The sequence below is a fragment of the Mesoplodon densirostris genome, chromosome X (assembly GCF_025265405.1).
Source record: "Mesoplodon densirostris isolate mMesDen1 chromosome X, mMesDen1 primary haplotype, whole genome shotgun sequence".
NCBI lineage: Eukaryota > Metazoa > Chordata > Mammalia > Artiodactyla > Ziphiidae > Mesoplodon > Mesoplodon densirostris.
Genome location: NC_082681.1, coordinates 19,236,376 through 19,307,659, shown reverse-complemented (window position 1 = coordinate 19,307,659; position 71,284 = coordinate 19,236,376). Strand labels below are relative to the sequence as shown.

General features: G+C 44.8%; 3 protein-coding genes across 8 annotated transcripts in view; all 3 read left to right on the top strand.

Moving 5' to 3' along the window:
• ZNF75D (zinc finger protein 75D) overlaps nucleotides 1-2,063 on the top strand; it is an 11,568-nt gene extending 9,505 nt beyond the window's left edge. For both annotated transcript variants that reach the window (XM_060087119.1, XM_060087118.1), the window contains one exon: nucleotides 1,125-2,063. In XM_060087119.1, coding sequence (XP_059943102.1) covers nucleotides 1,125-1,813 — 689 coding nt within the window. In that variant the 3' untranslated portion in view covers nucleotides 1,814-2,063. The remainder of the gene's footprint in view (nucleotides 1-1,124) is intronic.
• Nucleotides 2,064-28,648: 26,585 nt separating this feature from the next.
• ZNF449 (zinc finger protein 449) lies at nucleotides 28,649-49,893 on the top strand. 5 transcript variants are annotated; one of them, XM_060087969.1, is made up of 5 exons: nucleotides 28,649-28,710; nucleotides 31,767-32,216; nucleotides 33,913-34,117; nucleotides 46,390-46,503; nucleotides 46,698-49,893. In XM_060087969.1, the coding sequence occupies exons 2-5, from the start codon at nucleotides 31,863-31,865 to the stop codon at nucleotides 47,582-47,584; spliced, it is 1,560 nt and encodes a 519-aa protein (XP_059943952.1). In that variant the 5' UTR covers nucleotides 28,649-28,710; nucleotides 31,767-31,862; the 3' UTR covers nucleotides 47,585-49,893. The 5 variants fall into 5 exon arrangements, with proteins under 5 accessions (XP_059943952.1, XP_059943954.1, XP_059943953.1 ...); XM_060087971.1 differs by lacking the exon at nucleotides 28,649-28,710 and adding an exon at nucleotides 29,293-29,309; XM_060087970.1 differs by lacking the exon at nucleotides 28,649-28,710 and adding an exon at nucleotides 29,350-29,564.
• An 11,879-nt stretch (nucleotides 49,894-61,772) lies between these two features.
• LOC132482344 (small integral membrane protein 10-like protein 2A) lies at nucleotides 61,773-64,914 on the top strand. Its single transcript, XM_060087607.1, has 2 exons — nucleotides 61,773-62,353; nucleotides 63,937-64,914. The coding sequence occupies exon 1, from the start codon at nucleotides 61,773-61,775 to the stop codon at nucleotides 62,007-62,009; it is 237 nt and encodes a 78-aa protein (XP_059943590.1). The 3' UTR covers nucleotides 62,010-62,353; nucleotides 63,937-64,914.
• The last annotated feature ends 6,370 nt before the right edge of the window (nucleotides 64,915-71,284 follow it).

The following is a 71,284-nucleotide window of genomic DNA, read 5'->3' as shown; positions in this document are numbered from 1 at the left end:
TTGAGGACTTTCCTCTTTTTTATTGTAAGCATTTAGGGCTATACATTTTCCTCTGAGCATTCCCTTAGCTCCATTCCACATATTTAGATATATTTATTTTCATTTTCATTTAACTGTGCATTTTTAAATTACCCTTGAGACTTTCTCTTTGAATCATGGATTATTTAGAAGTATACTGTTTCATTTCCATATATTTTTAGATTTTTCTGTTTTCCTTCTGGTTTTGATTTCTAGTCTGATTCCATTTTTGTCAGATTGCCTTTTCTCACTCGAGCTGTGGGGTTTTGTTTTGGTTCTAGGTGTGATGTGTTACTTTCTTTATTGCAACCTGATCATTTTGTCTATTATGTTAGGAGAGCCTGGGTCCTATTTAAATATTTTATTTTAATGGGCAGTCACTCTGTTTTAATTTAGCACATAGGTTCTTTCCTACTTTTGTGGAGTATGTGTCTAGTGACAGTTTAATTTTCAGAGCCTTTATAGTGTTATTTTGGACTCCTTGGTTTATATGGTACTGCTAGGGTTCCCTTGCGTCCCTGCTGGTGCTGCCTGATTGTGAGGAAGATATTTACCTAGGCCAGAGTGTCTCTCAGTGGGAATCTCTGACCTGTAGGGATGAAGAGGCTTCCTGGGCCCGGCCACTTGTGGCTAGGTCCCTCTCGCTAGTTCTGCATGCCTAATTTGGTGTCTCCTCACTGGGGTTCTAGTGTTGTCAGAAGGTTTCCCATTCAGATTTGGGAAGGAATAAGCCTATCCAGGTAGCCTTCTGTTGCTAGGTTGAGGTTTGGAAAACACTAGATCTGGTTTGCCTTCTTTTTTGGGTGTGGGGATGTAAGACACCTGCTGTGTTACTCTTGTAGTTCTGGGGTCCCAAACCATTTTGCCTTCTTTTTGCCACTTTTTAGAATTCTCTGTTCATTGTGTCTTGCATTCTTGAATGGGTTTGTTGTTGTGCCTAGCAAGGAGGATCAGGGAGAAATGGGTCTATGCCATTTTGTCCAGATTGGACCAGAAATCACTTGTTCTTGTATTTTTTAAAAGCTATCATCATTGATTTTTCTTTTCATTCCTATAGTTTTCTTGTTCTAGGATCAGATGTCTGATTCTTCTGTTTATTCCAACAGGGTTAAAGCTCAAAAATGACACTGGAAATGGCCAACCTATATCTCTTTCTACATTAGAAATACAAGCATCAGGATGCAAAGTATTAAGAAAGGCCAGAATGAAAGTTGCCCAGAAAACAACGGGCAAAGAAAATCATGGTGGTACACACAGGGTACGGAAACGGCATCGAGCTTTTCCAGGGAAGAAAAGAAAGAAACTTACAACTTGCACACAAGAGCTTCCAAAACGTATGGATCTTCATGGGAAAGGCCATGCAGGAGAGAAACCTTTTAAATGTCAGGAATGTGGGAAAAGCTTCAGGGTTAGCTCTGACCTAATTAAGCACCAGAGAATTCACACTGAAGAGAAACCCTATAAATGTCAACAATGTGATAAGAGGTTTAGGTGGAGTTCAGATCTTAATAAGCACTTACTGGCACACCAAGGAATAAAACCATATAGATGCTCATGGTGTGGGAAAAGCTTCAGTCATAACACAAATCTACACACCCACCTAAGAATTCACACAGGAGAAAAACCCTTTAAATGTTATGAATGTGGAAAAAGATTCATTCAGAACTCCCACCTTATTAAACACCAGAGAACCCACACAGGTGAGCAGCCTTATACTTGTAGCATATGCAGGAGAAATTTTAGCAGGCGGTCAAGCCTTCTTAGACACCAGAAACTCCACAGGAGAAGGGAATAATGTCCATTGTCTCCAGTCTGAAGAAAGTCAGCAGCTAGAGCTTGACCCTAGAGGTGATAAAAGAATACAAAATGATGAGGCACCCAGTGATAGGAACCTATCATCAACAAAATTTGGGAGGGGCACATGTTATGTTTCACAAAAAGGAATCTAAACTCTCTTTTATTCAGCATTGTATCCTCAGTGCCTAACACAAGACTGATCCATAATGCGTTCTTTATAAATAAAAGAGTGAAATAGTTCTCATATATCTAAAGTTACCCATCTATTTCTAACTATCTGTACCTGTCTGGTTACTCAGCTTCCCCACCCTCCGTGATCTAAATTCTTCAGGTATCAGGTGCTCAGCAAATATGTGATGGCCATGAGTCCTACTCCCATTCTTTCTCAGGAGAGACAGAAAATAAGAGTATTCAGGTCCTCTGAAGGGAGCTCAGAGAGAATTACTAAGTTTGAGGCAGTTTCTGTGGCTACTATTCTGTCTACATGAACAACCAAGCCAGGGTTCAGGGAACTTCATTCTGGAATAGGAAGAGAGGGTTCAGTGTTTGCCCTGGGAGAAGTACCCCCATTCTAGTTGCCTCTCTCCTGAGCACCCACTACTGCTGCAGTGTTTTCTGTCAAGGAATTCCAAGCAGTAAGCAGAGGCCTGAATGCCAACACAGACCTAGGGACCCTGGAAGCACTTGATATCTTTCTTCCTGCTGATCCTCTCAACACTGATGTATTTAGAATGAAATGATGAAGGAGGTAATCGGGACCCTCATCCAGGTATCTGTAGAAGGCAGAGGGCAGTGTTGAATGGCCTTTTTTTGACTCACTGTGTGGACTGGAAGGCTTTCAAGTTGATGCTACCCTGCTCCAGGACCTAACAGGAGGCCCATTTTTATGGCTGTTCAGCTACAGCCGCATACACATGGATGCTTTGCAGGAAGGTCTGGAGATTTTGCAAACTGATTTACTAGAGTGGTAAGGAGAACCACGTGGCCTCATGGCCTCGTAGCCTCGGTGAACATTGGATGTGAGGAGGGAGTGTCCAGTCAGAGCAGGGTGAGGCCTGTGACTTAGAGTGATGGCTCAGTGAGAGCCGGGTCAGACAGAAACTGGTTTGTTCATGTTGGTGGTTCTTCTTCCTTCCCCATTGGCCTCAGGATGCGCAGTTGGCCCTCTATATCCACAGGTTCCACGTGCACAGATTCAACCAACCACGGATCAAAAAAATTCCAGAAACTTAGGAAAGGTAAAACATGAATTCGCTGCATGCTGGCAACTATGTACATAGCATTTACATGTACTAGGTATTGTAAGTAATCTAAAGGTGATTTAAAGTATATGGGAAGATGTGTGTAGGTTATATGTAAATACTGTGCCATTTTACATAAGGGACTTAAGCATCCTCAGATTTTGGTAGCTGCAGGGGGTCCTAGAACCAATCCCCTGTGGGAGAGACAACTGTATCTCTTGAGAAGACAATGTGATGTCAAGGGTTTTGTGGTACGCGGGCCTCTCACTGTTGTGGCCTCTCCCTTTGCGGAGCACAGGCTCCGGATGTGTAGGCCCAGCGGCCATGGCTCACGGGCCAAGCCACTCCACAGCATGTGGGATCTTCCTGGACCGGGGCACGAACCCGTGTCCCCTCCACCGGCAGGTGCACTCTCAACCACTGTGCCACCAGGGAAGCCCAAGATTTAAACATCAGACAAAATTCCATTGTTTCCATATTACCCAGAGATGACCAACGTTCACTTTTTTAGAATAGGTGTCTTCAGATAATTTTTCTTTTTTTTCTGTTTTTTTTTTTTTTTTTGGCCATACTGCACGGCGTGCGGGGTCTTAGTTCCCCAACCAGGGGTGGAACCTGGGCCCCAACAGTGAGAGCACAGAGTCTTAAACACTGGACCACCAGGGAATTCCCCAGATAATTTTTCCATGAAGAGTCCTTTCTAAGCTTGCTTACATGTTTATAAAATGGAGATAGTGATTCCTTCCTATCAGGGCTGCTGTGAGAATTAAAAGAGACTGGTGAGCATGCCTAACACTGACTGGTTACAGAAGATGGTTCATAAACATTTGGAATATTCTATGTTCATGGTCCATAAACATTTGGAACATCTTTCATCTAGTTGTTTTAAAAAATCGACTCTGTCTACTTATTCAGCTTTTAAGCATCCTTACTGAGTTTTCCATCATTTCCAGCTGTTTTTTTTTATAAATTTATTTATTTATTTTTGGCTGTGTTGGATCGTTTCTGTACGAGGGCTTTCTCCAGTTGAGGTGAGTGGGGGCCACTCTTCATTGCGGTACGCGGGCCTCTCACTGCTGCGGCCTCTCCCATTGCAGAGCACAGGCTCCAGACGTGCAGCCTCAGTAGTTGTGGTGCACGGGCCTAGCCGCTCCGAGGCATGTGGGATCTCCCCGGATCGGGGCTCGAACCCGTGTCCCCTACATTGGCAGGCAGATTCTTAACCAATGCACCACCAGGGAAGCCCCTCCAGCTGTTTTTAAAGCTGGCTCATGATGGTCAGAAGGGTAGCCTGGTGTGACATTCCTTTCTAGAGATGCTCCTCTCTAGTCAGTGGTAAACAATAAGCTAATGTCCCCATTCAGCTAGATACACTGCTAATGTGTAACAACCACAATATATTAGATTCTTTCAACTTGAGATGCTTGAAAAAGGAGGGCAAGTGATGGCTAGGGGTGGAATTTTTGTGGACAGTATTTACACTATTAGGTGTATCCTCAAACTGTGAGAGGTGACTGTAGAACGGCCACTAAAAAAATGAAAGAGTTAATCTCACAGGAGGAAGTGACCTGGAAGGAAAGGAGCCCATTATACTGCAAAAGGCTTGGAGAAGGACTTCCCCACCATCCCTTCCAGATCTCTCTGGGATTGTGCCCTTGGAACTAAGGGGAAGTTCAGCTTCCTGCAGAGGGCGCACTCTGTGTGAATCCATGTTTGGTAGCACCCTAGATAGCTGGCATCATGCTGCCACACAAAGGACATTTATTTGTGTAGCTTTTTTTTTTTTTTTTTAGCCGCGACACGTGGCTTGCAGGATCTTAATTCCCTGACCAGGGATCGAACCTGCACCCCCCTGCAGTGGGAGCACGGAGTCCTAACAACTGGACCGCCAGGGAATTCCCTGTTTAGCATTTAGAAAGAAGAGTTGGACTCAAAAGTTGAAGGAAGTACCGCGTGGATGGAGCCCGCAGTTACTGCCCCTTCATGAGATTCAGCAAAGCTCCTGAAAACGGGTCAGCAAAAGGGCACTCTGTTTTCCCAACGCTGCCATCCCCAGTTACAACGCCTTTTAGCTTCAGAGCTCATCTTCCAGGTCCTCGTCTATGCTGACCTTCCCAGGAGAAGTCAGAAGCAGGGAACATGGGTCCTATTTTAGAGAGAAATTTTTTTTAAGGCAACTGGCAGGAAAACCTTTAGATGGGAATGGGCAGAAACAGGAAAAGAATTGAGGATTCCTGGTTCCAAGTTCAGATACTCCACCACCCTTTGAACACAGGGGCTCCAGGAAAAATGGACATTTTTGTCCCAGCTGTTGTGGCACAGGATGTAGAAGTTGGGGCTCCTAGCTGACTCATTAGTACCTCTTCTTCCCTTTCAACCCTCTGCCACAGCCTTGCAGGGGCTCCTTGCTCATGCATCCTGACCAGTCACATCAGCCCTCATCATCTCAGACAAAGGAGAGACGTGGGCACTAAGGAAAGAAATGGCAGGAGGGAATGGAGGGGAGATGTCATTCTGCTTCATACTCACCTGCCACGTCCCCAGCGTGTGGCTGAAAGACGAGAACTCTGATGCTCTTCTGAGGACGCAACAGGAAGACATCACACAAAAGCCCCGGGGGCTGGAGGCTCAGGGCGGATATTCACTCGGGACAGAACGGAGAGGCAGAACACTCCAACTTCAGATCCCACAGGCGGAGACGGCACTGAGGAGACGAAAGCTGACCTGAGCCAGGTGTGAGGGGTGTGGGCTCCTATCCCCACCCCTGTGCTCCGGCCCTCAGCAAGTGAGGGACATCAGGGAAAAGATGGGCTGAGCAAAGAGGATGAGAAAGGAGCTGGGAGAGCAGAGGCCAGTGGTCCTCTTGTGCTCTGATCGGTCTGCATTTGTGATGCCTGAGGTTGGGAGGCAAGGGGTCGGGGAGCAGGTGGCCCCTGCCCACTGTGGCCAAGACGCCAGGGTGTGTCTGCGTGTCCAGGCCAGATCGGTCCAGCCGCGTGCAGGGCCTGGCTCTTCAGCTTCTCCCTCCCAGAAAACAGTGAGGTGACTGCTACTCAAGAGCCTGTGTGTGGGGGGGTCCCTTCCAGCCCTTCCCCCACCCCAGCGGCCTCTTTCTCCTTCACTGTCTGGCTCCCTCGGCCATGGCCACTGCCAATATTGAGTGTAAACTGTCCCACTGTTCCCAGAGGAACGGCCACGGTGACTGAGAACGGGCAGGCAGGGCGGGGGAGAGAAGAAGAAAAAAGGAATCATGGTCTCATCTTTGTCAGGAGATTTAAATGCTCTCCTTGCTACCTTCTCTCTGTGTTCTTTGAAAGTCATTAAATGTTAGGTTGTCGGTCACGTAAAGGAGGGGACTCCCTGCCAAAGTCTATCCCAGGCTCGGCAGCCAGACACAGTCGCTTCTAAGCCCTTCCATTCCCGTGGCCGTCTTCGCCTCTCTTCCCTCCCTCTGTGCCCCCTGCTTCTTGCTACCATCGTGGTGCCAGGCAAGGGACGCAGCTGTGGACAAAGTGACAGGGAGTCAGGGAAGCCCTCCCGAGGGTCAACAATCATGAGCGTATGAGGGGGAAAGGGTGGGAGGCGAGGTGAGAGGAGTGGTGGTGAGCACCCTTAACCCTCAGATCTGGACAACCCGGGGGAAGGAAGGAGGGAGGTGGCCAGGCCAGCTTCCGGAGGGAGCTCTGCTCCAGGCTTGGGATTTAGGGGGGAAGTGGAGAGGAAGAGCCAGGAAACACCAAGAAACATTTCCCTCGTCCCTCCTTAGGCTCTGGTATGGCCGTGTGCGACTTGGGGTGACAAGAAGGAACTGACTCCGACCCAAGGGCTGCAGACACCTCGGAGGAACTCGAGTTCGGTAGCAGATCTCATGGCTGAGAACATTCTCTCTTCAGGTAGTACCCATATATCTGCCATCCCCAGGCGTCCCTTGGGGAGGCTCTCAGCTTCCCTAAAGGGTGTTATTCTTCTTCACCTAGTGCCCCATTCACTGGAGTGTCAGTGCCTTATTTTTGGGGCATTCCCCCTGTTGGAGCTGGTGCAGGATCTCACATAGAATAGAGGTAGTATGGGCGTAAGCTGTCTGCAGATTTTTGTGTGTGAGAGAAATAAACCTAAAGGGATAAATGTAACCCCCTGCCAAGACTGAAAAATAATCATCTCAACTCTGTACATTGTTTGCTTTTAAAATCCTTGCTACAACAGGTAAGCGGGAATGTGAGCTGAGAAAAATACAGCAGCATAGGACAGTCTATATGGATTATACTCTGCTTTGTCCAGTCCCCACTCCCACAGATCCTGACACAGTGGGTGAAACCTTCCTGAAAATTCTCAAGAATGGAGAAAATTCTCAAGTCTTTAGGCTCAGTGGACATAGGCCTACCCAGGACCAGGCTGCTAATGGTCCTTGTGCAAAGACTCTCCTCCTCCCCTGTCAAAGGGATCCAAAGCCTTTCCACCCATTTTGCTGGCAAGGGCCCCTCTGGGAGCTGGGCATACCCACGGGATAGATCAGCACACAAAAAACATTGGGGTGGCCAAAAAGTTCGTTCGGATTTTTCGTAGCATCTTATGGAAAACCCGAACGAACTTTTGGGCCAACCCAATATATCAATATCTTTCCTTCAGTGGTCTTTGGCCAACCTAGGAAGCAAGGCTTCCTCATCTGGGGGTCCATGGATGACTTCAAAGGGCCTTCAAAGTTTTGAGTATGTGGGCAATTGTCCAAGAAGCTAGCCCGTACCTTTTTGGGGTTATCAAAAGTCTTCGTGACCCCCAAGCATTTAGGTACAATTACAGCTGCAGTTACTTAAAGCTGTATCCCCGACTCCCTCAAGTCTTGTAGTGCATTAGGGCTGAAAGAGCCCTTGGAGAAGCTGTGGAGACCATGCCCCTGGTTTTACAGAAGAGGCAACTGGAGCTTAGGGGGTTTCCTTTCCAGGACCTTGAGGCAGAGAGGGGATTGGAATAGAGTCTCCCAAGCCCCAGGCCTGGAGACTAAGGTCCCTCTTTCTACACATCACAGTACCTTCACCTCCTGGCAGTGGCATCTCAGGAAATGTTATCACTCTCAAATTGTGATCTCTCAGCTGTCTCCCAGGGGCTAAGAATTCCTTTTTAGCGATGGTCTGTTCTGTTCTAGGAGGGCTCCAAACTCTATTCTTCTTTCAGGATAACCACTCAGGCAGGGATTCCACTCCTGAGCTCGTTAAGAAAGGGCTTCCCTGTTAACAGGATACTGTGTCCTTCAAAAGTACTTCTTGTCCCTGTACACAGACTATGACCAGATAATCATCCCCAATCTTACGCCCGAAGGGGTCTGGGACTTGGGGGAGAGTCACAGGAAAAGCTGGACAAGAGAGGCATGTTCCTGGAGAGGCAGACTCTCCTCCAAATACCCCCTACTCATTTCTTGTTTTTTTTTTTTTTTTTGGCTGTGCCACGCAGCATGTGGGACCTTAGCTCCCCGACCAGGGATCGAACCCGTGCCCCCTGCAATGGAAGTGTGGAGTGTTAACCACTGGACTGCCAGGGAAGTCCCCCACTTCCTCGTTTCTGTACTACATATTCATTAATTGTCCTCCAGCACCATGGTCACCAAGTCACTCTTCCACTCAATTTTCAACAGTTCCCATATCGTTTAAGTCCTACTCCCTGCTTTGGCTCAGTAGATCACATGGCTTCACATGATCGCCAACCCTCTCTCCTCTCTCCCAGCTCACATATTGTTGCTGCTGAACCAGGCTGTTAGTCTGTCTTCAATTATTCTTTGCGTTTAGCCCCCAGTGTTGCCTCCTGGCCTGTCCAAATCCTTCTTTCAACATCGCATCCCCCCTTCCTCCTTCTACCTCCGCCCCAAACTCACTCCATACTGACTGTCCTTTCCACTAGAATAGTATTTAGAACCCAGATTTTGCTAAAACACTGATTGCTGGGCCTCACCCCCAGAGTTTATACTCCAGTTAGCTGGGGGTAGGGCCAGAAAACTGGCATTTCCAGCAAGTTCCCCCGTAATGCTGATGTGCCAGCAACCCCACTTTGAGAACCTCTGCCTTAGAACCTGTCTCATGTACTTTCTCCTGAGGGCAGAGGTTGTCTTAGAAGCTTAGTAACTCTATCAGAGGCTGGCCCAGGGCTGCATAGCAATCGAAACTCCCTGAACATATGGGTCTGACCACTTTAGGGTTAAATGTGATCTTAATCTGCACTTTATTTTTTTAATAAATTTATTTATTTTTATTTATTTATTTTTGGCTGTGTTGGGTCTTCGTTGCTGTGCATGGGCTTTCTCTAGTTGCAGCGAGCGAGGGCTACTCTTCGTTGTGGTGTGCGGGCTTCTCACTGCGGTGGCTTCTGTTGTTGTGGAGCACAGGCTCTAGGCGCGCGGCCTTCAGTAGTTGTCATGCGTGGGCCCAGTAGTTGTTATGCACGGGCTTAGTTGCTCTGTGGCATGTGGGATCTTCCTGGACCAGGGCTCAAACCTGTGTCCCCTGCATTGGCAGGCGGATTCTTAACCACTGAGCCACCAGGGAAGCCCTGTATTTTTTAAAGTTATTTTCTAAGTGTTTACCCTGGGGACTACACTTGACATATTAAACTTTTAACAATCTAGTTTGAATTAATAACAACCTAGTCTCAATAGTATACAAAAGCTTTGCTCCTATACAGCTCAGTCCCCACTCTTGTAGTTATTATTACAAGTTAAATTTCTATTTATTGTTTTCATTAACATAGATTTGTAAGTATTGTTTTATGTGTTTGCATCTTAAATAATGTAGGAGAAACAGAGGTATTACAAACCATAAATATGATAAAAGTGGATTTTATATTTACCTGTATTGTTATCTTTACCACTGTTCTTTATTTCTTCATATGACTTACATTTACTGCCTAGTATCCTTTCATTTCAGCTGGAAGAATTAACTTTAGCATTTCTTCTAGGGCAGGTCTACTAGCGATGACTTTTCTCAGCTTTTTTTAAAATATGGGGATGCCTTAATTTCTCTTTCCATTTTGAAGCACAGTTTTGCCAGATATAGAATTCTTGGTTGAGAGATTGACAGATTTTTTTTTTCTGTCAGCACTTTAAATATGTTATCCCATTACCTACTGGTCTCCATGGTTTCTTCTGAGAAATTGACTGCTAATCTTATTGAAGGTTCCTTTTACTTGATGAGTCACTTCTTTCTTGCTGCTTTCAAGATTCTCTCTTTATCTTTGTCTTTTTACAGCCACTGTGTCACCATGAGAGAGTTCTGAGTTGGGTGAAAAAAAGCTTGCACCTTGTATCTGTCCTCAGGGAAACCCTAGACAGGTCAAAATAGACAAATACAATTCCTTGTGAACAAGGTCTACTCTGTTCCTCCAGAACAAGATACCTACATCAGGAATGAGGGCTACTGTCTTCAAGACTATCACCATGGAGGGGGGGGGAAGGGGGCAAGGCTCAGTTAAAACACCACAAAGCCCTCCTGTTGAAGGCTTCTTTTTGTTGATTCAGCATTCATTTGGTTGCTTCAAACCTTTATCTCCTAGAGTCTGACCAAGTTAGTTCTGACAGTGTTTGCTCATTTTGGTGTTTCTGTGGAAGGACAGGCCCTTCAAATTCCCTACTCTACTACTTTTGTTGATGTCACTTCTCTGTATTCTACCTATCTATTCTTGCCTGTTTATTTTTTTCCATTATAGCCCTTAACATATTAATCATAGCCATTTTTAATTCCCTGTTTGACCATTCTAAACTCTGTGCCATATCTGAATGTTGTTCTGATGTTTGCTTTGTCTCTTCAGACTCTGAATATTATTTCCTTCTAAGATGGATTGTAATTCTTTGTTGAAAGCTGTAATGATATATTAGATAACAGGAACTAAGGTAAATAGGCCTTTAGAGTGAGGTTTTATGTTAATCTGCCTAGGAGTTGGGCTTTGTTTAGTGCTTCTCTAGCTGTAAGTGTCAGACGCATCAATTTCCTCTAGCATCCTTATTTTTATCTCCCTTGTTGGCTTGGTTGTCCCTAAAAACTCCTTCTTAGAGTCTGGACCTTCCAGACTTTTCCACTGCAGTGTAAGAGTATAATAATCCCCTGTTATTATACTAGAGCCTGTTGCTGTGGTGTCATTATGTGGGGGGAAGCGAAGTATTATGTTATCAATCACCAGATCCTATGGATTCTGCTTCCTTATTTTTTCATTATCTCTTTTCCCTCTTCATCTGCTGTAGCACTATTTTAATTCAGGCTTTCACTCTATTTTCTGTCTAGATTAATGTAGTGGACCTTATCTTAATCAGAACTCCGTGCTTTCAGTCTAAGAAATCAGACTGTGCATATTAGTGCACAGAAATCAACCACCTTGTTTTCAATGGCTGCAGTGTAGTCCATGGAATGAACTCACCGTGACTCATTCAGACAGGCCCCTATCGAGAGACATTGTATTAATCCCAATTTATAACTCGCTGGCAAGAGGGACAGGCAGGTTCCAGGAGGAGGGCAGGAATGAAAAAAGAGAAAGTGAACACCGTCTAGTTTTTTTCATTGAAGAAAGTAAACAAGGAAAAAGTGTCTCGAAGGGTAGAATTCTTACTAATGTTTTGTTGAAAGAGATAACACAGAGAGATCCTCTAACTTGGTGTTTCTAAACTATTTTCTGGGAGAGTGGGGCCCACAACACACTTGGATCAAATAAAATCTTTCTTGAAGGTCCAATATGCAAAAATAGTGGACCATAGGAGCTGCTCTGGCAGAAGGACGGACTAAGCTTAGAGCCACCCCTACCAGCTTCCTGCAGATAGACTTCAGGTAATCTATGAAACCTAAGAGAGAGATAGGAAGTTATTGGTGCATGTGCTTTTTCACTAAGGAAATCCATAATCCCCATGGCCCATAATTTTCATTTGATTTTAACAAGGAACACTGATATGCTAAAGTTTAAGGATCTGTTCTCTAGGAGTTCAAGGGGCATATTTTGAAAACCAATACTCTAGTCCAAATTTCTACCCATTTATAAATTAGAAGGCTAATAATGCTTGCATTTGGGTTGAATGGCTTATTTCGTTCATAGCTCTTGCTGTAATTGGAAATTACTGTTTCTTTATGTATGGTGTGTGACCCCCCCCCCCCCGCCCCTAGCCTGTGTGTTAAGCTCACTGGAGCAGGGATCTTGTCTATCATGTTCACTGTTAAACTCATGGAACGTACAACTGGCAGTGTGAGGGGTACATAGGAGACTTTCAATAAATATTTGAGGTAAATGTGAATGAATAAAGGGCATTATCAAGAAAGTGAAAGAGCAACCCACAGAATGAGAGAATATATTTGCAAATCATATATCTTTTAATAGAAGCAAGGGTCTAGTATTCATAGCATTATTATTTGACGAGACTGGGATGTTCCCTGGAAGGTTCCATTTGCAAACCTGATTTTATTTGTCCTGACTTGGAGTTAACCCAGGGTGAAAAGCCTTTCCTGAGGCCATTTGTCAAAAAGAAAGTTACTGGCAATTGGCTAATTTTATGGCTGCCTGAGGCTATGGTACACTTGAGAAGGCTGATGCTTTTGCTCTGCCTGATCCTGAGTTTCTGTGTAAGCAAGAATTGAGACTAAAGTAGACTTGTAAACTGTCTACATGTGCATTGAAGGTATGACCTAACATGAACACAAAACCCCTTAACAAAAGTTGGGAGACTTACTGATTCAAGATATTTAATAAAATCTATTTCCAGTTGTTGGTTCACCACAAAGGTAACTGAGTAGAAACTTCAGTGACCGCAAGTGACAAAGAATACAAACAGTAAAAATTCATTCAGGAAAGTCACTAAACAAACAGCAACAACAAAAACTAAAAAACAAACAAACTCCCAACAACAGCAAACCTGGAAGAAGGGGAAAATGTGACTTCCAGAGTTGGCACATTATAGTATTTGAAATGTATAATTTAAACAAAATGATTGAGGCATGCAAAGAAGCAGAAATGTATAACCAATACAGAGGAGAGCAAAGCAGTTCGTGGGAACTGTCCCAGACAAGGCCCAGATGTTGCCTTACTAGATAAAGCCTTTCAAGAGCTGTATTGAATGTGTCCAAAGGTATAAAGGAAAACATGCTTAAAAATGAAAGGAAAGTAGGGGAACAATGTCTCACCAAACAGAGAATGTTAATGAAGACGGGGAAATTATAAAAAAAAAGTACCGAGTGAAAATTCTGAAGTTAAACAATACAGTATTGGAAATGAAAAGTCCCTAGAGAATCTCAAAAGCAGATTTTTGCAGGCTGAAGAGAGAATCAGCAAGTGTGAAGACAACCGAATGGAGGCTATCCGGTTTGAGGATTGGAAAGAAGAAAGGATGAAGAAAAATGAATAGACCCTCAGAGCACAGCAGAAGTGATGCTTTATGAATTCCAAGGTGAGGTCATGTAAGACCATGGAGTGTCCATTTTATTTTTCACTAGGTATACAGTGGAGAGATTTTGTGCCTCAATTAAAGAGTCTGTGGCTACATTAACTTAATGCCTGTTCTTAATCTGTGTTTATATTTACTTTGGAGGTAGAACCACACTGTTTTGATTACTGTAGCTTCGTAGTAAGTTCTGAAATCAGAGAGTGTGAGCCCTCCAACTTTTCTTCTTTTCAAGATTGTTTTGGCTATTCAGGGTCCCTTGAGATTCTATAGGAATCTTAGGATGACTTTTTCTATTTCTGCCAAAAAAAAAATGTATTTAGGGTTTTGATAGGGAGCGCCTTGAACGTGTAGATCACTTTGGGTAGTATTGACATCTGAACGATATTAAGTCATCCAGCCCATTTACATGGAATATCTTTCTATTTATTTCTTTAATTTCAGCAATGTTTTATAGCTTTCTGTGTACAAGTCTTTTGCCTTCTTGGTTCAGTTTATTCCTAAGTATTTTATTCTTTCTGATGATGTTGTAAATGGAATTGTTTTCCTGATTTCCTTTCTGGACTGTACATTGTTAATGTATGGAAACACAATAGACTTTTGTGCTTTGGTTTTGTATCCCACAACTTGGTGAACTCAGTTATTTGTTATAACTGTTTTGTGGGGGAATCGTTAGGGGCCTCTGCTTTTATTATTATTATTAATTTATTTATTTATTTATTTATTTATTTATTTATTTATGGCTGTGTTAGGTCTTCATTTCTGTGCGAGGGCTTTCTCCAGTTGTGGCAAGCGGGGACCACTCTTCATCACGGTGCGCGGGCCTCTCACTATTGCAGCCTCTCTTGTTGCGGAGCATAGGCTCCAGAAGCGCAGGCTCAGTAGTTGTGGCTCACAGGCCTAGTTGCTCCGTGGCATGTGGGATCCTCCCAGACCAGGGCTCGAACATGTGTCCCCTGCATTGGCAGGCAGATTCTCAAACACTGCACCACCAGGGACGCCCGGGGCCTCTGCTTTTTAACTGTCTTCATATACTATACCTTCAGGAGAGATTTCTTTGACCCAAGTGATCTGCAGCATTTACCCATCCAAAAAGTAGCTTAGAAATACCCACCTAGATATATACCCACCTATCCGTCTCTACTTATAGTTCCAACATTCCATTTGTGAAACTCCTACGCAACAAGATATTTTCTCTATTTACTTTCTTCTGTTAAAAAAAAAGATTGTGTTCACCTGCACTTTTTCAGTGGCCTAATGGCAGTCTCACTGGCACTATTTCTTTCAGATCACTCATCCTGCTAGAACATGCAGCTGCCCACCACACTGGCCAATGTGTTACAAATCGGAAACACTTAAATGAATATCAACAGAGGCCTGCCTGAATAAACTATAGTGAATCCATTCCACAGACTACACCGAAGACACTGCAAACAATGTAATGGATTTCTGTGCATTAATGTGCAAAGATGACCATATATATTAATGAATGAGAAAGCAAGTTTGGAAGACAATGTACATAAAATAATACCATTTTTGTTATACTGGAAAAATATTTTTATGTTGAAATATCTGGATAGATACCAAGATATAAAAAGGGCCCCTCTAGAGAGTAGAATTGGAGGGGGTGGGGTTCAGCTTGTACTTTTCACTCTGTGTTCACTACACGTTTGATATTTTTCAGAGCTACTAAAAGTTTTATGTCATGCTAAACATAGCCCATGAATATACATATATTCAGTGTAAACCAAAAAATATAGCCAGCTAAATGTCAGAGGGGACCTTTGATGTTTTTCTCTGTAGCTCATATAGCCTTAACTTGTTAAAAATCTCATTAACTGAGAGATTTGTTGCACTGGGATGGAGAGGATTCAGAAAGCGATTGTGAAAAGCACACAGTGCCCACTGAGAAACAAATTTATGAAGTTTTCAAACTAGGATGCAACTGCGACTCAAAGTCAAATACGTGACTTTGAGCCATATGGAAGTAAACAGAGCACAGACCTACCTCCAAATTGTCAAAGCCTCTCCCGTGTCGTTCCGTTGGTAAAAGGAAGGGTGGCAATTCGTGGACGCTCCAGTGAGAGATGTCAGCTAACAGCTCCGCAGCAGCCTCGCGTCGCAAACTTCACTAAGACTCAGCCACCTCTGCGGGGCTCCAACTCCTCGAGCTCTGCTGGTGGAAGCGGCCGTGGGGCTTCGGGGCCGCGTGAGACTGGCCTGTGCCTGCCCTTCCCTGCCTGCGTCTCCCCGACTCCGCCGTCAAATGGACTCGGAAACACTGCGACTTGTCTCCAGGAGTTGCTTGAGGGTTAAAGGACGTGGATGCCTCTCAGGCCCTGAACCCAGTGGTTGGCACAGAGGAGCGCTCAGCACCCACGGAATCAATGCAACCAGAGCACGGACGCCACCCTCCCCAGCAAACTTCAATTTAACAGATGCCCACCAAGAAAATGACGTCTTCTCAGTGTCCCCCGAGTCATCCCCTCGGTGCCAGACTCGGGGGCAGGTTTCTAGGACACAAAGTTGAGCAAGTTAAACACTGTGCCTGCCCTCCGATGGGGACAGATATATGATTCCTCCACTTGGCTTCAAATACGCACGCGTTTGTGAAGTAAAATCAGGGTCACCCTCAGATAGGGCCGATGCACCGTAGGGGAAATCTGGAAAGGCATCTGCTGGAGGAGCAGCTGGGGAAATGCAGGGCCGGGAAGCGCCCCCATGGGCCTTCTCTGCGAGGGTGCTGTGGGGGGACAAGGGGACTGAGAGGTACCTGGTGGGATCCCTGGCTGCCTGGGGCACTCCCCCTCCGCGGGGTCCCCCTCCTCCGGAAGATGGGCACTGCCCTGGTCAGAGGTCTGAGCGTGGTCACCGCAGCCTGGGCACACGCCACACGAGATGATGCATGAGGCTGACGCCGCTGCCTCACGGATGCCCTCTGGTCACAGTGACCTCTCAGGGCCTGAGCCTCCTGCTGTCTGTCCTCAGCCTCGTTGCCCCCAAGGGACCCTGCTGCCACCCTAGGAGGTGACACGGGCCCCATGCTCCAGTCTGTGGGTTCATCACATGCAAGGCCCACCCCTGTGGCCGTCCAGCCAATGAGGGTGCAGCTGGTGGGCTCCTGTGGCTGCTCTCTGGAGCTATCCAGATGCGGGAGCAGCCTGTGCAAAGCTTCTGAGGCCAGAGTGTGCCTGATGTGTTCAAGGAAAAGCCAAGTGCTTGGAGCAGAGTAAGTGAGAGAGAGAATAGTAGGAAATGTGATCAGAAAGAGAATAAGCATGCAGGCTTCTACTGTACATGAGATCTGAAGTCCCTGGAGGGTTTGGATCCTTAGAGAGGATTCTGTCTTCTGTTTTGGAAAGATGCCTGTGGCTGCTTGACTGTGAACAGGTTATAATGGGCTGAAGAGTGAAGCCGGAAGGCCAATTAGAAAGGTACTGCTTCATGCCTGGGCACTGTGGCGGAAACTGTGTGCCCTTCAGGCCCTGCAGAGGGAAATGGCAGAAGAGCTTCAAAGAGGATCATCTGATGGAGGAGATGGAGAACCAGGTGAGAGCAGTGTTCGGACAACAAGGGGAGGTCTATAAGGAGTGGGTGACATGGGTGTGGAGTGCAGGGGGCTAGAAATGTCTGCTGGGCTTAGGTGATCACCAGTGGCTGTGGGATGGATTTGGGCAGCAACAAGTCACAAGGGGAGAATAGAGAGTGTGGTCTGTCCTTTCAGCAAGTGTCAGCATGAAAAAAGAGAGAGATGGGGAAGAATGAAGGCAAGGTTTTTCCTTAACGTACTAGTCATGGTTGAGCCTTTAGAGTGTGTGCTCTGTGCTGGTACTGTGCTGAGCACTTGATGTGCAGCAACTGATTTCATCCGCAAAGTTTTTCATGGTAGGTGTTATTATTATTATCCCCACTTTATAGATGAGGGTCCCGAGGCTAAAGGAAGTGGAACAACTTGCCTGAGGGTGCCAGCCAGGGGGAAATGGGATGTGGGCCTGAGCAGTCTGGCTCCATCATTGGTGCCCATGAGCACAGGGTCACACTCAGCAGCCAGAGCCTGGAGACATCCATCCTTCTACTCCTTCCCCCTTCATTCCAGAAACACTCCCCAAGAGAGTGGTAAAGACCCCGGGGAGAGGGGTTGGTTGACAGATCAGGAGGAAGTCTGGGGTGTGTGCTAGCATCTTTCCCTGGCTTTCTGATCCTTGTAAGCTGTGAGCCGGTGTATTTGCTTCTTGCTCCAACTTTAGGGGCAGTGGTTTTCCTTTAACATCTGATGTATCTGAAAAGAGTTGTTGATTTTCAATTCATCTTTTTTCTTGTTATGAGGATGAGAGTCATGACTTCCAAGCTCCTTACTTGCTGGGGAGGAAACCTGGTTTTATTTTTATGTCGGAGAATGCTCTAGTTTTTAGGAGATATATGCTAAAAAAATTTAGGAATGAGGTGTCATGAGGTTAGAAAATGTCTTTGAAAAGGTTCAGCATTTTGGGGAGGAAGAGATTTTCCTCTACCCTTCTAGCTTTTTCTGGCTGGTCTAAGAATTAAACTTTTTAAAATTTTAATTTTATTGGAATATAGTTGACTTACAATGTTGTGTTAGTTTCAGAAGTAATAAGACAAATTGACATGAGACTGATTAACAGGAGAAAATCACACAAAAGTTTAATAATGTGTATACATGGGAGAGACCCCAGGAGAACTGAGTAACTCCCCCAAATGGACAAAACCTTCATCTTAAATACCAACTTCAGCTAAAGATAGAAAAGGATGTTGGGGGTAGGGGTTTGGAACGTAAAAGGGGAGGAAGGCATTTCACATGAAGATGGAAAAGCAAGTGTTTTGTAAACAAATGTTTGCTGGGCCCTGCAGAGACAATGGGACACGGGGTGGACTGTGATCTCTAAGAGTTGCCCCCCCCAGACCCAGCCCATATTCTTACAGATGTCTCTGGTGATAGTTCTATTCTGAGAACAAGCCCTGTATCTAAATTCTTTAGGTGGTTAGGGGGAAAGTCAGAGTTTTTTCTTGAGTCTTTTGGGTGTAAGAGACGTTTTGGAGTGGCAAATTTTGCTCTCCTATGTGCACGGTGTTCATGGCAAGAATGTTAATGATAGTTGAGTTTAGATGGTGAATATTTGGGTGTTCATGGTGCTATTCTTTCAATTTCTCTGTATATTTAAAATTTTACATATCATTTTGAATTTAAAAATCAAAAGGAAAATAGGAATCTAATCATGTGAAGGAGCATGGAAGTGACTATTTCCCTAAGGGAAATTGTCAGCCTGGTGAGGTTTGACATCCTTAACTGACAAGGTGAAAGAAACCAGAGGCACACAACATGGGGATTCTAACTCTGCCAGAAATGATCTGGGCCCCCAAGTTGTTATGATCTAAGGCTGGGAGGAACAGGAAGTGGACTTAATATTGGGTGGAATTATAGATTAGTTTCAAATACCCTGGTTTGTGTAGGGACCTTAAGTTTTGCACTTGGTTTTCTTGGACCCTATCTAGAATGACCCCAGGCATCTGGCAGAAGCAAATGAAAATCCTCTGTGGAGTAAGCTGCTAGCATTCTAGGTCTCAAATTATTCTTACAAATATATTTTAAACACAGTGGACAGCAGGAGTGCAAAAACACGTAGGCACAGATAGAAACAAGTCTCTGTGAATGCAAACCAGCAGAAACGGAGTCACTTTGCCCAGTTTTACAGGCACTTGCCAATAGGTTTTGTTTTAGTCTGTTCAGGCTGCTCTAACAGAATATCATAAACTGGGTCTTATAAACAACAGAAATTTATTTTTCATAGTTCTGGAGGTTGGGAAGCCCAAGATCAAGATGCTGACAGATTCGGTGTCTGGTGAATGCTCACTTCCTGATTCTTACACAGAGGTCTTCTTGCAGTGTCCTCACCTGGCAGAAAAGAACTCTGGTCTCTTCAGCTCCTTATATGGGCACTAATCCCATTCATGAGGGCTCTACCCTCATGACCCAATCGCATCCCAAAGGCCTCACCTCTAAATACCATCACACTGGGGGTTAGGATTTCAACATCTGAATTGGGAAGAGGGGGAACACAAACATTCAGTCCATAAGTTTGTTTTGTTTACTCTGTGAAGGTCTTTTTGCCACTAATATTTTATTTTCTCATTATCATATTCTGCTTCACAGCAAATAGTTTGCATAGTCAAAGAAGGAATTACTTTGATGATTAAAGACTGTTTAAAAATGCAGATTTTAAGTAGGTAAACATCAGGTAGATCTGGGTGGGCCATATTCCAAGTCTGGCAAAATTAGACAAATTGTAAAAAAGGCAGAGAAGAAAAGGACATTAGGTAATAAACTTCTAATTGCATATTAATTACATGTTGATCATATGTAATATTTACTATGCCTGGAAAGCATCTCCAAACGATTTATTCTGTAATGACTGAATAATAGTGATTTGGTTAGTGCTTTCATTTGCAACAGCATATCTCCAATACTAAATAAGATAAGCCTGTTCTAAAATTTTAAGGTATAAGTAATATTTTTAAAATATTATACTTGATTATACTTACCAAAGGAACATTATTTTTTTATAATTCTTTTTTGAATTTTAGAATTTTATTTTTTTATATAGCAGGTTCTCATTAGTCATCCATTTTATACGTATTAGCGTGTACATGTCAATCCCAATCTCCCAATTCATCCCACCACCACCCCACCCCACCGCCCCTTTCCCCCCTCGGTGTCCATACGTTTGAGGAACGTTAATTTTTTCCCTTTGTGTTAAATATGGGTTTAGTCTTTTACCTAAAAAGGAATTAATGTGATCAAAATTATTAACTCCCGGGACTTCCCTGGAGGTCCAGTGGTTAAGACTCCGCACTTCCACTGCAGGGGGCGTGGGTTCTATCCGCGGTCAGGGAACTACGATCCCTCATGCCACGCTGCAGAACAAAAAAAAAAAAAGATTAATTCCAGCCATCACTGTTGATTCATACCTAGTATCCAATCAGTCTCTGAAACTTTTGCTCCTGTCCTCCTTCTCATTGCACGGTTGCTGGAGTCAATGCGTTCAGGTGAATTTGGGGGAAGACCAGTAGGAGGCTTCACAAGAGCTACAGGAGGTCCTTTCTTCAGGCTGCCCTGAGTTCCAGAACCTCTGGGTCTGCATAATGGCTCATGGCTGGTAATTGTGTGTGAGGATGATTCCAGGGCAAGGTACTTACGTCCTTGTACAGTTGACTTATAATTTGCACCTGACTATACTCAACTGGCAGAAAAACATGGACACAGGGGTTAATACTTCCACATATTTGGGGGGGAATTCAACCCATAGCACCCTGTTTTAATTTATATTGGGCTGTATTAACTATTTTATGTGAGATTGAAGGTCCAAGGGCTTCCATTTTGTAAAACCAATTGTGCCAAAGACTTTATCTTTCATTGAATCAGAGCATACTTTTGGGTAATGGGTATTTGACTATGGGGGAATTTATGCAAGGCAACCGTTCTGATGGTTAGGGTGAGGCATATTTCTGTCCTTCATTTTGTGTTTGATAACTCTCTCCTAAAAGTATAATTGGTACCTTTTTAAGATTTAGTGAAGATCTCCAGGTATAACTGTATTCGTTTCCTAAGTCTGATGCTGATTAAGGCTATGAAGCTTTGCCAATTGGTGCATATCAACAGATGCTAAAGTTAATTCAGAACCTCTCTTGTAGAAGTACAAAAGCCAGTTAGCATAATTTAATCTTTTGTTGCATAAATTCTTTTAGTAAATTTTGGATTTCCAATTGGGTAAAACTATGAACCTCTATTTTAGTTTTTTGTCCCCATCACCAGCCAGTGTTTTGCTTTTTGAGTAGTTACTGGATACTTCCAGGGTCCTCTCTGTTCTGCTTAACCCCAAATTTGGTTTAGATGTCAAGACAGGTTACGCCTTACATGCATTAAAGCACTAGTAACAAGATTACTACTCACATATTGAGGCTTTCTTGGGAGACCAGGGCAGCCTCCCAAGTAGGTCTGAAAATGGCTTGAGTGAACAGGGAAAGGAAATTGACTTTGGGGCTTTATTGCGCTTAAGAGATGGAGCTGGGGTGAGGGATTTTGCTTCCACTGGGTGGGACTGGCATGGTTTGAACTTCTGGCTTCCATCAAAGGAGGGAATATATGTACCACATCTCCTTTAAAATGATGTGGTCCACATATACAATGGAATATTATTCAGCCATTAAAAAGAATGAAATAATGCCATCTGCAGCAATATGGATGGACCTAGAGATTGTCACACTGAGTGAAGTAAGTCAGACAGAGAAAGACAAATATCCTATGATATCACTTATATGTGGAATCTAAAAAAAATGGTACAAATGAACTTACTTACAAAACAGAAACAGACTCATAGACTTAGAGAACTGAACTTATGGTTACCAGGGGGAAAGGGTGGGGGGAGGGATAGGCTGGGAGTTTGGGATGTACACACTGCTATATTTAAAATAGATAACCAACAAGGACCTGCTGTATAGCACAGGAAACTCTGCTCAACATAATGTTTCTAAGTGGGAAAAGAATTTGAAAAAGAATAGATACATGTAAAGAAAAAGTTGTAATAAGAGGAAGAAATTGGCAAATGTATTCCACAATGAATGCATAATCCATGTATACAAAATGCTAAATAAAAACTAAGAAAAAACAGAGACATATAAACAAAGGAGGGAGTGCTCAGGCTCTCTTATCAGCTTGCCCACATGTAGGGGAGAAGGGGAAGGGGTAGTAGTAGGGCTTAAAATCTCTCAGCAAACATTAAAACCGAAGTAAAACACGTTACTACAGATGTTTCCTTGACAAACTCTGGGGTAGGAGCAATTATGACCTTCACTTTACAGATGAAGAAATGTGGCTTAGATAAATCATATTCTCACAGTGATGGGATTTGAACACACATTTATTTTATGTCAGTCAGTGCTTGTGTCTTTAACTGATTTAAGGTAAAGTGGGGAACATTTGCACTAACAACAAGTTGATTTCCAAAGCAAGTGAGCAGAGTGTTCTTATTATGTCTGGATTCCTGTAAATTAATGAAAAATGTTGCACCAGTTATGTGCAGTATACAATTACCCTTTAAATTTCAGGATGTTACTGCTGGTATATGAATCCTTATTCCAGTTGACATGAAGTTCACCTTTACATCAGTGCCTCGTACTGCATTAATGAAAATGTTCTGGCCTGAGGACACACATGTCCCTCTCTGCCACCAGCAATGCTGTAGACAGAGGCTGTAGGTTGGTGTGTCTGTAGGCTATGGAACTTCACAGTCCTGTGCCTGACTTGGGGCAATGACTCCCTGAGCACCATTAGTATCACCAGCAGCAGTGCTTCCAGCCTAGATGCCCAGACTGGCACCCATCTGGGTCACAGGCAGACCTCGGGATCCCCAGCCCCAGGGAGAACTGGAATTGAGCTCATGCATGGCTGCAAGAGTAGTTGTCCTAGCTCTCTGGGAATATGGCACATGCCGAGTTATTCCAGCAATGCTTCTCAACAGCAGATGCTAGCAGAACTTTCAGGGATACAAATGGAATGTTCTCTCCTGAGAGAATACAAGTGATTGCATAGCCAAGGACCTGACCATCAGCGTGATGTGGAGACCAGCTCAAGACTCGGGAGCCCCAGCCCTTCTGATACTGCGAGGAGCATGAGCTTTGCCTCACTCCAAGACCTCTTCTTTGGAAATGGGCTGGAGAGGAGGGGAACAGTGTCACTGGGGAGGTGAACTTTGAAGGGATTGAACATACAGTAGATCCAACCAAGACTGAGCCAAATCAAAGAGATTGGCTGAGATGACCACAGTGATGAATGCTAAGGTCATCTGAGCACTCCCTGCATGCTAGACACTGTTCTGAGCACTTTAGTAGTATCATCTCATTCAATCCTCACAAACTCTTAAGGAAGGAAGTGTTGTTGTCCTCTCCCTTTTACAGAGGGGGAACTTGTGGATCAGAGAGTTTAAGGGACTTGCCCGAGATCCCACAGAACCGGAATTGGAAATTAAACAGCCTGTCTCCTGAGCTTGTACTCCTAACACTTCTGTGTGCAGCATCATTTTCCTAATGTGGACAAATGGTAGTCACATAACTATGACCCAGCAGGGCTGGAGTTTATCAAGTCAGTTCATTTTGTGATGGCAGATAAACATGCTACGTGAGCTAGGTGTGTCTGAGTGTTCTATCCCAGGAGTTGTTCTGATAAGCCACATTTCTCACAGCAGTAACAATTGGTCTGGAAGAGAGAGCAAAAAAGGGGAGAAAAATTCTTTTGCCCCTTCTCCCACTACCTTTCTCTAAGTCCCAGGACCTGATTCATGAGGCACCAAGAGAAGTCATGGTGACGCACAATGGCTCTGAACACTGTGGCCACGTGCAATGGCAAGATCTGACAGTGGCTGCCTCCACCTGAGTTACTCCATGTTCAGGGATGAATACACTGAATTACAGGTGCTGGAAGGCAGGGCAGACATTACCTATGTTTGGGTACCACCTATGTATCTGTTGCCTGGACACTCAGCTCTCTTCTCTTAGGCTTTTCCTTGACTTGAGCAAAATCTCTCCATTAAAACTTCTCCCATGGGAGGAATTACAAAAAGTGTCCTAACAGTGTTCATTGCATTTCAACAGGTCCACTGGGTAATGTCAGTGATTGTGGCCTCAAGATCCCAGTGATTACCCAGTGAAAGCTGCAAGGCAATTCAGTCCCAGGTAGGATTCTCTACACTTCCTTGATCTCTGGATCCAGCTTTGGCAATGACTCTCAAATTACTGCTTTTTGTTAAATACCAATTCACATAAATGGGATGTTTAATTGTAGAAAATATGGTTGTGAGTGGTCAGACTTCTCAGGCCATATTACCTTGTGAGTGTCTGATACAGAACAAGTATATAGTTAACATTAAAGTGCGTGACCCATGTGGATATTGTCTAGAAGTAGGACATGGATTTTTACAGGATGTTTTTACTAACAGTAAGGACAGGGCTTTGTGTTTCTTACAGTGCTGCTGTTTAAGGAACTAAAATGACTGTTATGATGAAATGTGCCTTGTCCCCATATTGGCTGTCCTACTCAGTCTCACATAACAACTGAGGAAATTGAGACACATCTGTGGAAGAGCAATCCAGGTCACACACACCCTTCCTAGAGTGCAGGGAAGGCTCAGTCATCCACGTTTCTTCTCACCCATGTAGAACCATGTAAAGGCACTAAGATACTGTTTTCAGTGTTCAAAACAAATAGAAGGATGGGAATTGTTTCCTTGTCTTCCACAAGGATCAAGAGGAGGCAAACTGAAGGGGTGGAAGGCGGGGACTCTGAAGCCAAACAAATTGGGTTTACACCCTGGTTCTGCCACGCACTAGCTATATGACCTTGGGCCAATTACATGCCTTTCCCGTACCCCAATGCCCTGCTCTGGGTAAATGGGCATGATAGTGGTACTCACCAAACCTGTTAAGACATGAAATGAGCCGGCTGAAGAGACTCAATGTGGAAACAGCCATGATAGTGACCTGTTTCAAGATATGAAAATCTACATTATAGATTTAGCAATTAAAACAGGAATAAAAATTTGTCCATGGAACAGAACAGAGATTCTCGACATAGACTCATGTATATGACAGAATGAAGGAAATGATAAGGTTGACATTTCAAATCAGACCATACCCCAAAGCAAGGTCTTATGACCACTGCTGGAAACAAGTGTGTGTGGTGGGGAGGTGGCCGGGGGCGGGGCAGGAGGCCCCAGGGTCCACTGGATTAAGTGGGTTTCATCATCTCTTTCAGGCCACCTTGGTCATGCTCTCTTCCTGAAGCTGCCTATGGCGTCAGCCAGTCATGGATAAAGGAGCCTCTGAAGTCAGTCCCAGGATCCCCCACCCATCGTCAGAAGGATGGCAGATGAATACCTAAAACCCTCCCTGGCCTCCAAAAACATAATGAGTTTTTTATTCGGTAGGCAACTGGGGAGGCACAGAAATGATGTGGATTTGTCCAAATGGCTATGGATGCTGACACGATCTGTACCAGGATGGAGTTGGCCATTGCCAAAAAGTCGTATAACCTACCTGCTTATGCCTATCTGTAATTTTGGAAAATGAAAAAAAAATGTAGAAGACTTCCCTGGTGGCACAGTGGTTGAGAATCCGCCTGCCAATGCAAGGGACACGGGTTCGAGCCCTGGTCCAGGAAGATACCACATACTGCGGAGCAGCTAAGCCCGTGCACCACAACTACTGAGCCTGAGCTCTAGAGCCCACAAAGCACAACTACTGAGCCCGCGTGCCACAACTACTGAAGCCCGTGCACCTAGAGCCCATGCTCAACAATAAGAGAAGCCACCGCAATGAGAAGCCCACGCACCGCAACGAAGAGTAGCCCCCGCTCGCTGCAACTAGAGAAAGCCCACGTGGAGCAACGAAGATCCAACACAGCCATAAATAAATAAATAATTGTAGAATAACAAACTCCTCCCTTGTTTCACCTGTTAAAATAAAAGGTGCCTGTCACTCCTTTTCATTTGATATGTTGTTATGTCGATACAGTTTTCCTGGGTTACACTGGAGAGGGGATTCTATTCATCCTAACAGCCTATGCCGGGGCTCTCAGACACAGCAGAGATGGTGAGATCACACTGCATGTCAGATTTCTTCCATCTTTAATCTGAAAAAAAATGGAATAGTTATGTAGTTCTAGGTCACTCAAGGAAGACATCCACTGTGAAGCAAGCACACTGCTTCTCTGCTGGCCCTGAAACTGCCCTCTCCGCCCCCAAGAGACACTCTACTGCTGGGAGGCACTGGCCACAAAGAGGCCAGGCCCAGGAAACTTTCCCCACTGCCCACTGGCAGGGGCTCCTGCCTCCAGAAGCTCCCCACACAGCAAGCATCCCTTTCTCAGAGGCAGCAGGTGGAATCCCTTCCCCCACCTAGAATGCCAAGGTGGCCCGGCCTTGGGAAGCTCCTTCCATTTCCCCAGGCAGCATCTCCAGAAGCCTGCAAGCAAACCAAAACAGCACTGCAGAGGCTTGGAAATTCATGCTGTCCTCCCAAGCACAGCCCACAGCAGGAGGCCAGGGCCTGCTCGCCAAACCTCAACAGGGGGACTGCAAGCTAGAGCAGCGGTCCCCAACCTTCTTGGCACCAGGTTTCCATGGAAGACAATTTTCCCACGGACGGGGGAGCGGGGGTGGTCCAGGCGGTAATGGGAGCGACGGGGAGCCGCAGACAAAGCTTGTCTTGCTCACCTGCCCCTCACCTCCTGCTGTGCGGCCAGGTTCCTAACAGGCCTCCGACTAGGATCGGTCCTCAGCCCGGGGTTTGGGGACACCTGTGCTACAGTACCCAGCTGCAACAGAACCCAGTGTCTCCTGACACGACACCAAAATGTCCAGGACACAATGGAAGGTCATCCTTCATACAAAGAACCAGGAAAAGAACCAGGCGCAAAGAGGAAAGTAGCTTGTCCCAAGCTACGGAGGCAGTGGGCAGAGGGCAGAGCCAAGATTCGAACCCCTTTTATCCAAGCTGACACTGGCTATTGCAGCAGTGACCTGCCTCCCTGTGGAAACAGGCCCTCTTCACTGTTCCCTCTGTGCGCTTGGGGGGAAATCTGGAGGATGGAAGTTCCAGACTAAACTACAAAGTCACTTGCCCGTGTAGGTCTACTCAGGGCAATCAAGAGACTCCGGGTGGGGAAGTACGACACCGTGATGTCCCAGTCGCGGCCGCCAAACCGCACATAAAACATCTCTGTCTCACTGACTCACCTATTCCCTCCGTCTCCAAACCTCTGTCTGAATGTATTTTAAAAGACTCACAGCTTCTTGGCAAGCTGTGCAGGTGCAGCTTCTGCACGCTGTTGTGGATCTCCTGGGACAGGATGGTTGGCAGCTGCTCCAACACCAGCAGCGCCAGGACCTGCTCCATGGTGCGCATCTCAAGCCAAAGCCACCCAGCCGTGGCAAAGCTCCAGAAGCCACCTGAGGGTTTCTGGGGGACCAGCGGCAGAACACATAGAAGCGCAGATGACATGCTTTCAAGCTGGGCCTCCCATGGCTCCAGGCGCAGAAACTACTCTGCTATCACAAGGAGGACTCCTTTTTGCTCCTGGGAGTTGGGGTCAAACACAGACCACCTTGGCCTGGAAACCAGCTGCGACAGCTGGCGAAGGCGCCTGGCTCCTCATCCAACAATACACAGAATCTGCAGGAGTTGGCGTACCCCTGGGGCCACTCAGTCCATGAGCCCAACTCCAACCCAGGCGGAGCAGATTCATGTGCCTTGGCCTCTGTAGGCTCGCGACAGTGGGGCGCCTGCCCCAGGTCTCACTTCCACCAGAGCCTCTGGGAGGCACAATCCCAGGCAGCTCTTTCTTCTCTGTCTTGGACCAACACTAAACTTTGGCGTCCAAAGACACACACACTCACAAACTAGCTCAGGACGAATGTGAGGACTACATCTCCAGAATGACATCATCGCCTCTGGCCTGGCCACAACTCACAGCTGACCACCCAGAAGGGAAAATTCAACTCCGGGGGCGGGACCTGCGGACGACCAATTGGAAGACAAGAGGAGGGGCCATTTGGGCTAACTTAAAGACCCAAGAGCCCTCTGGTGGCGGCCGAAAGCAGAGAGGAATGCACGGGGTAGTTTCGTCGAAACTCGGTTCTTTAGGAGAAGAAAATACAAAGGTAGCTAGGCCACTGTGACCTGGGAGCGGACGATCAGAGTCATTATCCCCAGAAAAGTTTATTGAAATGCAAATTCTCGAGTTCATGCGAGATCCAATGAGTACGGGTGTCAGGGTAGAGCGCAGAAATCTGAATTTTTAAGATTCTCGCAAAAAAAATTCTTCCTAAAAAGAGAGGTTTGAGAATCACTGATACAGTCATAACAGATTTAAGGATGTCCCCAGTCGCTCCGGTTACTCTAGGGCTGACGGGAGAGAAGCCCTCACTAGGATCTAGAACTGGAGCACGCCCCACCCAGTCCCCGGGAATCTAGAGTCGCTTAAGACCGGAAATGGGATCGCTTCCAAAAGCGGCCTCAGGCCGAGGGGAGACCAAGGAAACTCCCAGCCTCTCCCGCGTCAGCATCCTTAGGGGCCGAGATCTTTAGGCGAGTGGCGTGTAGCCTGCCGGGGGTTGTAGTCCGCAGCGCGGCCGCGCGCCTGCGCCCTGGGCAGCTGCCCCCGGTGAGCCTGGGAGAGCCGTGGGCGCTGAGGCGGTGAGTCCCGGAGCGGTCAGAGGGCGTGGCCGTCCCTGGGGCGCGGGCGCGGGGAGCGGGGCTCCCTTCCCGCTCGGGCTGCGCTAACCGGCCGCTTCCAGCCCGGGTCCGGGTGCGGGCACGGGAAGGAGCGACGGGCGGCGGGCCCCTGTCCGGCCCGGGTCCCCGCCGCCGCTCCCTGCGACCCGGCCGGGCCTTCCCGGGCTTCTCCGGGGCGGGGAGCGCCCCTCTGGGCGGCGGGACATCCTCCCCGGGGAGCACGCTCGGGCCGCGCCGCGGCCCCCCGATTTTAAGCCGCCTTTTAGGCTTGTCCCCCTATCCTTTCCCCGAGTGCCCTCTCTTTACACCCTTCTTCATCCACGGGCCCTGTGGGCTGGCTTCATTCAGGAGGCTTTGAGGAGAAGCCATCAGCCCCGGGGTGGAGTGAAGTTTTCATCCGGAAAGTCCAACGGGGAGAAAGCCGGAGGGTCAAGTCCCTGGTCGGCGTGGTGGAAGGTTGGGGACCGTCCGAGGAGGGTTGCCCAGCTGTGAGGCTGGAGCACATTCAAGGCGGGTCCATAGCCCAGACCAGCACGGTCCCTGGATGCCCTCCAGCGACGGTTAGGTGCCTTGGCGGGGTGGGGTGGGAGGAAATAGAAGCTTCCTAGGAAATGAGCTTTCCTGAGCGCTTCCTCTGTGCCAGGCACACTGCTGTTCCTTTCACTGCGCTGGGATCCGCCTCAGGAACTTCTGTGAAAGAGATGCCGTGATTATGTCGTGTTAGCGACAGAAGCCCTGGGCGTCGGGGTCTCCGAGCTAGCATGTTATCACGAGATGGGTCTGCCGCTGAAGCCCAGGCTGCCATCAAGATAACGGTGCTATGGGGGCAGTGTCCATCTGGGCTGACTGGGGGGGATCACGAGCATAGATTTCCTTGTCCCACCACTCCAAGGAGGAGGACAGGTACATGAGGCGTCCTGGCAAATGCAGACAGAGTGCAGCCACAGCACACGGGGCGGTGGGGGGAGTGGGCACCGGTGCTGAGACCTGTGGGGACATGTACGCGACGGCCTCCGTGACCTCAGAGGCTGCACTCAGAGAACATGTGGATGTTTGGGACGCGAGCAGTGCAGGAGTCTGTAGATTCCAACCTCCTCCCCACTTCCCTGTGGCGTTTACTGTGTGACTTGGGACAAAGTTATTCCGTCCTCCTCAGCCTCACCTCAGTCCCCTCATCTGTATTCAGGGCACAGTACCAGAGCCCACCTTCTAACGTTGGGTGAGCGCTGAATGAACCAATGCGTGTGGGAGGCTTAGAACAGTAGCTGGCACAAGGCGTGATGAATGTGACAGATGTTCTTGGTTATTAATGTAGACCCGATTCTTGCTGGCCTGCCCTGTTGCCATGTGTTTTGCTCATGAGAAAGTCATTTAGAAGGCTGTTTCAGGATGAGGGTCACGGTGATGTTTCCTGAGCTATGCATAACCTCCAGTGGAGAGGAATGAGGGACTGATTGGTGGTTTGCTGTCTTTGCAAGGCATGGCCCTAGCCAAGATGCTCATGGTTGAAGGTGACTAAGGGTTACTTAAAGGTAGATGGACTTTCATGGTTCTTCACCATTGTACGTATTGCTCCTCCATTTCTTCTGTGGCGTAGCTATGTTCAGAAATACAAGATATTTGAAATTAGTCTGGGAGTGCGTTTAAAGGCCACTAAATCTGTAGGGGTTCACTGGGTCCATGGAATTCTAGAGCAGAGGTGTCCAATAGAACTTTCTTCAAAGATGTCTCTTTTTAAAGATTTTTATTGGGGTATAGTCAATTAACCATGTTGTGTTAGTTTCATGTGTACAGCAAAGTGAATCTGTTATACATATATCCACTCTTTCTTTAGATCCTTTTCCCATATAGACCATTACAGAGTACTGAATAGAGTTCTCTGTGCTATACAGTAGGTCCTTATTAGTTATCTATTTTATATATAGTAGTGTGTATGTGTAAATCCCAGTCTTCCAGTTTATCCCTCCCCCACCCCTTACCCCCCCGGTAACCGTAAGTTTATTTTCTACATCTGTAACTGTATTTCTGTTTTGTCCATAAGTTCATTTGTAGCCTTTTTTTAGATTCCACATATAAGCGATATCATATATTTGTCTTTGTCTGACTTACTTCACTAAGTATGACAACCTCTAGGTCCATCAATGTTGCTGCAGATGGCATTATTTCATCCTTTTTTATAGTTGAGTAATTTTCCATTGTGTGTATGTACCACACAAAGATATCTCTTGAGCACTTGAAATGTGGCTAGTATGAATGAGAAATTGAATTTTTAGTTTTAATTAATTTAAACTTCCAAATGGGACTATTTTATTTTTACTGAGGTGTAGTTAATTTACAATGTTGTATTAGTTTCAAATATACAGCCAAGTGGTTCAGATATATATGTATTGGGTCGGCCAAAAAGTTTGTTCGGTTTTAAGTGACAATAAAAGACACATTTTTCATTTTCACGAGAAACCTTATGGAACAACGTCTTCACTAACCAAACGAACTTTTTGGCCAACCCAATATGTACATAAATGTGTGTGTGTGTGTATATATATATATATACACACACACACACATATATGTATATATATATAAATGTTCTTTTTCAGATTCTTTTTCCATTATAGGTTATTATAAGATATTGAGTATAGTTCCCTGTGCTGTACAGTAGGTCCTTGTTGTTTACTTATTTTATATATAGTAGTGTGTATCTGTTGATCCCAAACTCCTAATTTATCTCTCCCCCGACCCACATGGGACTATCGAATGCCATATTGGATAGCACAGTTCTAGAGAATCCATGGATGGTCTTGAAGATTTTGTAAACTTTTTGAAATTGAATGCAGAATTTGCTGTGACATGTATCTTTCTAGAAATTGTCCATGACTTTCATCAGATTCTCAAAACCCCCCAAAAGATTATGATCTGCTTCTTTAGGGCTTTGGAGAAAAGTAAGCAAGTTAAGGGAGGTAAGTCTGCCCTCTGGTAACCACTGCTGTTTCTCCTTTCTCACTTTGTTCCATCCTCAGCTTGTAGGTGGCTCTGCCCGGAGGATAACACAGAGAAAGAAATTGGAATCTGCTGCTTCGGGACCCAGATAAATTGTACAGTGCTGGAAGGTGGCGATGGCTGTGGCCCTGGGTTGTGCAATCCAGGCCTCCTTGAATCAGGGCTCGGTGTTTCAAGAGTATGATACCGACTGTGAGGTCTTCCGCCAGCGCTTCCGGCAGTTCCAGTACAAAGAAGCATCTGGGCCTCATGAAGCTTTCAACAAACTCTGGGAGCTCTGCTGTCAATGGCTGAAGCCAAAGATGCGTTCTAAGGAGCAAATCTTGGAGCTGCTGGTGTTGGAGCAATTCCTAACGATTCTGCCCACAGAGATAGAGACCTGGGTGAGGGAACATTGCCCAGAGAACAGAGAAAGAGTTGTGTCACTGATAGAAGACTTACAGAGAGAACTTGAGATACCAGAGCAGCAGGTGAGAAAAGATGTTGGGATCTTGGGAATTAGACCAAAAGAAGTAGCAGAGGCAGCTGGGACCGGATCAGACATTCTGTCTGGTGCCTCAGGATTTCCCTGCAGGACTTTCCATTTTTTCCTTCTGCTGGAATTGGCATATGTTTCAGTGATTCTCAACTATTAAACCCAACTCCACTTCTATAACAGATATTTAGTAATGTCCCCTTTACTGTGCTAAAATGAAATTTATAGATAATATAACCTCCTTACATACACCGAATTAGAAAAAATCAATATAATAAGTGCTCTATGGGCCAAATATTGGACAAAGCCTGTTTTTATACAACCCATGAGCTAGTAATGGTTACTATCTTTTTGAAGAGTGGTTTAAAAAAAAAAGAAGAGACAACAGACCAATACTACCCACAAAGCCTAGAATATTTACTGTCTGTCTCTTTACGAGAAAATTTTGCCAACCCTGAGTCAAGTAGACTCTAGAAGGAATATAAAGGAAAAGGAATGTGATTTCTTATGAATTAATAAGCATGTGAGCATGCACATATTTGGGCTTGACTGCACCAAAACTTCAGGAGGTTGTCATTTGCTTGAATCTATGCACAGATACATTGGGAAGGCGACAGGCAGAACTTCTGACTGATGTGATACAGCTCAAACACTGTGAGTGGTGTTGCTGTTAGTCATATGATTTCTCAAAGTGGCAAACAACTCTTGGTCAGTCCAAACAATAAGTAGTATAGTCTTCATTTGATTTCCAAAGTAATGCTTTCCTAGAGCATTCACGTCATGCTAAAATATGCAAAAATATTTTGTGTTTATATGACCAACAGGGCGAGGTCCTTGACAGGTTCTTTTTACCTACATGAATGTTTGAGGGAACATTCCTTAATTGTTTGGGAGGTGGAACAATTCTGCCCTGTGAATTATTGGGTTGGCCAAAAAATTCGTTCTGGTTTTTCCATAAGATGTTACAGCAAAACCCGAACGAACATTTTGGCCAGCCAAATATATAGACTCCCACCTCTGGCTCATTACATTCTGATAGCCACCACCTGCCATCATAGGCAAAATGCCCCATGGGGACGGTGGCGCTGGCCTCTGTTCAGAACCATCCAGTGAAAGCCATAGCTGAGGACGGGCAGAATCTTTGGGAGAAGAAAGTGTTTGTTGGTGGGCATTAGGGGCACTTCTGCCTGGTGTGTTGATGGGGTCAACTCTCCTTGGAGTCATCCAAGGTTCCCTGTCCCCCTAGGATAGAATGAATTTATGGTTTCCCTTCCTTTCTCCATCTTCTTGGCTTAGCTTACCATATAGATTTTATCTTTGTATGGTCTAGTCTTGCACCCCCCAGAACAGTAGCCACTAGCCAGGTGTGGCTCTGGAGCACTTGCAATGTGGCTAGTCCAAATCGAGATGTGCTGTAAGTATAACATGCACAGCACATTCCAAAAACTTAGTATGAAACAAAAGTCGGTGTAATATCTCGTAACAATTGTTTATATTGATTACATTCTGAAATTATGATATTTTAGATATATTGGGTTAAATACTGTGTGTTATTAAGATCAACTTTACCTATTTCATTTTTTGTTTCATATGGCTGCTGGTACATTTAAAAGGACATGGGTGGCTTGCATTATATTGCTACTGGGCAGGGCTGGTCTGGACTTCAGTGACGGTTCTGGCATTTCCCCCAGCTCGATAGGCAGGAAATGCTCTTGGAAGAACTGGCACCAGTGGGAATGGCACACATACCGCCAAACATCCACCTGGAGTCACCCCCACTCCAAGTAATGGGACCTGCCCCGGAGGTCCCAGTGGCAGAGGCGTGGATCCCACAGGCAGGTCCGCAGGAGCTGAGCTTCGGTGCTGCTGGGGAAGGCCAGCCCTTTCTGGACCCTGGTAAGGCAAGGGTTTTGTTTCCTTTCTTTGGTTTCCATTTTGAGAGCTCAAGAGCTCTCCAGGGTTGAGGTTGCTTAGAATACCGATTACCTGATGGAAACAGGCCACTCTGATCAAGAGTAGAAGGAGGAGGGACCTCCCTGGCGGTCCAGTGGTTAAGACTTTGCCTTCCAAATGCAGGGAGTGTGGGTTTGATCCCTGGTCAGGGAGCTAAGATCCAAATGCAGGGAGTGTGGGTTCGATCCCTGGTCAGGGAGCTAAGACCCCACCGGCTCTGTGGACAAAAAAAAACAAAACATAAAACAGAAGCAACATTGTAACAAATTCAGTAAAGACTTTAAAAATGGTCCACATCAAAAAAATCAAAAAATAAAAAAAGAGTAGAAGGACGAAATATCTCTCTGGGAATAGCTGGGCACAAAGCACCTTCGATCGAATGGGATTGAAAACCCCTTAAGCTAATGACCCTGCTCAGGAAGTCTATTTTTCTCTTTTCAATTTTTTTTTTTTTTTTTTTTTTGCGGTATGTGGGCCTCTCACTGCTGTGGCCTCTCCCGTTGCGGAGCACAGGCTCCGGATGCACAGGCTCAGTGGCCATGGCTCACGGGCCCAGCCACTCCGCGGCATGTGGGATCCTCCCAGACTGGGGCACGAACCCGTATCCCCTGCATCGGCAGGCGGACTCTCAACCACTGCGCCACCAGGGAAGCCCTCAATTTTTTTTTATTGTGGTAAAATACCCACGACCTAGGATTTGCCACCTTAACCATTTTTATGTGTACAGTTCAGTGGTATTGAATACATTTATAATTTTGTGGAGCCATTACCAATATCCATCTCCATAACTACTTTCATCTTGTAAAACTGAAACTCTAGACCCATTTAAACAATAACTCCCCATTTTTACATTCCACCACTGCCCCCCGCCCCTGGCAACCACCATTCACCTTTCTGGTTCAATGAATTTGACTACTCTGTGTACCTCATATAAATGAAATCATACAGTATTTATCGTTTTGTGACTGGCTTATTTCACTTAGCATAATGTCCTCAGGGTTCAGAATTTCCATCCTTTTAATGGCTGAATAATAATCCTTTGTATGTATGTATCACATTTAGCTTATCCATTTTCCATAAATATATACTTGGTTTGCTTCTACATCTTAGCTTTTGTGAATAATGCTTCTGTGAACATGGGTGTAAAAATATCTGTTTGAGACCCTGCTTTTACTTCTTTTGGGTATATAACCAGAAGTGAAATTGCTGGATCATACGGCATCTCTAGTTTTAATTTTTTGAGGCACTTCCATTCTGTTTTCCACAGAGACTGTACCGTTTTATGTTCCCACTAACTGTGCACAAGGTTTCCAATTTCTCCACATCTTCACCAACACCTGTTATTTTTTTTTTTGATAGTAGCATTCCTAATGGGTTTGAGGTGATATCTCATTGTAGTTTTGATTTGCATTTCCCAAATGATTAGTGATGTTGAGCATCTTTTCATGTGCTTATTGACCATTTGTAAATCTTCCTTGGAGAATGTCTAATCAGGTCCTTTGCACATTTTTTATTTTTTTTGGAGTTGTTGTTGAATTTTAGAGTTCTCTATATATGCTGGATTTCCATCCTTTATCAGGTATATGATTTGCAAATATTTTTCCCATTCAGTGGGTTGCCGCCCTGGGGTCTCTAGTACACAAGACAGATAATCAGTCCCAGGCACCTTGGAGCTTCAGCTCCTATGGATGATTCAGATATGAAAATATGACTGTAAAATGATGTATTGGAGGGAGTAGGATGCTATGGGAGCTCATAGGATTGCCACCTAACCAGCTTTTGGCAGAGAGGGAAGGCATCCCTGAGGAAGGGGGATCCGGGTAGACACCTACAAGATGAATTGCAGTAAGCCTGCTGAGTGGTGGAAGTGAGGAGGGGAGAGGGCTTTGGACAGAATGGGCAGCCTATGCAAAGGCTCAGAGGGGTAGAGAGCATGGCATATTTGAAGACTTCCTGCTGCAGTGTGAGGGCGCAGAGGAGAAGCAGAGGAGCCAGGGTTGCACTGAAGAGGCTGGAGAGAGAAGCAGGGTCCTGGATCTTGAAGAACTTTGTCAGCCTTGTTGAGAAGATATGCTTTATTACCAAGACAGTGGGGAACCACTGGATGTTCTTAAGTAAGGCAGGGATATACACAGATTTGCATTTAGAAGGTTACTCTGGCTACAATAAGAGAGGGGAGACTGGAAACAGCTATCCTGCAATCATCCACCTTAGAGAGGATGATTTTCTGGACTAAGATTGTGTCGGTGGTGGTAGAGAGAAAAAGACCAATTTGAAAGATAGGTAAGAAATAGAAATTATGGGACTTGGTGATTGACTGGGTGTTGGATGAGGAAGAAAAAGAGGTTAAGGATGGTATCCAGGATTCTGGCCAGTGAACTAGGAAGACTGATAATATTATTCACTGACACAGAGAACAGAAGAAGAGGATCAGATTTGGTGGGTCAATGTGAGTTTAGATTGGACCATGTTGACCATGTGGAGTTTGAGGTGTTTGTCGGTCTCTAGATATTTTAAAATAAAGGTGACAAAGAAGAAAAACCGACAACTACATATGTATGTATATTATGGTCAAAGCAGAACTATATAATATTGTCACTTACATTCCAATCTTTACATTGCCTATAGTTTATAGTCTGTCTAAAAGTTCTAAAAAATCTGTAATTTTATACGTATGCCAGCAACACATAGTAAAACTTAGCTAGAAATATTTAATGATAAATGTTTTTGCACATGCACTCTCATTCCCTATGTTAATTTGCTCTTCTTAGCAACAGTCCCAGGTACAAAGCTCACAGACGATGCCCAACAGCAATGTTGCCCTTGATTGTAATACTTTACTCTTTAAAGCACGGGAATGTCCAGTGTGTTCAACAAGGAAGAGATAGAATGAATTAAACAAGTAAAATATACCAATTTGGAGGAGAGGAAACTACCCCTTTTTCATCACTGTTAAAGTGATATATTATGCTTTGCAAAATGATGCAAGACTTACTGTTCCATAATTTAAAGATTGCTTATACTTTTACTGTTTTTTTTTAAATGAAAACATCTTTGGTATATTACATGAAGCACATCATATTGTAGGCTGAGTGAAAAGCACAGGATGCTGGCAGAATAGAAGAAATTTCAAAGTAATGGAAGAGGTCAGTTTATTTTATATTAAAGTTTGGAATGTGTGCCCTGTTAGCAAAACATTAAGTTGTTGGGTATATATAAAATGGAAAAGAATATATGTATACACACACATATATTCACCTAATGATATTCATTTAATGTGAATACAGAGGGGGGTGGGAAGAGAGAATAAGAGAGAAAGAGGGAAAAGAACTTAAGTAGAAAATATAAAGAGGTCTAAGAAATACATAAGCTTTAAAAAATCCCTTATTTGAATTTAAGCCAGACTTGCCAGATGTTAGAGATAGGCAAAAATATTAGAATGTCTGCAATAAGAAAGAAAAGATGTGCTGGTCCTAAAAATATAAAGTATACCATGCTTATCTGTGAAAGTCTGGAGTTCAAAATTAGTACACCAAATTTAGAACAATTTTCATTTGCCAAAGCCTCAGGTTTTTAAAATTTAACTACATGAGCTTACACTAGGAAATTGTATGCAAAATGTCAAAGGTCTCATCTTTTTGGTGATGCAGGATATGAGAGATGAAAATTTAAAGTAAAATGTAGGGCAAAAAATGCTGTCCGCAAAGCAACAAAAGAGTCTTGTAACTTAAATTTCTTCAGATTATTCTATTATATTAAATGATGTATCATTAGCTAATATCCAGCCCTAACAATAGTAATGATATTTCTTGGTACAGTGGAGACTTTATGACACAATGTTTGAAAATGGGGCTTAATGAAGTCATTCCCTGAGCCTGGGATGGGGGGAACATTCATCAATCAAGCACCTTCTTTGTTAACCTCAAGTTGCCTTTTCCCTCTTTGTATTAGATAGCTTTTGCTGAATAACAAGTTACCCCCCAAAATTTAGTAACTTAAAAGAAAAAGCACTTATCACTTCACAGTTTCTGAGAGTCAGGAATTTGGGAGTGGTTGACAGGGTGTTTCTGGCTCAGAGCTGCTCATGTAGTTGCTGTCAAGATGTCAGCAGGGGCTGGCAGGAGACCTCAGTTCCCTGCTAAGCAATCTTCTCCATAGGCTGCCTGAGTGTCCTCACAACACGGCAGAATATTTCCCCCAGAGCAAACGAATCAAGAGAAAGCAAGGAGGATGCCACAATGTTTTTGATGAACTAGTCACAAACCGTCACTTCTACCATATTCTATTCATTAGAAGAGAGTCACTAACTCCAACCCACACTTAAGGGGAAGAAAATTAAACTCCACCACTTGAAGGGAAAAATATCAAAGAATTTGGAGCTATATTTTAAAACAACTATGCACCTATGCTTCCCTGTCCCTACTAGCCTTTTACTTTATACTTCAGTTTTTTAGGTCAGAAAGTAGTTTTTAAATTGAAGTGTAGTTGATTTACAATACTGTATTAGTTTCAGGTGTACAACATAGTGATTCAGTATTTTTATAGACTATACTCCATTTAAAGTTATACAATATTGGCTATATTCCCTGTGCTGTACATTATATCCTTGTATCTTTTTTTTTCTTTTTCTGCAGTCAGTTTTTCTTGAGTAAATTTCTTCAGTTAATTAGGTCAAATAAAATATACCCATGATGAGTCTCTTGGCTATAACCATGAGGTGAGTTTAACATCCTGGACAACACATTATCATCACTTGGAAACTAAGGTTCTAGACTATAGTCTAAAAGCCGGAAGCAATGGTTGAATTTAAGGTAATAGGCTTTGGTTTCTATTTGTAGGACCCTCTTATTTTATACCAACTTACTAGCAATTGATGTTTCTTCTATTGCTGTAAAACCACTCATGCAATGGTAATAGTAGCTACACAGACTAGTCTGCATTGAGGGTGAAGAGAAGAGCCCCCTGACAGAAGTAGAAATTAGAGCCTGCTTTCTGACTGCCATTCAACATTGATTCAAAGCCCTGGAGCCAAGCTATAAAATATACAGTGAGCATCCATGTGTATATGCAGGTGTCAATAGGCTAAATTTCTAGAAGTGGGGTTGATTGGTTAATGGGTATTTAAAACTTTAATAGATATTGTCAAATTGTCCTCCAAAATTCTACCAATTTATTCTCCCACCACAGCATATGAGAGTGCCAAATTCTCCTTGCCTTCACTTATTCTGTATCATCAAAGTGTTTGATCTTTGCTGTATAAAAGTCATAACTGTTATCACCATGTTAGCAGATAGAAGGAGGGCTGATATCTATGAAAACCTTTTCAATAAGTGTCCAATTCATTCAGCATCTGTGATGGTATTCTATGGAGTGTATAAGAGTAGAGGATAGGAACTAACGTCAGAAGGGTGGAAGATGGGTCAAGGAATGGTCAGTGGCCTCCGCTGACATGGGTCATGAGCATAGGTTGGGAAATGCAAACTGGTTATAGTGTCAGGAGCAGGGCTCTGAGAGTCCAGGAAGTGGAGGCTGAGTGCACCAGAGGCACAAGGATCTGCATGTTACATAGGATGTGGGACGACAAGGTGAGTGGGGGGCGAGGTTGGTAGATAATTAAGAAGTTCATCCAAGAAGCTCAAGTATGAGCACATGTTCTCTGTATCCAGAGGTGGTGTAAGGTGCAAAGTTAGGTTATTGAGATTTTTCTTCCTTTCTAATATAGGCATTCATAGCTATAAATTTCCCTCTAAGCACTGGTTTTACAGTCCTAAGTTTTCATTTTCATTTCATTTCCATTTACCTCAAAATACTTCTAATTTCCCTTTTAATTTCTTCTTTGACTGATTGGTTACTTAGGAGTATGTTGTTCAATTTTGAAACATTTGTGAAGTTCCCAGTTTTCTTTCTGTTATTTATTTATAATTTCATTCCATTTTGGTGGGAGAATATACTTTATAATTGTGATCCTTTGACATTTTTTATAAATTTTTATTCATTTATTTATTTTTATTTTGGGGCTGCATTGGGTCTTCTTTGCTGCGCACGGGCTTCCTCTAGTTGTGGCGAGTGGGGGCAACTCTTCATTGTGGTGTGCGGACTTATTGCGGTGGTTTCTCTTGTTGTGGAGCACGGGCTCTAGGTGCATGGACTTCAGTAGTTGTGGCACATGGGCTTCAGTAGTTGTGGCACGCAGGCTGTAGAGCGCAGGCTCAGTAGTTGTGGCGCACGGGCTTAGTAGCTCCACAGCATGTGCGTACTTCCCGAACCAGGGCTTGAACCCGTGTCCCCTGCATTGGCAGGCGGATTCTTAACCACTGCACCACCAAAGAAGTCCCCTTTAACATTTTTGAACACTTTTTTTTATGGTATAGTATCTCAACTGTCCTGTAGAATTTTCTCTGTGCACTTGAGAAGCATGTATGTTCTGCTGTTGTTGGTTGAAGTGTTCTATAAATGTCTGTGATGTTTAGTTGGTTTATGGTAATTTTTAAGTCTTCTGTTGTTGATCATCTGCCTAAATTTCCTATCCAATAGTGCAAGGAGATATTGACGTCTCCAACTATTACTATTCAATTGCCTATTTCTTTTACTATTTCTGTCCATTTTTTCTTCATGTATTTTGGTATTCTGTTATTAAGTGCATGTGTGGTTATAATTGTTACATCTTCCTGATGGATTGATTCTTTTATCATTATAAAATGATTCTCTTTATCTCTAATAACATTTTTGTTTTAATGTCTATTTTGTCTGATATTAATATAGTCATTCTAGCTGTCTTGTGGTTACCACTTGCATGATATATATTTTTCCATTCTTTTACATTCAATCAATTTGTATCTTTGAATCTGAAGTGTGTCTCCTTAGACAGCATATAGTTGGATTTTTTAAAATCCAGTCTGAAAATCTCTGCCTTTTGATCGAGTTGTTTAATTCATACCATTTAATCTTATTTTTGATATGGTTAGATTTATATCTGCTATTTTACTTTTTGGTTTTGTATGTGTCTCATATCTTTTTTGCTCCTCTATCCCTCACTTACTGCTTTCTTTGACACTAAGTAAGTATTTTGAATGTAACATTTATGTACTTTAATGAATTTTCACTATTTTTAAAGTTATTTCCTTAGTGGTTACTCTAGGATTTATTATGTGTATCTTAACTTATCATAATCGGCTTTGGATTTATACTAACAATGTCAGTGAGCTATAGAAATATTTCTCCTATGTAACTCTATTCCCTGTTTCCCCTTTTGGGGTGTTACTATCATACATATTATTTCAAAAATGTTACAAACTCAACAATATCTTGTTATAGTTATTACTTTATATAATTTTAAGACTTTTAAAGGAGCTGGGAGAAGAAAGGAAAACAAGTATATGTTATAGCTTCTGTTATATTAACATTATTTATCATTTCTGATTTTCTTCATTTTTCCTGTGGATTCAAGTTACTAAATGGAGTCATTTCTTTAGCCCAGTACAGCGTTCTCCTACCCACTCCATTTGTGCTGTTATTGGCAAATATAACACATTTCTATATGTTATTTGCCCAACAATATACTACATACATACTGTTTTATATAATTGCTTTTAAAATCTTTTAAGACAAGAAACAGAAATTTGTATTTGTGCTATCTTTTATAATTAAATAATTACCCTTACTTGTGCCCTTTGTTTTTCCATGTGGATTCAGGTACTGTTTGGGATCACTTGCTTTCAGACTAAGGAACTTCCTTTAGTGTTTCATGTTAGGCAAGTGTTCTACCAATGAATTCTCATCAGTTTTTGTTTATCAGAAATGTTATTTCATATTCATTTTCAAAAGATGGCATTTCTGGATATAAGATTCTTGGTTGACAGTTTTTATTTTTCTTTGAACACTTTGAATATATTATCCCACTGTCTTCTGGCCTCTTGTTGTTTCTGATGAGAACTCAGCTTTTAATCTTGCTAGGGTTCCCTTGTAAGTGGCAAGTCATTTTTCATTTGCTGTCTTTCAAGGTTTTTTCCTCTTTTTGGCTTTTAGGATTTTTACTCTGATATGTCTGTAGATCTCTTTGTAGTTATTGTACATGGAATTTATTGAGCTTCCTAGGTGTGTATATTGATATTTTTAAATACATTTGGGGAGTTTGGGGCCATTATTTCTTTGAATATTTTTTCGGCTCCTTTCTCTCACTCTTCTCCTTCTGGTTCTCTCATTATATATCGGTTGGTGCACTTAATGGTGCCCCACTTTTCTCTGAGACTCCATTCATGTTTCTTCATTCTTTTCTGCCTCTGTTCTTTTCATAGCATAACCTCTATTGATCTGTCTTCGAGTTCAGCAATTCTTCTGACAGTTCAGATGTACTCTTGAGCCACTGTAGTGAATTTTTCATTTCAGTCATTGTACTTTTCAACTCCATAACTTGATTCTGTTGTCAAACCCAAGTTTTTGTGCCTGGCACACAGTGAGGCCAAACAAACAGAAATGTCGGAGTTTGGAGCAAAGAAAGGTTTATTGCAGGGCCAAGCAGGGAGAACAGGTGGCTCATACCTAAAAGACCTGAACTCCCTGATGGGTTTCAGGGAAGAGTTTTTAAAGGCAGCATTTGGAGTGAGGGCTGCAGGGTGCATGACTTTCTTCTGATTGGTTGGTAGTGAGGTAGCAGAGTGATGTTTCAGGAATCTCAGTCATCAACTTTCTGACCAGTCTGGGGTCTCAGAAGGTAGTTACCATCCTCCACCTGGGTGGGGAACCTTAGCTCCTGCAGAACAACTCAAAGATATGTATCAGATTATTTTATACACACACACACACACACACACACACACATATGTATATCTCCCTTGAGGAGGAACTAGGACTCTGTTTACTGAACTATTGTTTCTTGACTGCTTTTCTTTTGTTTCTGCATTCCCTCACTTCCCTAATTAGTAACTGCTTGAATTTGCTCTTTGGAAGTCAGGGAAGGCCTAGGAGACTAAAGCCTTTTTCTACAAACAAGAAATGGAGGACACAGAGAGTTCTGCTTGGTTTCAGTCCCCCCTTTGCATTGATACTCCTCAATCCTGAAGGGAACAGGTGCCAGACAAGAAAGGGAATAAAATTTTGGATAGAGAGGTTAATCATAAATTCAGCAGAGGAACTCAGTTTTAGGGGGACCTTGTTTCAATTATTTTTTAATAATTTCTATCTATTTATCAATATTTTTTAAATTTAATTATTTATTTATTTTGGGGCTGCGTTGGGTCTTCATTGCTGTGCATGGGCTTTCTCTAGTTGTAGCGAGCAGGGCCTACTCTTTGTTGCGTTGTGTGGGCTTCTCATTGTGTTGGCTTCTCTTGTTGCGGAGCACGGGCTCTAGGCCCACAGGCTTCAGTAGTTGTGGCTCACGGGCTCTAGAGTGCGGGCTCAGTAGTTGTGGCGCACGGGCTTAGTTGCTCCACAGCATGTGGGATCTTCCTGGACCAGGGCTTGAACCCGTGTCCCCTGCATTGGCAGGCAGATTCTTATCTACTGCGCCACCAGGGAAGTCCCTATTTATCAATATTCTCTATTTGATTTGATGTAATGTCATCATAATTTACTGTACTTCTTTAATCATGGTTTCCTTTAGTCCTTGAAACATATTCATAATGGCTACTTTGAAGTCTGTTAAATTAGATATCTAGTCACTTTCATAGGCAGATTCTGTTGCCTGCTTTTTTTTTTTCCAGTGTAGGGGTCATACTTTCCTGTCCACATACATGTCTTGTTTTTTGTTGGAAACTGGACATTTTAGATTACATACTGTAGCAACTGTGTGTCCTTCTTCCCACTCTCCAGAGTTTATTTATTTGGTGAGTGGCTGGATTATTTTAGTGAACTCTAGTTCACCCTGCAATATTAAGCATTTGATATTGCCCTCATGGAGCACTTGGGTGTGCACATAGTCACCCTGGAATGACAGTAGTTTTTGCAGGGCTGTCTTTGGCTGTCTCTTGCCCTGACAAGCCCCAGCTATTAATTGCCAGCTAATTGCTCTATTGCATTCAACAATGACCTGGAGCATAAATTGCTCTGTAGACTAATTCAATCAAATTCAGATACCTTAGATGGGCTAGTTCCTGAGGTCAGTTTTTGAGATTTGTTCTGATCCCAGGAGGGCTCCTCCCAGCTGTCTCTTTCCCCAGTTCTCTTCTGAAAACTAGTCAGCCTACAGTTTAGTGAGTATATACAATAAATCTATCACTCTTTCCAATTGCCTTTCATTACAGCCTCCACTCTTTTTGAGAGTATCCTTAGGCTTGAACGTCTCCTCTCTCTTGGAAATGAAGTCAGTTTCTTTGAGAAGACTTTAGGAGCTACCTCTTTTAAGGCCTGCTTGTCCTCCCAGGCCAAATCTCTGATGTATTGCCCTGGAGCTGGAGGTGGGGACAATAATGTGCTTATCTCCGAGTCACATTGCCACTTTAGGAGCTGAGCACTAAGGTCTTCTTGACTTGCCTCTCCAGGCAAGAAACCACTACCTTACAATCACAGTTGCCTTACAAAACCACAACTGCCTTGCAAGGGCAATCAGGGCCCTAGTATTCTCAGCAATACTACACCCAAGGTAGATAGATCCTCTATCCCACCAGTGGAGACTGGGTAGATGAAAGGAGCCCTCACCTCTCAGCCACAGTGGCCTGGAATTTAGACTCAACAGTAGATGGCTAAGGGTAGGGTGACAAATGCTGGGGTCCTGCCCCTCCCAGGAAGATATCCCTCTGAATGGGAGCTGGGGGAAAGAGTGCCCCAGGCTCTTGGCTATGCCAGTCTGTAGTGGAGCTGGGAGAGGGACTAAAGAGAACAGTTTTGGTTTAAATACGTAAGACTCTTGCTGTTCTCTGTAAATTTTAGCAGATTTTTCAAAATATTGGGCTGGCCAAGAAGTTTGTTCAGGTTCTTCTGTAACATCTTATGGAAAAACCCGAATGAACTTTTTGGCCAAGCCAATAGATGTTTTCTAATTTTCTAGACTTTGAACGTTTCTTTGTTATTTTTAGTAATTTTCACCAGTTTCACCAGGAAATAGGTCTGCAAAGCTCCTCATGGTATCGTGTTGGAAGTCTGTCTCCCTCCCTGCATTTAGATTATAAATTAGTGTTTCACACCTAGGCCTTTGCTACTCTCTCTGCTTATTTCAAGTTTCAGTTTGCTCCTACTTTTATGTAATTGCAGCTTTCCTTTGATCTATGACCTCCATTTTTATTTGACCTCGGTCTCATTACCCTCTCATCCTATTCTTAGATTTGAAACCCAAATAAAAACAATATAGTGAATTTAAACAATTTTATTTGTAATGCATTTTTGTTTCTTAATCTTAAAAGGTCCTTTTTTCCATGAAAATATAAAATAAGGTATTTTAGTCCACTTCCTATGTTTTGATATGTTTTAAATTTTAAAGTTTCATCAAATTAACTTGCTGATATTATTTTAATGATGCTAATATTTAAACATCATGCTGCATTTTGATCTCAGATGAGCCACTTCCAACCCAAACTTGATGGCAGACTAGTTAACTTGGCCAGAGCAGAGGAAGGCGAGGAAGGGGCGTGGAGAGAGGATGGGAGTCAGAGTGGCTCTCCTCAGTGAGGAGAGGGTGGTAGGGCACAGCAGAGCACTAAGTGTAGAAACTTCTCTGGTTGTCCTTAGCTTGACAGTGAGAAACACCCTTTGATGGTTACTTGGGTTAATTTCAAGAGGATCCACTTCTAGTCTTCAGCTGAAACAAGCATAAAGACTGCTTTTCTGGTTGCTAACCCAGTCCGTTTCCATTATAATTTGAAAATCTCAACTGAAATTATTCCAGTAAGCAGTTGTATAACTTCTGGCTTTACCTCTCTCTCTTTACGTAGTACTCAATATCAGCATTTCTCAGTTTTAATGTGCCAAAACTTTATGAAGATTTACTTCATATTTTGGCTGTAACCTAAATAAATCTATTATCAAAATAGATACAGTAGCAATTTATTGTATTGATTTCTGCACAGAATTGATTTACTCCCTTTCCATAGGTTAGAAGAGAATAGCCTTGTTTTGTTCTTGTCTTAAAGAAAAAAAAGACTCTTGCAAGAGATTCCAGATGACATAATAGTAGTTGAGGAGGAAGTAGATATTAAGGGCCATATGTCTAAGATATCAGCCTGAACTCTGGAAAAATCTTTGATGACCTAAACTATTATGCTTCTCATCTTTCTTCTGGCCAGGATATCCAATACCAAAACTCGATGTGAGCTTTCCATTGGAGCATAGAGAAGAGGCATGGGTGAAGGAACTACAAGATTCCAAAGAAATTAAGCAATTACTCGATTCCAAGCTAGGTAAGTAATCATTCGTTGATAACACAGAAGAAAGAAAGAAAAATATCAACTTTGAACAAGGTAAAGAGTTTTGGATTCTATTGTACTTAATAATGTCTCTATTTCTACCAGTGGTTTAATATAACTCTTCATTTTCCCTCATGTTCTTTTCAATGTGGGACACAGTGACATCTGCATTCTGTTTCTTCTCTCAGGTTTTGAGATCGGGATAGAAAATGAAGAAGCTACTTCAGAAAAACAGAAAAAAATGGAGAATATGTATCCATTTATTGTTACTTTAGAGGGGAATGCTCTTCATGGCCCCATTTTGCAAAAAGACTATGTACAGTTAGAAAATCAATGGGAAACCCCCCCAGAGGATTTACAGAGAGATTTAACAAAACTTGTAGAGCATCAGAACCCCTCAGCAGGAGAGAAACCTGAGAGCTCCAACTTGGAAGAACCCCTCAACCCTAGACCCCATAAGAAAAAGAGTCCAGGAGACAAACCTCACCGATGTTCTCAGTGTGGGAAATGTTTTGCTCGGAAGTCACAGCTTACAGGGCACCAGAGAATTCATTCAGGAGAGGAACCTCATAAGTGCCCTGAATGTGGAAAAAGATTCCTTCGTAGTTCAGACCTTTACAGACACCAACGACTTCATACTGGGGAGAGACCCTATGAATGCACGGTGTGTAAAAAGCGATTCACTCGGCGGTCACACCTAATAGGGCACCAGAGAACCCATTCTGAAGAAGAAACATATAAATGCCTTGAGTGTGGGAAAAGCTTTTGTCATGGATCAAGTCTTAAAAGACATCTGAAAACTCATTCAGGTGAGAAACCTCATAGATGTCATAATTGTGGGAAAAGTTTTAGTAGGCTGACAGCTCTTACTTTGCACCAGAGAACTCACACTGAAGAGAGACCATTTAAATGTAATTACTGTGGGAAAAGCTTTAGACAGAGACCAAGCCTTGTTATTCATTTAAGAATTCATACAGGGGAGAAGCCATACAAGTGTAGTCATTGTTCTAAAAGCTTCAGACAGAGAGCAGGCCTTATTATGCACCAAGTCACTCACTTTAGAGGTCTTCTTTAAGGATTGTTAAAGGAAACAAGTCCTACAGAGATTGACAGTAACTCAAAAAACAAAATCTTAAACCTGCAGCATTCTGTTTGTCTTGGAAGAATTTTTTTTGTTTGAGCTTATAAGAACAGCTTTTTTTTTTCTACTTCAAAAACCCATCTTCCAAGTCATATGAATTTTAGAGTATCTATCTACTCTTGCAGTTTTCCTAGATTTGATTTATTCTGTCTCTACAACTCTTATTTTTTTATTACATTGGAAAATTTTGTGAACCAAGCCAACCGTATCATAGATGTAAGCATAAAAATAATGGCAATCCTTTTCAGGGTAGGGTCAACATAATGGATAATCATATTTATCTGACATATCTATTATTGCAACACCATAATTATTCTGCTGTCATTATTAAAGGTGATTATATTAGTTTAAAGCTTTATATGTGTCCTAAGTGGCAAGAAAGGAGACAGTGTATTTTATGAAATAATGAAAATGTGTTAGGAACACATGGATGAAGATGATTTCATTTGCCTGGTATGAACTGGGTTCTTTCCATTGAAAATTTTATTTTTGAGGAAATTAGAATTTTAATCTTTACTTTTGAATTTTGCAAAGGTGGCTAGTCTGCTTAGTTGCAGCCTGGGGTGATGGATGCCGCTTAGAGCTGAGTATTGATTTGATGATTTATTTTGTTCCCAGAATAAGTCAGCTCTTTGTGGAAGAACCCATTTGACAGTTGAAGCTATACACGTGGAATCTAATTTAATTTAGATTGACTGAGGAGCCAGTGTCCATTGCTTTTCACTCTCCTTTGCTATCCAGCTATGTATCTCTCAGTGCTTTTAAATTTTACCCATCCTTTAATTCAGTGTCTCCCTAAGTGTGTGTCATAGAACACCTAGTTATACAAGATAGTCTGCAAATAAGTTTGGGAGTCACTTCCTGCTGTTTCTGCTTTGTAGATTCACAGCGCACATCAGCATATAAGAATTCTGAGAGGTCCTCTGGTAAAGGCGGAAAAAGCATCTCTTTTGGCTCAGTGTTTTACAATCCTGTCTGAGCCCAGAACCCTTTTTCATGTATACCCAGTAATGAACCACAGAGCTAGTATTCTGCAAATATTCTTTGGAGCACACTGCCTTTAACAGATATTTCTATAGCTATCTGTATAGTCTGATTGTTCCCAAGCCTAGTTATCTCCAGTTGTCTCAAGGGTGTTATGAAAAACTCTTTAAACTTATATGTTTTTTATGTAACACACACACACATTATTTAAGGAGGTGAAGGTCACTAATTCAGATATTTATACATTGCTCAGTGATCCACAGCCTCTTTGAATTTTACTTATAATCTCACACACACACATTGCTACTTATATAAATGTTCTCATATAATAGTGGTAATGACTCAAGTTCCTACATCAAGGGAAGAACTCTCTTTGTCAGTTAAAGCTGTTAATACATGAAAATATTCATTCAGCCTAGTTCCTTGTTGTAAAATACAAGAAATAGGACATTCAAGTATTTCCCCTTTATGAGGATACCAGTCATCCTTTCCTTAAACTAGAATTACGGAAAGTATATTTTTTTCTATTCCATTGAAGTTCTTGGAAGTGATATTTAATATAAACATTTTGGGGGTATCTACTATGTGCCTAACTAGTCCTGTTCTAGGCTTAATGAAAACTAGTAAAGAAATTAATTCCTAAAGAGTTTATAATATCTTTAGTTAAACAAGAGTTGGGAAACAAATGGAGAGCAATGCAAGAGAGTTTGTAGTTAAGTGCCAAATCATATCAAGTGCTAGAGCCAGGATGTGTCTTTCATTTTTGTCATCTAGGTCCCAGTATGATGCTGCTATAAGTTTGGGGTTAAAATTGAGATCCCAGTAGCAATAAACATGGAACATGGGAGGAGTCTGAATGTAGAGGTGAATAATACCGAATGTAATGGCTTCTCTTTTCTCTCTTGTGGAATTGCATTCAAACCAGGACAGTGCCTTAGAATGGATGTGCCCAACTGCTCTGTATCTATGCAATATTTTAATAAAGTGGAAATGTATGTGCCCTTCCTGCTTCAATCACATTAACTAATTGTTTGAACAGCTTAGAGATGCTTCCCTGAGCAGTGGCAACAAGCACCATGATGGACTCCTGCCCCCAACCTCAGCTGGAATCACTTTACTCCCTGCAACCATGGTGCTGGGTTTATGTATCAGTTTTAGCATTGAATACAATCAATTTGGCTAGTAGTGTTAGTTGCAATCATAATATGAGCTGTATCATCTATATCATAAACACACATGACTGGATTTTACAGGGTAGAGAGCATCTATTATTCATTTCTTTGTCATAGTGTCTTGTATATAATAAGCACTAATAAATATTTGTGACATTGAATCAAGAATTATGTGAAATAGTCCTTGGAAACATATCATAGTTAAAACATCGTGTGGATGTGCCTAATTATACTTCTGAGCATTTCAAAAAGATAAGGGCAAAATACAGTACATAACTCCTAAGTATTACGAGTGGCAAAACACAGTACCCATCTCATAAGTACTATGAAGATTAAATGAAATATATTTTTTCAGGCCTTACACAGTGTACACTTTCAATAAATATCCAGCATATCGTATCTTAAGTATTTGTTGTTTAATGATAAAAGCATTTAAGGCTATGGATTTTCCTCTAAATATGTCTTTAGTCACGTTCCGTACGTTTTATATATAATGCTTCTATTAGCCAGGATTCTCCAGAGAAACAGGTAGGATGGGTAGATGGATATATATATACACACACATACATATACATGTGTGTATGTATTTATATATATACACATATACATATGTGTATGTATTTATATATATATATATATAATTCGATTAATTATAGAACTTCACTCATACAGTTATGAAGATTGACACATCCCATAATCTGCCGTCTGCAAGCTGGGGGACCAGGAAAGCTGGTGGTGTAATTCAGTCCAGGTCCGAAGATGTAAGAACCAGGAGAGCCAATGGTTTAACTCCCAGTCCAAGGCCAAAAGCCTGAGAATGGGGGAATGGGGGGAGAGCTGCAGGTGTAGGTCCCTGAGTCTAAAAGCCAGAGATAGATAACTAATGAGAACCTACTGTATAGCACAGGGAACTCTACTCAGTGCTCTGTGGTGACCTAAATGGGAAGAAAATCCAAAAAAGAGGGGATATATGTATACGTATAACTGATTCACTTTGCTGTACAGCAGAAACTAACAACACTGTAAAGCAACTATACTCCAATAAAAATTTAAAAAGTAAATAAAAGCCAGAGAACCAGGAGCTCCAATGTTCAAGGGTAGGAAAAGATGGACATCCCAGCTGAAGAAGAGGACAAGGGAATTCGCCCTTCCTCTGCCTTTTTGTTCTATTCAGGCTCTCAATAGATTGGGTGATGCCTACCCATATCGGTGAGGGCAGAACTCTTTACTCAGTCACTGAATGAATGCACATCTCTTCCAAAAACACTCTCACAGACATGCCCAAAAATAATGTTTTACCAGCTATCTGGGAATCCTTTAGCCCAGTCAAGTTGGCACATAAACTTAACCATCACAATGTTATTATTGATGACTTCAAAATGATTTATTATCACAGTTTTCATTATAATTCCTCTTTGACCCAAGAACTGTACAATATTGCCATTTTCCTCTTAATTTTTGGTTCTCCTTCCCTGTGATTAGAAAATGAGGTTCACTCTATTTCTACATTTAAAATTCATTTAGGTTTTTTAAAAAGACACATATTTGACAAAATTTGCTAAGTATCCTAAAAACCCTAGAGAATCAGGATTCTATTTGTAAGGCACAAATTTAGAATACAGTCTTGGACCTCTAAATTACTTTAATGTCTTTGGCAATGCCCTTGGTGTTTGTGAAGAGACAGTAACTTAGAGGAGATTGCCTTGCTCCCCATTCGGCCCCCCTGCAATTTTGTACTCCCCATTCCCTTGGTAAGAGTTTTATTGGGTCCATTTTATGGATGTTACATGGCGATTGTTAACAGCTGTCCAGCTATCGAGGCTGGCCCTAAAAGCAGGAGGCTAAAAGACCTCGGAGAGACTTACCCTTTCCCAGCCAGGCTGAGAAAGCTCTTCCTCGGGATGTTACAGTGGTCTGTCCTGAAAGCAGCGAGAACCTGCGATGGGCACTTTGAGGTTTTTGCAACAGTGGCCCTCCTGAATAAGCAGGGATTGTTTCCCAGTGTGCTGGCGAGGTTGTCTAGGGAACATACAGGTGAATCAGTACCCAACTGGCTCACCATCAGGTGCGGGAACAGAGACATGAAGCTTTGCCCTCTTGCACCTGCATCACCATAACATTCTGAAAGGAAACAGTCTTAGGCACTTCCAGGAAACTGCATGCTCTTTCTTCCTGCAACCCTCCCTCATTTCTAGCCCAGTGTATAAAGTGAACATTTTTAAAAAGAACCAAGCTTACACTTAAGCCTTGGGCAGCTTCTGCTTCTTTTTGAGTCCTCTGTAACAGATATGGAACAGACGAGAAGACAGCTCATCTCTTAGTCTTTCTTCAGCATTAATAATCAGCTTAGTCCCCCATTTCTGGACATTTAACTACTGGGACTGGGGACGGGGGCGGTTAAGTTCTCTCCTCACCAAAGTGATGTGTAAGTTAGTCACTATCTAGTCTTTTTCAGCTTGCATTGTCAAACAGGACTTCTCAGAGGTCTAGCATGGCCTAAGTTCACATTTTTTAAGGATCAGAAGGTATTAAAATGTCATCTTTCCTCTGAGCGAGTGAAGCCCATCACAATCTCCAACATGATACACTGATTTTCAAAAACAAAATTTTATCTCCAAGGATTACCTGGAAACCTGACTCATATATTAGAGAACCAGTTTACATTCAAAATATATATAACTCCTGAGTCACTGAAGAATTCCTCTAGCTGTTTATGAGACATGAACAATGTTAGTAGTCCAGGTTGATTGTATGCAACCACTTACTGCTGCACTCAGAGTTCCCTTTCAACACAGCAATGATAAGTCTGTCCATGGTCTTCCCTCTCCTGGACACTCCTACTGCTGTCTTAACCTTTCACTGTGGCCTGCATTTTGAAGTGCTTAGTGCTAAAGGGAATGTTACCAAGCTCAGGTTCGGCTGTTCACCATTTGAAAAGTCAATATTAAAGAGACAAGCGTTGGTTGGAAAGGAAATGTTGCTTTAATCAGGAAACTGGCTACCCAGGGAGAAGGTGGAATCCCAAAACCAGCTCCAAAGATTCTGCTCAGTCATGAAAGTTTTTAAAGGGAAAAAGGGGAAATAATCTCAGTTAATCATTAAGGTAGAGGGTCAGATTCTTCCTCATTTTTCTATTGCGTGCAGATCTGCTGACTCATGATCTTCCTTTGGATGCTATCTTGTCCATGTGGTTCACCTGCAAATTTGCTAACGGGGAAACTAGGGGTAGAGGGTCAGTCATTCTTCAACTATTTAATTCTTCATTCTTACTCCTTAGAATCTGGGAAATGACTCAACACGTTAGGGAAGGCATTGTGTACATTCAGAAGAGCATAAGTCAGGAGTTAGGTTAAATGTTACCCAGTGATCTCATTTTTAAAACTAAGGTCTGAGAGTAAACAGAGATGGACAAACAGAAAAAGGGCAAAAGAACTGCTTACAGGAAGATTGTGCAGGATGAATAATATTCTGTACTTCACACCACACTTTATATCCCTTAAACCACTTGCTTCTTCATACTCCCTTTCAAAACACAATACCTTTCGGCTCAGTCTTACCAAAGCCCCTGCTCTGACTCCTACATACACTGACCCAGATTGGATGCCCCTAGAGAAGTCAGAAGCATGAAACAGAGAAGCCAGACCACCCTTCTTCATGCAACTTCACGCTTATCCTTCAACTACTCCAGCTGCTGAAGAGCTATAGAGGTTAAAGAAATCTCCCTGTGCTGTGTGTGCAGCACCTTCCCTGAGAGTGATGCAGTCAAGCCAGGCTGCTCCCCCTGTCCAGCTCAGCAAGCTTCGGGTTCCGTTCAGACCTCCTTCTTCACACACTGAGCTCTGAACAATAGAATCTCCAAGCTTCCGGAATTCCCTGGCAATCCAGTGGTTAGGACTCGGCGCTCCCACTGCAGGGGTCACAGTTTCGATCCCTGGTTGGGGAACTAAGATCACACAAGCTGCGGGGTGCGACCAGGAAAAAAAAAGAAAAAGAAAAGAATCTCCAAGCTTTGGAGTCTGGTTTTCCACTTAGCATTATCTTAACTTTCCCACACCACTACATTCCGATTCACCTCTCTAAAGGCCACCAAGATTAAGAGCATCAACTAGCTCTTGGATTAATATAAATAGCTGTACCAAGACCCATGTACAAGGGGAGAGGTCACCCATATTGGTAAAGGTGGGACTGGAAGTTCAATTCTTCTGTGATGCCAGGAAGCCTCTTAGTAGAAGTCATTTGGTCATAGTAAAGGTGCACGTCGCTACTAGATTTAGTTGCCTAGCAGCTTTAATATGGAGAAATTGATTTACCCTCAAGAAAATGGCTCACTCTACTTTCTTCTCTGCTAAAAGCCATTGGCTGTTGGTCTTCTGAACACAGTTGCCAGCTTGACCTTCTAGGAGGGGCACCAGCATTGCCTCAAAGGGGCGTTGTTTACCACTCTGCATTCCACTCTACAAAATGAATTGCAAGGTTTCCCCTTCTCCGCACCTTATAGTGTGATGAGGTTGCTCCCCTAAGGAGTAAACAATACATGCTTTAAAGTGGACTTGTAGGATTTGAGTGTCTTTCTTTTGATTTGAAACTACATCCAATAAATTTGTACAGAGGTGGTCTGCTTATAAGTCATAGATTATGGTTCCTGGGATAATTATATTTGATGGGGGCTCCACGTGGTTCAGGGGTTTAGTATTTGTCCTGATCCCAAGCCCGTGCCATATTTGTTGTTGTTTTTTTTCTTTAATCGGAGTATAGTTGCTTGTGCCATCTTTGTAACCTAACCTTTTCCTGCCTTTGAGGTAGCCCACGGGTATGTGCCCTCTTAGGCACTGAGGAATAGTAGGGGTTTAGCAGCCAGTCTGGAGACCTGATCTGGGAGAGAGCCAGGCATTCAGTTTCATCTACAAATGCCCATTAGGATTCAAAGTCGACCATCCTGAAAAAGGGAAAGTTTCACAGTAAGATAGCATGAAGCTGGCCTTGGGATAAGTTCAAGTTAAAAATGAGGTCAGTATAAGGGTGTTCAGTGGAGTAAGTTTAAGGTTTATTGAGAGACAATGAGAATGATGATAATACCTGGAACTGTTACTGGTCAGAGACAAAAAACATTAAGACAAAGATTCGAATAATTTTAATGTGTATGACAACAGCATAAAAATGACTGCTCTGGGTCCTGGCTCAGCGGGGAAGCGCGGTTGCACGTCAGAGTTGAGTGCGGCCGACAAAGGGACGCCTTCATCTGGTTGCTGGGCAGTGGCGTGCCTCCCAAGGGGCAGTGGGTTCCTCGTCTCCACACCCTCCCGTCCGTAATCAGTGACCAGGGCCACTGCAGAAATCACATCGCAGCAGGATAAATGAAGAAGGAAACGGGGAAGGGGCAAAGCATTGATTGCAAATGGCAAACGTCTTAATAATGAGCAAATGTGGCAGGAAAAAAAAATAGAAGACAACTGACCATGGAAACAGTTGAATCCCAGCAGGATGGAACAGATTCTGTGTGACAGATTCTGTAACAGGTGTAACAGATTCTGTGGCAGAGAGTGAATCTGCTCATATGCAGACTCAGACTGGTCAAAATTCAATCCCTGGTTTAGCTCAAGTTTCTGTAGCTGCATCAGGCACCAGAAGAGGCTCCCCAGCTGTCACTCTAGTGCTGTCACCTTCTGGCCAAACTGTACATGCCCAGGGAATAATAAATGAGACACCACAGCCATTGGTTATTCAGTCACCACGAATACAAACTGTTCAGACAGCAGCGATTGCAGAGACAGATGAGTCTGCAGAATCAGAAGGTGTGATTGAATCTCGTAGAGAAATCCTTTCACAAAGACCCTTTATAGAAAAATACTGAATGAACTTTTCTCTGATGTGCCTAGTGTTCCCAAGATTGAGGAATAAAATGCAGAGGACCAAGGAATGTCCCCTAGCCTGACTACCATGGCAGTACCAACTACCATATATCAGACTAGCCAGCGCAATACAGTGTGTAAGATACAGTGTTAGGTTAGGCATCATTAATACCTAACCTGTGTATATAAAATTAAAAGTGAATGTTAAAGTGAGACATTTGCACTGGTAGCTGTCATATACTTTTGAAAAGTAAAAAAAAAAAAATTATTACTGAATATAGAAGAAAACTGGGGATAAAAATAAACAAGGGGCAGTTTTTCCTATTTATATGTTATATCTACCTCTCATGAAAGTTTTAAACATGTTTTATGTTGTCTTTATGATGCACGCAAACAGGATAAGATGTAAATGTCTGTATTTCATTCTTGTTGGCTTTGTTACCAACAATTATATATCATACATACTAACCTAAAATAAGCACATTTGATTTCGAAATTATGTTTTAAATGTAATTCTGTTTTCACTACTTTCTACTGAGTTACTTTGTGCTGCAGGTTTTTCCTAAAAGAGAATGGAAAAATGATCTATTTTTTAAAACTATAGCAATTGGACAGATCATTTTATTTTAACTGTTAAGCACCAAACAGATACAGTCACATTTACTTTTCAAATGACTTACATGAATTATATTAAGGTTCAGAGTGAGACAACAAACATAAGTGACACCTGGAATAAAGTTAAGGTTCAGTATTTGATAACAGGAATATAGATCTTCTATGGTTCAGCATGAAACAACACACATAAAGGGGACCGCTGGAATAAAGTTTAAGATTCAGGCTGACACCACAAGCACAAAGACAACTATTTGTTCAGTGTGAGACAAAAATAGGAAATTTTCACTGGGAAAAGGTTATGGCTCAGTGTGAAAAACAATGGTGAAGATTGGATTGGAATCTTCAATCCTCATTCTGCTGGAATGAGGTCAAGGTTCACTGGGCAACGCAAGCAATTAGATGGCTGCTCAAATAAGATCACGTTTCAGTTTAGTGCAGGAGGCATAACAATGAATGGCAGAATTTATTCTTCAGTGTGAGACCAAAAGCATCCAGCTGACTGCTGAATGAGGTAAGTTTGGTGTGCGACAAGAAAGAAGATCACCAGGGAAATAAGGATAAAGCTCAGTGTGCCACAGCATTCCTGAACATGACGCTGGAATTAGGTAAAGGCTTAGAGGATGACAACAAGCTGGAAGGTCACTGCAGCAATAGGAGAACGTTCCGTGTGACACAACCACCACAAAAATGAAGGATTATTGTTAAGGAGCAGAGCGAGACCAGAGCGTGAAGATGACTTCCGGGAGAAGGTTAAGGCCCAGTGTGAGATGCAATTGGAAAGATAGCCACTGGACGAAGGTTATTCTTCAGTGTGGGAGAAAAAGCTAGAAGATGAGTGCTGGAATAAACTTAGAGTCAATGGGACAAAACAGGCCTGTTGCTGACTGCTAGAATAAAGGTACATCAGTTCAGTGTGACCTGACAGACATATTGGTGACTGCTTCAATAAAGGTTCAGGATGAGACCACCAACCTGAAAATGACTGTGGAAATATGGTTAAGATTGAAAGGGTGACAATGTGTATGAAGATGGCTGCTGGAATAAGGTTAAGGTTCAGTGTGCAACAATAAGCAAGTGGATGGATTACAAAAATAATTAGGCTTCAGTGTGAGGCAACAAGCAAGAAGATGGCCTCTGGAATAAAGGTCAGTTCAGTGTGAGGCTATAATTATGAGGAGGGCCATTGGAATACAGATAAGGTTTATTGAGAAACATCAAGCATGAAGCTGACCACTGCTATTCCCTTACTGTTCCATTTGAGTCAACCAGCGTGAAGATGACCACTGATATAAGGTTAAGGTTAAGTGTCAAACATTGTCAGAAACATGATTGCTTGAATGAGGTTAAGGTTGAGTGTGGGATGGCAAGCATGATATGACTGCTGGAACCAACTTAAGATTCAGTATGAGATAAAATGCGTGAAGATGGCTGGTAGACTCATGTCTTGCTATGATGTGTGATCAAGCATTCAGTTGACTGCTGGAAGAAAGTTAAGGTTCACCAAGCCAACACAAACAAGATGAGAGATGGAAAAGTTAAAGTTCAATGTGACACCAATAAACATTAGCACAGTCACTGGAATAAGATGAAAATTTAAAGAGTGTCAACAATCTAGAATATTACTGATGGAACAAGTTAAGGTTCAGTGTGACACAACTACCAAGAGGATGCCTGTTGGAATAAGGGCAACATTCAGGTGAGATAAGAAGCATAAATACAACAAGGTCCTACTGTATAGCTCAGGGAACTATATTCCATATCCTGTGATAAACCATAATGGAAAAGAATATGAAAAACAATGTATATATGTATAACTGAATCACTTTGCTATACAGTAGAAATTAACACAAAACATTGTAAATTAACTATACTTCAATCAAAAAAAAGATGCATGAAGATGACTACTGGAATAAGTTTAAGTTTCAGCATATGTCTGACCACAAGCATGATGATGAATGCTGATAGAAGGCAATTTTTCAGGGCTTCCCTGGTGGCGCAGTGGTTAAGAATCCGCCTGCCAATGCAGGGGACACGGGTTTGAGCCCTGGTCCGGGAAGATCCCACATGCCGCAGAGCAACTAAGCCCGTGAGCCTACAACTACTGAGCCTGTGCTCTAGAGCCCATGTGCCACAACTACTGAAGCCCACACGCCTAGAGCCCGTGCTCCGCAACAAGAGAAGCCACCGCAATGAGAAGCCTGTGCACCGCAATGAAGAGTAGCCCCCGCTCACTGCAACTAGAGAAAGCCCGCGTGCAGCAACAGACCCAACACAGCCATAAATAAATAAATAAATAATTTATATTAAAAAACCCCCAAACCAAAAAACAAACGGTTCAATTAGAACATGATGAAAGACATTTCACTAAAGAAGACATACAGATAGAAAATAAGCACATAAAATGATTTTCACCATTATTAGCCATTAGAGAAATATAAGTTAAAACCACAATGAGATATCACTATACACCTATCAGAATGTCAAGAATAAAAAATAGTGATAAGGGCTTCCCTGGTGGCGCAGTGGTTGAGAGTCCGCCTGCCGATGCAAGGGACACGGGTTCGTGCCCCAGTCCGGGAAGATCCCACATGCCGCGGAGTGGCTGGGCCCGTGAGCCATGGCCGCTGAGCCTGCGCATCCGGAGCCTGTGCTCCGCAACGGGAGAGGCCACAACAGTGAGAGGCCCACGTACCGCAAAAAAAAAAAAAAAAAATAGTGATAATACCAAATGTTGATGAGTATGAAGAGAAACTGGAACTATTCATAAATTGCTGATGGGAATGTAAAATGTTACAGCCACGACGGAAAAGTTTGGCTGAGTCTTATGAAACTAAACATGCACTTACCATACAACCCAGCAATTGCACTCTTGGGCATTTATCCCGGATAAATAGAAATTTTTGTTCACACAGTAACCCATGAACAAATATTCACAGCAGCGTTATTCCTAATAGCCCAAAACTGGAAACCCTGGTGTGCTTCCTGGGTAAGTGGTATACAAACTATGGTACAACCATACCAAGGAATACTAACTCAGCAATAAAAGCAGTGAACTATTGACACTTGACATTCCCAGCAAATTGGATGACTCTCCAAAAATGATGCTGGGTGACAAAGCCAATCCCAAAAGGTTACATACTGTATGAGTCCATTTGTATAACATTCTCAAAAAGACAAAATTATAGAAATAGACAACAGATTAGTGATTGCCAGGCATTAAGGAGGAAGAGCAGGAAGGAAGTGGGTGTGGCCAAAAAAGGGCAACACAAGGGATCCTGACAGTTATGAAACTGTTCTATATCTTGAGTATGATAGTGGATGCATAAATCCACACGTGATAAAATTGCATAGAACTAAACACACACGCATACACACACACAGTAAATTGGGGAAATCTGAACAAGATAGATAGATTTGTGTCAATATCCTGATTTTGATATTGTACAGTACTGCAGTTTTGAAAGATGCTACCACTGTGGAAAACTGGGTAAAATGTACATGGGATCTCTATATTTTTTCTTGCAAGTGTATGTAAATCTACAATTATCTCAAAAGAAAAGGTTTAATTAAAAAATCAATTGCAGTTCTATATACTAACAATGAACATGTGGAAACCAAAATTAAACACACAGTACCACTTACAGCCACTCTAAAGGAAATGAGACAGATGTAACTCTAACAAAATATCTACAGGGTTCCTGAGTAAGTACAAAGAGGTAACCCAAAGCAGTTCTTTTGTGGTGATAGAATATTTTTGTATCTTGATTGTAGTAGTGGTTACATGAATCCTGACATGGGATAAAATTGCTAGAGCTATACATGCACACACACACACACACACACAAATTAATGCAGGTTAGAAAAATGGTGAAAACTGAATTAGGCCTGTAGTCTAGTCAAGAGTAATATACCAGTGTCAATTTCCTGGTTTTGATATTATACTGTGTCTATAGAAAATGCCACCATTGGGGAAGCTGGGTGAAAGGCACAATGTCTTTTTTGTTCTATTTGTGCAACTTCCTGTGAGTCTATAATTATTTCAAAATAAAATGTTAAAAATAAATGAGATGAGGCCAAGGAGAGGTTTCAGAAATGATTGGAGGGAACAGGTTCTGCAAATGAATGATGCTGGATCCAGTCTGGAACAAAGGGTTTCTATAAAGCATAAGTCTATATTCCTGTGCCCCTTCTTTTTAAAATAATTTTTATTGCATTATACAAGTAATACGTATAGATATACATACACATACATGGAGAATAAAAAGTATGTCCTCCTTCCTACTGCCTTAACCAGAGTAAACAATGTTCCATAATTTGATATATATCTGCCCTGGTGTTTTTTATGCATTCATATCCATGCATGGTTATATTGTTGAAAAAATCATGATGCAATCCAATAACCTAGTGCCTCTCAAACTTACCTTTCTTCCTTGATCATGCAGGTAGGACAATTGCTCAGTGTATATGAATCTGCTGGGTTCCTTAAACACTTATACAGAGGCTACAGAGATATTCAGTGTGATGGTGAACAGGCATTTTGAGAGGGACCATTAAGGTATTAATTTAGGCCAGCCCTCCTTGTGAAAATTGGGATGAGGTCTTCGTGAATCAGCTTCATGCAGACAGCTTTTTAAAAGTCCTGACTATAATGAAGCATACGCATTTCAATAGTCTTGAAAACGTGACGGAGTTTGGATTGGATGTGGTTTAGAAAAAGATTAGATGAAACCACGAAAAGGCTTTAAAGCCCAACAGCAAGAAAAAGGCAACGAATGAGAGCAGATGAATACCCGAGAGGACCTTGTGCGGTATCCAGGGCAAAGATAGACTAAGAGGAGTGCTTAGAAATCACTACGGAGTGAAAGGTAAGGAAAACGAGGCAATGGAGCAATTCACAAATAAAGAAATACACATGACCAGCCAATACACCCGAAAGGAAAAATATGCGCGTGTAGGTTTGGTGAAACTCCATAGTGCAGAGTTACCATAAACATGTGAATCAAAGAAAAGTACAGTGGGTTGGCTGGCCCGGCTTTCTGTGGAGACAGGGAGGGAGAGGAGATGGTGTAAACGGGGCAGAGGGTTCAGGGTGGGCCTTCTGTGCAGAATCAGCCCAGCGGTCCAGACCCTCACGGCCTCTTCTCCTCTGCTCTAGCGCATTCTGCAAAAGGATCCCAGGGCAGCAGCGCCTTACAACGCGTTCAGGCCCTCTGGCTCTCTTCTTGGGAGTCGGGGAGGAGGCGGGGCTTGCCGGCGGGGCGGGTCCCGAGGGTGGGGCTGAGTCCGCGGCGGCCAGTCTGTAGCTCCCGTAAGGGGCGGGGTTACGCTGGCGGCCGCCACTCAGGAAGCAGGCGAGGGGGTGGAGCTGTCTGTGGCTGTGGCTGCTGCTGCCTCGGGAGACGGCGGAGCGGGCGGGGCGGGCTGTCGGCTCCAGGCCTCGCGTCCACCTGCCCACCCGCTCCCACTGCGGTCGGTCGGCGGGGTGTGCGCCGGGCCGGGCCCATGGCGGCGTCGGCGGCCCTGTCTGCGGCGGGGGCGGCGGCTGCCGTGTCGGGCCTGGCGATGCGCCTGTCTCGCTCGGCTGCGGCCCGCGGCTCGTACGGCGCCTTCTGCAAGGGGCTCACGCGCACGCTGATCACCTTCTTCGACCTGGCCTGGCGGCTGCGCATGAACTTTCCCTACTTCTACATCGTGGCCTCGGTGATGCTCAACGTCCGCCTGCAGGTGCGGATCGAGTGAGCGCCCGCGACCACCGCGCGGCCGCGACGGCAGGGGCGCCAGCATGAAGCTCCGCGGGGCCCAAGGCCGCCAGCACGCGGCGGGGGAAGGAGAAGGGGCGGCCCGGGCCCCCGGACCCTAGACCTCGACGGAGGTCACGGCCACCGAGCCCCAAGCCCCGGCTCTGGTCACCCACGTCGCGGCCGGTGACGAACTGCACAGAAACTCGCGAAACGGGCCCTTTCCATCGAACTCGAGAAAATGACTTGAGTGCGGCCGACCTGTTGCCTCACCTTGGCCGAAGTGGGGAGCAGAAGGAAGAAATTCTGCAGCAGGAACGTGAACGACTGGCCCTGACCAAAGAGGTAGGAGGCCAGAGGTTGGACTTCAGGCTGGAGGGAGGCGGTTGCCATGACATCTAGATGTCCAGGCCCCTCAGTGGTTTGGGGGAGACGTGGAAGGAGCCCGAGGAAGCCAGCCCGGAAAGCTGCCGAGCCACGAGCAGGCAAGGCAGGGCGGGCGCAGGCCCTCCGGATCCGTTGTCATATTTCCAAGATGGGGGTGAGAGGCGGCGTCCTCGGCATCTTGGAGGGTCAGCCCATCACCTCCCGGCCACGGCCCCGGTGGTGTCAGCTGAACACGGGGGAGTGGAGGGAAATGGGCTCGGGGAGGCCCAGGGGAGGCCCAGGGAAAGCCCTAGAGGAGAAAAGATGCTGCTACCCTTGTCCTCTACCCGCTGGGGGTCAGCCTGGAAGGGTGGCTGTGTTCTTGGCCAAAGCCCAGGTCTGTCTCTTTCTCAGCCCTTTGCAAACCGGCCCCCTGCCTGGTCTCTGCGGCCAGGGGACTGCTCTCTGCCTGCTGCTGCTGTCCCTGTTGCTCCCCTCTCCGCTCTCCTGGGGCATCCTCCAAAGCTCCGCATCTGGGGCCACGGAAGAGCAGGAAAGATGCATTCCTCCCCACCCCACCCCCCCCGCCATCTCAGCCACGCTCCCTCCAGCTCCTCCCTGTGCCCTCCTGATGCCACAGCCCTGGACAGCCTCCAGCAGCCCCCGTGTCCCAGAGGATTTGGGAAAGTTGGGATCTCCTTGAGCGGAGGGCATCTCTCAGGCTGGGGTGGAGGGCAGATGGAGAAGGGGCTTGTAGAGGAGGTGACACTTGGCGAGACAGGGACCTCTCTGGGTGGGGAGGCAGCTCTCAAGTCCCCATCTCTTTCTTTGTCTCAGGAACTGGTGTTATAGGAAGTGACCTGCCCCTTCTCGGGTCTTGTCAAGAGAGTCCCTAACCCTGACCCTGACCCTAGAGCTGCCTGGGGAGCAGCCTAGAGAAGGGCCTGACCCACGAGGAGAAGAAGGGACCAGGCAGAGACCCCGAGGGGTGGGGTGGCCCAGTGGTCTGGTTCTGGCATGGGGAAGGAAGGACAGACCTAGCGACACTCTGGGGGAGCTCTGTTCTCCCCACCTACTGGGGCTCTGGGAGGGGAGAGATGTGCCCTTGTCACACAGGTAAGAAGTGGTGCAGCCGCATCTGCCTCTCGGCCTGCACTCTCCCACCTTCTGGAAGACCTAGCACCGTGGGATGGGGGAAGGGAGCAGAGGCTCCCAGGGGACCTAGAGACAGAGGGGCCCATGGTGGGAAAGTGGAGTGGATGGGAAGTCACGGGGGAGACCGGGGGACAGTCTGAGCTGAGATGGGCACGGGAGAGATGTGTCCCAGCACCCCCGGGGAGCAAGGTCCTCACCCACAGAGCCAGACCTGCCCACCCTGCCACGAATGCCACCCAAGTCTGGACCAAGGGCTCCTCAGTGTTGAGTGGCACAACCCTCTCAGTTTGGGTGGTGGGGACGGGAGGGTGGGTGGCTCCGGGGAACCGTGTCACCAGGAGGGGAAGGGACAGTGGTGGGTGGGATGGGGCTGAGACCCACGGCTGACCCCATGTCTCTGTCCCCAGGCTGCCCCTGGGCCCAGCATCACACAGGAGAGTCTCCTCTGGATGGGCCTGCACTGGTCCTGGAGCCCTTGGCTTGCGCTGTTGACTGACGCACCAGGAGCGGTGCTGATGGGAGGCGGGAGAGACCCTGGCCCTCCCCCCACACCGGTCCCACATCTACTCGGGCGGTGGTTGCTCATGGTCCATGCACTCAGAGTTCCTGGGGCTGAGGACCCCAGCAGCCTGGTTGCCCCCAGGACAGAGTGGCCAAGCCTCACACCACATGCCCTCCTCAGCTGCCCAGCTGGAGCCCGGGTCCCAGGTGAGGATCTCTGCCTGCCTCACCCTGGGGCCGGAGGCTGCACCGCTGTCACCACGTGCCCCCAACAGATGCCCACCGTCGGGGCCTGATGGCTTCCTTCCTTGTGCCAAGTCACCCGGGGGCCCTGGTCCAGGTGGCCCTCCTCCAGCCCAACTGTGCCCACCCAGGGCCACTTCTGGGAGCCTGCCAGCCTGCGGACGGCATCCCCGGAGCTCTGGGGACAGCCTCTGAGAGACTGTGCCGCGGGGCTGCACGGGAGGAGAGCAGCAGAGGACGAGGGGCCTCCTTGGGGCTGATTCGCAGACGCGCCCATTTCAAGCCCAGCTCTCACCCTCCGGGTGGCTCGATGCCCAGCTCCAGCGTCTTGATGGCCAGCCTGAGAGGGCCTGAGAATGGCACAGAGGAGGCTCTTCGCTGACCGTGTGGGTGCCCGTGTGTGAGTGCACATGTATGAGTGTGTGCAGATGTGCGGGTGTGAGCGTGTGTGTGAGTGAACGTGTGGGTGTGAGCATGTGTGTGAGTGCTTGTGCACACACACAAGTGGCTGTGCGTTGCACTGGGTGCTGTTGAGCAGTGAGCTGTGCAGGGTGCCCTGTCCTCCCTGGGCTCGGGGCTCAGCCAGCGCTGCCTGGGGCTGCTTCCAAACAGGGAGAAAGCGGGCTGGAGGCCCAGGGGCCCGGGCTCAGAGACCCCCTCCCACCCGCAGAGACCCACCCCATCGTGGGAGGGGCTCGGCGGTGGCCCTGGCTGGGGCTGTCTGCGCTCTGCGGGGCTGACCGTGGGAGGGGCTGGGGACGCATCCTTAGCATGCGCTCCTGCCGCGGCTGTTCTTAGGGTTCTGGCCTTGAGTACTTAGCTGCTTCCGCTTTCCCGCCTCTTCCTCATCTCCCCCACTGGGCCCTTGCTGCTTGACGGGCTCTCAGAGCACTTTATGTATTTGCCATCTGTTTCTCAGGCAGTGGAGCTTCTACAAAATCAGACACCGACTTGAATAAGACAACTTGACTTTCCCGTGTGTGATGTACTCTGCACCGGGCAGCAGCGTCTGGTCAGAGAAGTGTTCTCGTTTTGGATGTTGTCAAATCTTGTTGTCTGTCTCAGTTAAGAAAGTCCTTTGAGTTCAATCAAATAAAACCTGGAGGCCTCCTGTTTGTGCCGCCTCGGAGGAGAGAGGGGCGGCGAGCTCACCCCACTCTGGTGGCCTGGAGCTGGGGGAGGGGAGCACCCCAAGGGCTCTAAGGGGCGGGGCTGAGGGCGGGGCTGGTGCCGGGTCAGAAGATGCGGCGAGACCCGAGCTGACCCGAACCACTGCTCCCGTGAGGGGAAGGCAGCAGCACAGGCCTGGCCCAAGAGGTGGCCCTTTGTCCCATTCACAAACTTTATTTGAATAAACTAACACCTAGGCCTTTTCTTCTTCTTAGAGGCGAGTGTTAGAAGGTGCGTAATTCAGCTGAACCCCGAGGGTGAGCTGCGGTAGGTGAGGTGGAATGGACTGTCTGCAGATCATTTTGTGTCCCCGAAGGCCCTTCCACAGCCGCAGGTAGCAGGGTCTCCATCACCTCCCAGCTGGCGAGGTGGTGCCTGAGTTTTGGAGAAGATCAACCTCGGGGACTGGACACCTGCCTCCCTTACTCCCACCTTAGACGCAAACTGTCCCGGCAGAGAAGCCTGGGGGTGGGGGGCTCTGAGGCCGCTGCAGGGGGAGGGTGGGCCGAGGACAGAGGGCTGGGGGAGGGACGCCTGCAGGGGAGGGCAGCACCCGCCTTGGAGGAAGGCAGGCCCATAGGACCCAGGAGAGGGGTGTCCTGAGGACTTGGGGTGTGGTCCCGAGAGGAGCGCAGCCTGGGGTAAGACACCTGTCTCCAAGAGCTCCGCAGGGGTCAGAGCAACTTGACAAGAGGGCCCCTTCCAGCATCCGCCACCCTAGGAGGGAGGGGTAGACCCCAGTCCCAGCCAGAGCCCCGAGCTTCCCGCCCCTTGGTCCAGATGGTCCTGTTCAGTCCCTGATGGTTCTGCACCCACTTCAGGGACCAGGTAGCCTGGCACAGCCAGATGGGAGAGAGGATCCAGCACCCAGGGGCCAAGGGACCATGATGAGGGAGGACCATATTCCCCCGCGAGGGAGGAAGGCAGGCTGGCACATCACGCTCTGGTTAAGAGGGGCACCTAGGAGACCAGAGACCTGTGCACTGAGCCCAGCTCTTCCACTGACCACAGCGGAGCCCCAGGCCAGCCACGGGCACTCGTGCATTTTCAGGAAGGAGCCTTCAGGGTGCTGTGGGCCTTCAGGGTGAGGATGTATCTTCAACAAATGTCCTCAGGTCTCAGCCAGAGCAGCCCTGCCACCATGAGAAAAGGAAACGAACTGACAGGTGATGAGAGCCTGCCGAGCTCCAGGCGCCATGCCTTAACCTCGTTATCCCCGTGGCCACCTTCTGGAGGAGGTCACCACTAGGATGTCACTGAGGTTGAACCTCGAGCTGGCCTCAGGCAGTCGGAGGCTCCTCACCCGTCCCCTGTCCTTAGGATGCATGTTCTGCCCACTGTTCCCACAGCCAGAGCCCTTTTGAGGACGCAGCCCTGAGAGTATAAGGCGTCTCTGGGACTATCTGGACTGAATATGTGACTGAATTCCATTAAGACCTCTGTACACACTTTTAAGATTCTGGCAGGTGGGTGGGGAGATCTGCTTGTCCTGTGCACTCAAGACAAGCCTCATCTGTAAGTTCATTTGCTTATTAACCTCGCCCCCTTCCCAATCTGGTGTGGCCTGCTTCTTTCTAGGTCTCTCCTTGCCTTCTGTGCACAGGACCAGTTTGCAAACCAGCACCACAATTATCCCCATTTTTTGGAGAAACTGAGTCTTGGAGCCCAGTCTGAACTAGAAGCCTAAGCAGAACCTCCTTTCCTGAGGCCCCAGTGCCTCTTGGATGGGTAGGAATTAGGCTGGAGGTGTGGTGCGGGGACACAGTCTGAAGGCGACCCTGGTCTTTCTGGGTAGGGGCCAGGGGACAGATAAGAAACCCAGGGCTTGGGGGCGGAGCTGGGAGCCTTATCAACGTGGAGCTCCCCATTGGAGCAGCTGGGGCCACGCTGAGCTGGGCCCACCTGTCTTCTCGTGAACCTCCTACCTCTGGAGACTGACTGGGATCCAAGCAACTGAGTCAGGGGAGGGCGAAAGAGCAGCTGAGAGGGCAGTTCCAGGAGGGCTAGTCAGAACCCAATACAGTCAGAACACGAGAGATAGAAACGGCATACAGAGTCCCAGCCTATCCCATCCCGAGGGAAACTGCCCAGTTGTGGATGAATTTTCACTTTGTGTGCATGTCCTTTATATATGTAAAATTAGGAACATATGACTTTTTTCACTTTATGACATAAATACTTCCTGCTCATCTTCCTGTGTGATTAAGTATGCTTCTGCTTCCAAAGCCACAGAGTATCTCTGGTATGAAGGTTTCATCATGTATTTCGCACTGCCTCTTGCTTGTTTTCCTCTGTTGTTTGTTTGGGGCGTTGAGTTTGAGGTTGTTGTTGGGTTTGGTTTGCTTTTGTGGTTTTTATTGGTTTTGACTGATGACACGGTGACAGATGTCCTTGTGGATAAATGCTGTGGTGCAGTCATGGTCAATCTCTTACCATACACTCCTGCAAGTGGGCTGGATGGTATGCATGCCTTAGGGGTTTGACACCCTCCAGAGCAGCGGTGCCAAGTTCCTCTGCTCACGCCACTCAGGAGTGAGACTGTTTTGAGAGAAGGGTGGCAACTGTGTGTCACGACATGTTTCAAAATCTGTTACCGCCTTTCCTGCCTCAAGCTGGGTGCATTTCTCTCTCCTCAAGATCAGAGTAATCTTTCATTTAACTCATCATTTCCCTAAAGCTCTTCCTTTCCCATCATCCCCAGTTCTCAGCTAGAATTAAATCCACGCTCCAGTTGTCCTGGGATAACGTCATGGAACCTTTCTTTCTGCTCCTCACCTTTACCTGTACCGAAGTCTCAAGACAGGTTTTAAATCTCTCAATTGGAAAAGCCAAATTGTTTATTTTGATATTTTATTTTGCATGCCTTTGACTACATATCAAGATAAAATTTTTTTCATATGTCCATTGGCCATTTGTAGTTTTCTTTTAAATCGTAGGGAGTAATTTTTTTATTGAGATATAATTGACATATAAATTGTCTACCTTTAAGGTGTACACGTGTTGGTTTGGTACATTTATAGATTGCAATTTGATTACCACTGTAGTGTTCACTAACACATCCATCACATCACATAATTACCATTTCTTTTTTGTAGTTTGAATAATTAAGATCTAGTCTCTTAGCAACTTTGAAGTTTATAATACAAGATTGTTGACTATAATCACTGTGCTGTGCATTAGATCACCAGATCTTATTCATCTACTTGTTGTAAGTGTGTATCCTTAAATAACTGATCCCTGATTTTCCAGCCTCCCAGCCCCTGCTAACCATCTACTCTCTGTTTGGCTTTTTTGGATTCTACATAATGTAATATCATATAGTATTTGTCTTTCTCTGTTTTTCTTGTCTCACTTAGCATAATGCCCTCAAGGTCCATCCATGTTGTCACAAATGGAAGGATTTCCTTCTTTTTCCACTACTGAATAATATTCCTTTGTGTGTGTGTGTGTGTGTGTGTGTGTGTGTGTGTATCTCACATCTTCTTTATCCATTCATCCACTGATGGATAATTAACCTTTTATTTTTTTAATGGCCACACCACGTGGCTTGTGGGATCTCACTTCCCCAACCTGGGATTGAACCCGGGCCATGGTAGTGAAAGCCCAGTATGCTAACCGCTAGGCCACCAGCGAACTCCCCACTGATGGATACTTAGATTGCTTCCATATCTTGGCTATTGTGTATAATGTTGCAATAAACATGGGAGTTCAGATATCTTTTTGATATCCTGTTTTCATTTCCTTTAAATATATACCCAGAAGTGGAATTGCTGGACCATATGGCAGTTCCGTTTTTAAAACCTAGAACCCAGGGACATGGAAGTTGTCCTGGTGCTGAGGCCAGCCTGCCTGTGATTCAGGGTGAAGTCGGGTGCTCACTTCCCTCTCCCACCAGGGCACAGACAAGTACTCAACAAACAATAGAATTAATGCAATCAGCACGGATGCCACCTTCCCCAGCAAACGTTCTCAGTTTAATGGATTCCCACCAACAAAATGTCGTTTTCTCAGTGTCCCCCAAGTCATCCCTTCAGTGCCAGACTCTGGGGAAGGTTTTTAGGGCACAAAGGTGAGCAAGTTCAACGTGGCCCCTGCCCTCCGACTGGGGACAGATCCATGGTTCTTCCACTTGGCTTCAAATACATGGGCGTTTGTGAAAAAAAATCAAATTCACCCTTAGCTCAGGGTGATGCACAATAGGGGAAATCTGGAAGGGCATCTGCTGCAGGAGCAGCTGGGGAAATGCAGGGCCGGGAAGCGCCCCCATGGGCCTTCTCTGCCCCCGTCTTCCCTAGTTGGGACCAATGCACACAAGTCGGAGCCGCCTCTGCCACGCAGACCAGGGGTGAGGGAGCCCCTCTGGCGAGGGTGCTGTGGGGGGACAAGGGGACTGAGAGGTACCTGGTGGGAGCCCTGGCGGCCCGGGGCACTCCCCCTATGCGGGGTCCCCCTCCTCCAGAAGACGGGCACCGCCCTGGTCAGAGGTCTGAGCGTGGTCACCGCAGCCTGGGCACGCGCCACACGAGATGATGCACGAGGCTGACGCCGCTGCCTCACGGATGCCCTCTGGTCACAGTGACCTCTCAGGGCCTGAGCCTCCTGCTGTCTGTCCTCAGCCTCGTTGCCCCCAAGGGACCCTGCTGCCACCCTAGGAGGTGACACGGGCCCCATGCTCCAGTCCCTGGGTGTGCAATATGCAGGGCCCACCTCCGTGGCCGTCCAGCCAATGAGAGTGCAGCGGGTGGGCTCCTGTGGCCACTAAGAGGAGGTGGGCGGGGACATCCTGGCTCCTCCCATCATTGGTGAGGGCACCAATTTGGTGGCCATAGGGAAATGGGCTGGGGTCTATGCCCTGTGTGTGCTTCAGGGGGATGAGGGGCTCCTCTGTGGGGTCCTTGGGAGGATGGGAGACTGGCATGGAAGGTGTGGCTGTTTGGTCAGAGATGCAGCCCTAGAAGGAGCTGGGGGATCCGCACCCTCCTCACTATGAGTCTCTTTTTTCTGCTTCATGGATCACATCCTCTGTGAATGGGAAGTAGGGAGACCAGGAAAGGCCTGGTCTAAACCCCCTAGACATATATACCATGACCAAGTGGCATTTATCCCAGGAACGCAAAGTTGATTTAACATCAGAAAACTAATTAACGTTATACTCCATATTAATAGAACAAAGGGATAACACATGATCGTTGAAATAGGTTTAAAAAATGGATTTGATTAAATCCAACACCCATTCATGATTTTTTTAAATTTTTATTTATTTATTTAGGCTGCTCAGGGTCTTATTTGCGGCCTGCAAGATCTTCGTTGTGGCATGCAGACTTCTTTGTTGCAGCAGTCTTGCAGGATCTAGTTCCCCAACCAGGGCTCGAACCCAGGCCCCTTGCATTGGGAGCGCAGAGTCTTACCCACTGGACCACCAGGGAAGTCCCCCCATTCATGATTTTAAAAACTCTTTTGAAAATAAAGTTTTAACGTTTTTTATTGATTGCTGGGAAGATGTTTTATTTATTTATTTATTTATTTATTTATTTATTTATTTATTTGGTTGTGCCGGGTCTTACGCCTCGCTGGCTCCTTAGTTGTGGCAGTCGGTCTCCTTAGGTGTGGCATGCCAACTCTTAGTTGCGGCATGCATGTGGGATCCAGTTCCCTGGCCAGGGATCGAACACAGGTCCCCTGCATTGAGAGCGTGGAGTCTTAACTGCTGTGCCACCAGGGAAGTCCCTGATTTTAAAAACCTTTAACAAATTTTGAATAATAGGAACTCATTCATCCTGGCAAATAGTGTCTACAAAAACCTCAGTGTGCATAATACTTAATGGCGAAAGAATGAGTATT

What these genes read in the sequence shown, in the direction of transcription:
- LOC132482344 (XM_060087607.1), top strand. Translation starts at nt 61,773, where the DNA reads ATGGCGGCGTCGGCGGCCCTGTCTGCGGCGGGGGCGGCGGCTGCCGTG.
- ZNF449 (XM_060087969.1), top strand. Translation starts at nt 31,863, where the DNA reads ATGGCTGTGGCCCTGGGTTGTGCAATCCAGGCCTCCTTGAATCAGGGC. An exon ending in TTGAGATACCAGAGCAGCAG is followed by an intron (nt 32,217 to 33,912) that starts GTGAGAAAAGAT and finishes CATTTCCCCCAG; the next exon opens with CTCGATAGGCAGGAAATGCT. An exon ending in ATTACTCGATTCCAAGCTAG is followed by an intron (nt 46,504 to 46,697) that starts GTAAGTAATCAT and finishes TTCTTCTCTCAG; the next exon opens with GTTTTGAGATCGGGATAGAA.